Genomic DNA, 72,089 nt, shown 5'->3' with positions numbered 1-72,089 from the left:
ACAGAGACACTTTGCTTCTAATGACATGATAAGAAACACATGCACCATCTTACATCACATCCGTCATTGCCGAATCATGTGTCCGACCAGCAGACGGAAAACCGCTAATTCACAATTCAATGACAGTAATTAGCAGTTATTCTGAGAAGTCTCCGCTGTGTGACATCGGCAGTCGCGGCTGAAGAATGGGCTCTTTGTCTCATTCGCTGACGGCGGCGTCCATGTGACGGTCAGACCCTTACATAGGACCAAGTGTATACTATAAGAGTCTACTTTCCCTGCAAGAGTATTTCATGGCGCTTCAGCTCAGCAAATGTAAAGTGATAATCCTGTCCGGTCGGTGAATTGGACCTGGGTCTCCAGAACGGACCTAGCAGTAGGGTCACCACCTCATCCCTTTAATTCTGGACACATATTAATTACACAGGTTCTGGGGCTGGCTGACTTCAAGACTCCATTTCACCTGGTTTTATTCAGCCACAGAACCTGTGTACTTAATATGTGTCCAGAATTAAAGGGATGCGGTGGTAAGTCTACCTGGCTGGTTATCAGAGTGTGGGTGGGGGTGCCTAGGTTCCCAAACTGTCCTCACAATAAGATCCGTACCCTGGACAGTCCCCCAGTACCTACCTCTATTAGGGTACTGGCTGATGTCCAAAACATCAAAGAGATGTTATTCTCCATTTCTGTCTGAAAGCCGCCACGCCCTGCGAGCGTCATCTATCTGTATAAATAGAGGAAAGTGAATGCAGATCATTTATATTTTGCACACTGAACAGTAGAAAGTCTCCATGGTAAATACAGCCTTATACAATATACAATTGGAGTACTAACTCGTGTTAGCGCAATGGCGATTCCGATGATCCCCTTTGCAAATCCGTACACTGGATCCGTGTGTCCAACAGACTATAATTACTAACCCCTATGTACAAAGTCCACGACCCCCCCGTCTTCACTTTCATACACACAAAATACTGTCCCTCTTGGATCTACCTCTGATCTGGGCCTCATTTCCTGTACATATCCACGCGCATCCTCTAATAACCCATCCATCTATTAGGTCTTGGCTACATCTGAGCCTCCTTCTAAGTAGAATGCAGACTCTCTGACGATCAGGGCCCTCCTCACCCTCTGTCAGCATCATAAGTCTGGCTAGTAGTGTATGTTTACAGCGGGTAGGCCGGTAGCAACAAATTCTAGGTGGCGTCCATAGGGCTAACGAGCAACAGCGGAGATTTAAGCTACTTTGAAATGGGCACCATAGGGGTATCAGTAATAGCAATGCTGCTGGAGATTTCAGCTGTGCCTCCCCCCTCGCCCCTCGCCAGATGATTCCTGTAGAAGGAAAACACACCGGCTATAAGTGGGCCAACACAAGCGGAGGCCGGTCCACCAACAGCTGAGCGGGTTTTACGTGGCACAGCCACGGATGGCCACACAGAGTTGGAGAGCAACAAGACGAGGCACAGAGTACAGACAGGATAACAACACATTCAGGCTGTACTGATGGTACCCTGGATAACCCTGAGGGTGGGTACACACTATGAGCGACGTCGCCTAGTGTTTCCCCTCCCAGGCCGGTCAGTGGTAATACGTACACACTGAGCGATATGCAAGCGATATCTCTCAGTGACATCACGCCGCAACCGGGCATGCAGCTTTTGGACGACAGTCCAAATTGAGCTTCATGCACAGCCAACAGCCAATGGTTATTAACGACCTGCGGAGATTCGCATCGCCTGTCGTCGTCTGCATACACACTTAGCGATAAAGTGAACGGCGCTCAGAAAGGGTCAAAATGAGCAACGTTGTTTAATTTATCGCTAAGTGTGTACCTACCTTAAGAATGAAACTGAAGTAGTTGTGTAAATAATAGATTGTCGTACTGCGATTACAGCGTCCGTAACTACGGAATGACTCACGTAACACAATAATGGCAGCTTCATGCGTGGGAACCGGCAGCTGCAGTGTCAGTGAGTGTTAGAGTCACAGATAGAGAGATATTATTGCGGTGGTAGGACAGGAGCTACCGGACGATAGAAACAGCCGCAGAGCCCCCTGCCCTGTACTCGCGCTACGCAGGAATCTGTGATATGGGAAGGACTATACTGCCATCTAGTGGATCAGCTCTATACGAAATCAAGGAGGCTGCTGATTAGGTATCCGGTCTCTAGATCGACAGTAGTTAGAACGACCACTATTGGTCGACATGGTCTATAGGTCAACATGGAAAAAGGTCACAATTTTTTTACATTTTTTGAACTTTTTCATACTTTACGATCCACGTGGACTACGATTGGGAACGGTAACCTGTGCCGTTCACAGCAGCAGTGGAGCGAGGCACCTTGCCCGAAGCATGGCGAGAGAACACGGTGCACTCATTGGGGTTCACAGTCACGGTCACTGTCGACCAATAGTGGTCGACGTAAGTGTGGTCAACCCTATGAACCACACCCGCTGCCCACTATATGAACTAATACCCCATTCTTTCCTTTTGCTGGACACACCAATTAGCACTGGAAACAGTAGTCTGTTTTGTTTTCATTTAACTTGTCATCAGGCAGCACGGAATGCACACTGGTTAGCATTGCTGTCTCACAGCACTAAGGTCTGGTTTCAGTTCCCACCACAGCCATAAATGTGGAGTTTGCATGTTCTCCCCATGCTTGCCTGGACTTCCTCTCACTCCATAGACGTACTGGTAATGGAGTACGTGACAGGGAATGTAGGAATGTCCAGGGGTGCACACGCCATAGCGGAGCTACACATTTGTGCTAATGCTCGTGGCGTGCAAATAGTCGCACCATCCGCTGGACAGCGGCCGGAGACTGTCCGATGGAATGTGGCCGCTGGTGTGAGTGAGCCTGCGTCTTTCGCTGTCACAGACACCAGCCAGAGCCCAGGAACCCGATCGGAATTGCATGGATCTCCATGACATTCCGATCTGTGTCTGCTGACAAGTAACCCTTGGGATGTGTGCGCATTGGATCTCAGATACACATTTCTGAATCAGGCCCGTAGATTGTAAGCTCCGCTGTGTCAGGGTCTGATGCGAGTGACCAAATATTCTCTGTAGTGCGTTGTGGAATGTGCGCGCGCTATATAAGTAACGTGTAATAATTCATAGTGCCATGTAGAAGATGTATTGAACCAGGAACAGGCTGAACTCTTATCTTTCCCTTTCATCAAACATGAAGCTGCATTTATTTTTATAGTATCAGAGAGGAAGATTACTGGCATTGGATGTCCTCTCTCTCACCTGGATTTACTTTTATAGTATCAGAGAGGAAGATTACTGGCATTGGACGTCCTCTTTCTCACCTGGATTCACTTTTATAGTATCAGAGAGGAAGATTACTGGCATTGGATGTCCTCTTTCTCACCTGGATTCACTTTTATAGTATCAGAGAGGAAGATTACTGGCATTGGATGTCCTCTTTATCACCTGGATTCACTTTTATAGTGTCAGAGAGGAAGATTACTGGCATTGGATGTCCTCTTTCTCACCTGGATTCACTTTTATAGTATCAGAGAGGAAGATTACTGGCATTGGACGTCCTCTTTCTCACCTGGATTCACTTTTATAGTATCAGAGAGGAAGATTACTGGCATTGGATGTCCCCTTTCTCACCTGGATTCACTTTTATAGTATCAGAGAGGAAGATTACTGGCATTGGATGTCCTCTTTCTCACCTGGATTCACTTTTATAGTATCAGAGAGGAAGATTACTGGCATTGGATGTCCTCTCTCTCACCTGGATTCACTTTTATAGTATCAGAGAGGAAGATTACTGGCATTGGATGTCCTCTTTCTCACCTGGATTCACTTTTATAGTATCAGAGAGGAAGATTACTGGCATTGGACGTCCTCTCTCTCACCTGGATTCACTTTTATAGTATCAGAGAGGAAGATTACTGGCATTGGACGTCCTCTCTCTCACCTGCATTCACTTTTATAGTATCAGAGAGGAAGATTACTGGCATTGGACGTCCTCTCTCTCACCTGGATTCACTTTTATAGTGTCAGAGAGGAAGATTACTGGCATTGGACGTCCTCTGTCTCACCTGGATTCACTTTTATAGTGTCAGAGAGGAAGATTACTGGCATTGGACGTCCTCTCTCTCACCTGCATTCACTTTTATAGTGTCAGAGAGGAAGATTACTGGCATTGGACGTCCTCTCTCTCACCTGCATTCACTTTTATAGTATCAGAGAGGAAGATTACTGGCATTGGACGTCCTCTCTCTCACCTGGATTCACTTTTATAGTATCAGAGAGGAAGATTACTGGCATTGGATGTCCTCTTTCTCACCTGGATTCACTTTTATAGTATCAGAGAGGAAGATTACTGGCATTGGACGTCCTCTTTCTCACCTGGATTCACTTTTATAGTATCAGAGAGGAAGATTACTGGCATTGGACGTCCTCTCTCTCACCTGGATTCACTTTTATAGTATCAGAGAGGAAGATTACTGGCATTGGACGTCCTCTGTCTCACCTGGATTCACTTTTATAGTATCAGAGAGGAAGATTACTGGCATTGGACGTCCTCTTTCTCACCTGGATTCACTTTTATAGTGTCAGAGAGGAAGATTACTGGCAGTGGATGTCCTCTTTCTCACCTGGATTCACTTTTATAGTATCAGAGAGGAAGATTACTGGCATTGGATGTCCTCTTTCTCACCTGGATTCACTTTTATAGTATCAGAGAGGAAGATTACTGGCATTGGACGTCCTCTTTCTCACCTGGATTCACTTTTATAGTATCAGAGAGGAAGATTACTGGCATTGGATGTCCTCTCTCTCACCTGGATTCACTTTTATAGTATCAGAGGAAGATTACTGGCATTGGACGTCCTCTTTCTCACCTGGATTCACTTTTATAGTATCAGAGAGGAAGATTACTGGCATTGGATGTCCTCTTTCTCACCTGGATTCACTTTTATAGTATCAGACAGGAAGATTACTGGCATTGGACGTCCTCTTTCTCACCTGGATTCACTTTTATAGTGTCAGAGAGGAAGATTACTGGCATTGGACGTCCTCTGTCTCACCTGGATTCACTTTTATAGTATCAGAGAGGAAAATTACTGGCATTGGATGTCCTCTTTATCACCTGGATTCACTTTTATAGTATCAGAGAGGAAGATTACTGGCATTGGACGTCCTCTTTCTCACCTGGATTCACTTTTATAGTGTCAGAGAGGAAGATTACTGGCATTGGACGTCCTCTGTCTCACCTGGATTCACTTTTATAGTATCAGAGAGGAAAATTACTGGCATTGGATGTCCTCTTTATCACCTGGATTCACTTTTATAGTATCAGAGAGGAAGATTACTGGCATTGGATGTCCTCTCTCACCTGGATTCACTTTTATAGTGTCAGAGAGGAAGATTACTGGCAGTGGATGTCCTCTTTCTCACCTGGATTCACTTTTATAGTATCAGAGAGGAAGATTACTGGCATTGGACGTCCTCTTTCTCACCTGGATTCACTTTTATAGTATCAGAGAGCAAGATTACTGGCATTGGACGTCCTCTTTCTCACCTGGATTCACTTTTATAGTATCAGAGAGGAAGATTACTGGCATTGGACGTCCTCTCTCTCACCTGGATTCACTTTTATAGTATCAGAGAGGAAGATTACTGGCATTGGATGTCCTCTCTCTCACCTGGATTCACTTTTATAGTATCAGAGAGGAAGATTACGGGCATTGGACGTCCTCTTTCTCACCTGGATTCACTTTTATAGTATCAGAGAGGAAGATTACTGGCATTGGACGTCCTCTCTCTCACCTGGATTCACTTTTATAGTATCAGAGAGGAAGATTACTGGCATTGGATGTCCTCTTTCTTACCTGCATTCACTTTTATAGTATCAGAGAGGAAGATTACTGGCATTGGGTGTCCTCTTTCTCACCTGGATTCACTTTTATAGTATCAGAGAGGAAGATTACTGGCATTGGATGTCCTCTCTCTCACCTGGATTCACTTTTATAGTATCAGAGGAAGATTACTGGCATTGGACGTCCTCTTTCTCACCTGGATTCACTTTTATAGTGTCAGAGAGGAAGATTACTGGCATTGGATGTCCTCTTTCTCACCTGGATTCACTTTTATAGTGTCAGAGAGGAAGATTACTGGCAGTGGATGTCCTCTTTCTCACCTGGATTCACTTTTATAGTGTCAGAGAGGAAGATTACTGGCATTGGACGTCCTCTCTCACCTGCATTCACTTTTATAGTATCAGAGAGAAAGATTACTGGCATTGGACGTCCTCTTTCTCACCTGGATTAACTTTTATAGTATCAGAGGAAGATTACTGGCATTGGATGTCCTCTTTCTCACCTGGATTCACTTTTATAGTGTCAGAGAGGAAGATTACTGGCATTGGACGTCCTCTTTCTCACCTGGATTCACTTTTATAGTATCAGAGAGGAAGATTACTGGCATTGGATGTCCTCTCTCTCACCTGGATTCACTTTTATAGTATCAGAGAGGAAGATTACTGGCATTGGATGTCCTCTTTATCACCTGGATTCACTTTTATAGTATCAGAGAGGAAGTTACTGGCATTGGATGTCCTCTTTATCACCTGGATTCACTTTTATAGTATCAGAGAGGAAGATTACTGGCATTGGAGGTCCTCTCTCTCACCTGGATTCACTTTTATAGTATCAGAGAGGAAGATTACTGGCATTGGATGTCCTCTCTCTCACCTGGATTCACTTTTATAGTATCAGAGAGGAAGATTACTGGCATTGGACGTCCTCTTTCTCACCTGGATTCACTTTTATAGTGTCAGAGAGGAAGATTACTGGCATTGGACGTCCTCTTTATCACCTGGATTCACTTTTATAGTATCAGAGAGGAAGATTACTGGCATTGGACGTCCTCTCTCTCACCTGGATTCACTTTTATAGTATCAGAGAGGAAGATTACTGGCATTGGATGTCCTCTTTCTTACCTGCATTCACTTTTATAGTATCAGAGAGGAAGATTACTGGCATTGGATGTCCTCTTTCTCACCTGGATTCACTTTTATAGTATCAGAGAGGAAGATTACTGGCATTGGATGTCCTCTCTCTCACCTGGATTCACTTTTATAGTATCAGAGAGGAAGATTACTGGCATTGGATGTCCTCTCTCTCACCTGGATTCACTTTTATAGTATCAGAGGAAGATTACTGGCATTGGACGTCCTCTTTCTCACCTGGATTCACTTTTATAGTGTCAGAGAGGAAGATTACTGGCATTGGATGTCCTCTTTCTCACCTGGATTCACTTTTATAGTGTCAGAGAGGAAGATTACTGGCATTGGATGTCCTCTTTCTCACCTGGATTCACTTTTATAGTGTCAGAGAGGAAGATTACTGGCATTGGACGTCCTCTCTCACCTGCATTCACTTTTATAGTATCAGAGAGAAAGATTACTGGCATTGGACGTCCTCTTTCTCACCTGGATTAACTTTTATAGTATCAGAGGAAGATTACTGGCATTGGATGTCCTCTTTCTCACCTGGATTCACTTTTATAGTGTCAGAGAGGAAGATTACTGGCATTGGACGTCCTCTTTCTCACCTGGATTCACTTTTATAGTATCAGAGAGGAAGATTACTGGCATTGGATGTCCTCTCTCTCACCTGGATTCACTTTTATAGTATCAGAGAGGAAGATTACTGGCATTGGATGTCCTCTTTATCACCTGGATTCACTTTTATAGTATCAGAGAGGAAGATTACTGGCATTGGAGGTCCTCTCTCTCACCTGGATTCACTTTTATAGTATCAGAGAGGAAGATTACTGGCATTGGATGTCCTCTCTCTCACCTGGATTCACTTTTATAGTATCAGAGAGGAAGATTACTGGCATTGGATGTCCTCTTTATCACCTGGATTCACTTTTATAGTATCAGAGAGGAAGTTACTGGCATTGGATGTCCTCTTTATCACCTGGATTCACTTTTATAGTATCAGAGAGGAAGATTACTGGCATTGGAGGTCCTCTCTCTCACCTGGATTCACTTTTATAGTATCAGAGAGTTAGATTACTGGCATTGGATGTCCTCTTTCTCACCTGGATTCACTTTTATAGTATCAGAGAGGAAGATTACTGGCATTGGATGTCCTCTCTCTCACCTGGATTCACTTTTATAGTATCAGAGAGGAAGATTACTTGCATTGGATGTCCTCTCTCTCACCTGGATTCACTTTTATAGTATCAGAGAGAAAGATTACTCCCATTGGATGTCCTCTCTCTCACCTGCATTCACTTTTATAGTATCAGAGAGAAAGATTACTCCCATTGGATGTCCTCTCTCTCACCTGGATTCACTTTTATAGTATCAGAGAGGAAGATTACTGGCATTGGATGTCCCCTTTCTCACCTGGATTCACTTTTATAGTATCAGAGAGGAAGATTACTGGCATTGGATGTCCTCTTTCTCACCTGGATTCACTTTTATAGTATCAGAGAGGAAGATTACTGGCATTGGATGTCCTCTTTCTCACCTGGATTCACTTTTATAGTATCAGACAGGAAGATTGCTGGCATTGGAGGTCCTCTCTCTCACCTGGATTCACTTTTATAGTATCAGAGAGGAAGATTACTGGCATTGGACGTCCTCTTTCTCACCTGGATTCACTTTTATAGTGTCAGAGAGGAAGATTACTGGCATTGGACGTCCTCTGTCTCACCTGGATTCACTTTTATAGTATCAGACAGGAAGATTGCTGGCATTGGAGGTCCTCTCTCTCACCTGGATTCACTTTTATAGTATCAGAGAGGAAGATTACTGGCATTGGATGTCCTCTTTCTCACCTGGATTCACTTTTATAGTATCAGACAGGAAGATTGCTGGCATTGGAGGTCCTCTCTCTCACCTGGATTCACTTTTATAGTATCAGAGAGGAAGATTACTGGCATTGGACGTCCTCTTTCTCACCTGGATTCACTTTTATAGTGTCAGAGAGGAAGATTACTGGCATTGGATGTCCTCTTTCTCACCTGGATTCACTTTTATAGTATCAGAGAGGAAGATTACTGGCATTGGATGTCCTCTTTCTCACCTGGATTCACTTTTATAGTATCAGAGAGGAAGATTACTGGCATTGGATGTCCTCTTTCTCACCTGGATTCACTTTTATAGTATCAGACAGGAAGATTGCTGGCATTGGAGGTCCTCTCTCTCACCTGGATTCACTTTTATAGTATCAGAGAGGAAGATTACTGGCATTGGACGTCCTCTTTCTCACCTGGATTCACTTTTATAGTGTCAGAGAGGAAGATTACTGGCATTGGACGTCCTCTGTCTCACCTGGATTCACTTTTATAGTATCAGAGAGGAAGATTACTGGCATTGGATGTCCTCTCTCTCACCTGGATTCACTTTTATAGTATCAGAGAGGAAGATTACGGGCATTGGACGTCCTCTCTCTCACCTGCATTCACTTTTATAGTATCAGAGAGGAAGATTACTGGCATTGGATGTCCTCTCTCTCACCTGGATTCACTTTTATAGTATCAGAGAGAAAGATTACTCCCATTGGATGTCCTCTCTCTCACCTGCATTCACTTTTATAGTATCAGAGAGGAAGATTACTGGCATTGGATGTCCTCTCTCTCACCTGGATTCACTTTTATAGTATCAGAGAGGAAGATTACGGGCATTGGACGTCCTCTTTCTCACCTGGATTCACTTTTATAGTATCAGAGAGGAAGATTACTGGCATTGGACGTCCTCTCTCTCACCTGGACTCACTTTTATAATCTAATACGCAACATTCTGATACGTGCAACCCCAAACTGGAATCTTCTCCCTCCATTCACTGTGGGCAAGACAACCCGACCATGCCAACGTGCCCTCTACCCACCTATGCGGCACTCCCATTACCTATGGCGGCTCAATCCCCCACGTAACACACAGAAGAAAAAATAAGAATTTACTTACCGATAATTCTATTTCTCGGAGTCCGTAGTGGATGCTGGGGTTCCTGAAAGGACCATGGGGAATAGCGGCTCCGCAGGAGACAGGGCACAAAAAGTAAAGCTTTAGGATCAGGTGGTGTGCACTGGCTCCTCCCCCTATGACCCTCCTCCAAGCCTCAGTTAGGATACTGTGCCCGGACGAGCGTACACAATAAGGAAGGATTTTGAATCCCGGGTAAGACTCATACCAGCCACACCAATCACACTGTACAACCTGTGATCTGAACCCAGTTAACAGTATGATAACAGCGGAGCCTCTGAAAAGATGGCTCACAACAATAATAACCCGATTTTTGTAACTATGTACAAGTATTGCAGATAATCCGCACTTGGGATGGGCGCCCAGCATCCACTACGGACTCCGAGAAATAGAATTATCGGTAAGTAAATTCTTATTTTCTCTATCGTCCTAGTGGATGCTGGGGTTCCTGAAAGGACCATGGGGATAATACCAAAGCTCCCAAACGGGCGGGAGAGTGCGGATGACTCTGCAGCACCGAATGAGAGAACTCCAGGTCCTCCTTAGCCAGGGTATCAAATTTGTAGGATTTTACCAACGTGTTTGCCCCTGACTAAATAGCCGCTCTGCAAAGTTGTAAAGCCGAGACCCCTCGGGCAGCCGCCCAAGATGAGCCCACCTTCCTTGAGGAATGGGCATTTACATATTTTGGCTGTGGCAGGCCTGCCACAGAATGTGCAAGCTGAATTGTATTACACATCCAACTAGCAATAGTTTGCTTAGAAGCAAGAGCACCCAGTTTGTTGGGTGCATACAGGATAACAGCAAGTCAGTTTTCCTGACTCCAGCCGTCCTGGAACCTATATTTACAGGGCCCTGACAACATCTAGCAACCTGGAGTCCTCCAAGTCCCTAGTAGGCGCAAGGCACCAAAATAAGCTGGTTCAGGTGAAACACTGACACCACCTTAGGGAGACAACTGGGGACGAGTCCGCAGCTCTGCCCTGTCCAAATGGACAAACAGATATGGGCTTTTTTGAGAAAAAAACCACCAATTTGACACTCGCCTGGTCCAGGCCAGGGCCAAGAGCATGGTCACTTTTCATGTGAGATGCTTCAAATCCACAGATTTGACTGGTTTTAAACCAATGTGATTTGAGGAATCCCAGAACTACGTTGAGATCCCACAGTGCCACTGGAGGCACAAAAGGGGGTTGTATATGCAATACTCCCTTGACAAACTTCTGGACTTCAGAACCTGAAGCCACTTCTTTCTGGAAGAAAATCGACAGGGCCGAAATTTGAACCTTAATGGACCCCAATTTGAGGCCCATAGACACTCCTGTTTGCAGGAAATGCAGGAATCGACCGAGTTGAAATTTCTTCGTGGGGCCTTTCTGGCCTCACACCACGCAACATATTTTTGCCACATGTGGTGATAATGTTGTGCGGTCACCTCCTTTCTGGCTTTGACCAGGGTAGGAATGACCTCTTCCGGAATGCCTTTTTCCCTTAGGATCCGGCGTTCCACCGCCATGCCGTCAAAACGCAGCTGCGGTAAGTCTTGGAACAGACATGGTACTTGCTGAAACAAGTCCCTTCTTAGCGGCAGAGGCCATAAGTCCTCTGTGAGCATCTCTTGAATTTCCGGGTACCAAGTCCTTCTTGGCCAATCCGGAGCCCTGAGTATAGTTCTTACTCCTCTACGTCTTATAATTCTCAGTACCTTAGGTATGAGAAGCAGAGGATGGAACACATACACCGACTGGTACATCCACGGTGTTACCAGAACGTCCACAGCTATTGCCTGAGGGTCTCTTAACCTGGCGCAATACCTGTCCCGTTTTTTGTTCAGACGGGACGCCATCATGTCCACCTTTGGTATTTCCCAACGGTTTACAATCATGTGGAAAACTTCCCGATGAAGTTTCCACTCTGCCGGGTGGAGGTCGTGCCTGCTGAGGAAGTCTGCTTCCCAGTTTCCATTCCCGGAATGAAACACTGCTGACAGTGCTATCACATGATTTTCCGCCCAGCGAAAAGTCCTTGCAGTTTTTGCCATTGCCCTCCTGCTTCTTGTGCCGCCCTGTCTATTTACGTGGGCGACTGCCGTGATGTTTTTCCCACTGGATCAATACCGGCTGACCTTGAAGCAGAGGTCTTGCTAAGCTTAGAGTATTATAAATTTACCCTTAGCTCCAGTATATTTATGTGGAGAAAAGTCTCCAGACTTGATCACACTCCCTGGAAATTTTTTCCTTGTGTGACTGCTCCCCAGCCTCTCGGGCTGGCCTCCGTGGTCACCAGCATCCAATCCTGAATGCCGAATCTGCGGCCCTCTAGAAGATGAGCACTCTGTAACCACCACAGGAGAGACACCCTTGTCCTTGGATATAGGGTTATCCGCTGATGCATCTGAAGATGCGATCCGGACCATTTGTCCAGCAGATCCCACTGAAAAATTCTTGCGTGAAATCTGCCGAATGGAATTGCTTCGTAGGAAGTCACCATTTTTACCAGGACCCTTGTGCAATGATGCACTGATTTTAGGAGGTTCCTGACTAGCTCGGATAACTCCCTGGCTTTCTCTTCCGGGAGAAACACCTTTTTCTGGACTGTGTCCAGAATCATCCCTAGGCACAGCAGACTTGTCGTCGGTATCAGCTGCGATTTTGGAATATTTAGAAACCACCCGTGCTGTTGTAGCAGTATCCGAGATAGTGCTACTCCGACCTCCAACTGTTCCCTGGACTTTGCCCTTATCAGGGGACCGTCCAAGTAAGGGATAATTAAGACGCCTTTTCTTCGAAGAAGAATCATCATTTCGGCCATTACCTTGGTAAAGACCCGGGGTGCCGTGGACAATCCAAACGGCAGCGTCTGAAACGGATAGTGACAGTTCTGTACCACGAACCTGAGGTACCCTTAGTGAGAAGGGCAAATTTGGGACATGGAGGTAAGCATCCCTGATGTCTCGGGACACTATATAGTCCCCTTCTTCCTGGTTCGTTATCACTGCTCTGAGTGACTCCATCTTGATTTGAACCTTTGTAAGTGTTCAAATTTTTTTAGATTTAGAATAGGTCTCACCTAGCCTTCTGGCTTCAGTACCACAATATAGTGTGGAATAATACCCCTTTTCTTGTTGTAGGAGGGGTAATTTGATTATCACCTGCTGGGAATACAGCTTGTGAATTGTTTCCCATACTGCCTCCTTGTCGGAGGGAGACCTTGGTAAACCAGACTTCAGGAGCCTGCGAAGGGGAAACGTCTCGACATTCCAATCTGTACCCCTGGGATACTACTTGTAGGATCCAGGGGTCCTGTACGGTCCCAGCGTCATGCTGAGAGCTTGGCAGAAGCGGTGAAACGCTTCTGTTCCTGGGAATGGGCTGCCTGCTGCAGTCTTCTTCCCTTTCCTCTATCCCTGGGCAGATATGACTCTTATAGGGACGAAAGGACTGAGGCTGAAAAGACGGTGTCTTTTTCTGCAGATGTGTGACTTAGGGTAAAAACGGTGGATTTTCCAGCAGTTGCCGTGGCCACCAGGTCCGATGGACCGACCCCAAATAACTCCTCTTCCTTTATACGGCAATACACCTTTGTGCCGTTTGGAATCTGCATCACCTGACCACTGTCGTGTCCATAAACATCTTCTGGCAGATATGGACATCGCACTTACTCTTGATGCCAGAGTGCAAATATCCCTCTGTGCATCTCGCATATATAGAAATGCATCCTTTAAATGCTCTATAGTCAATAAAATACTGTCCCTGTCAAGGGTATCAATATTTTTAGTCAGGGAATCCGACCAAGCCACCCCAGCTCTGCACATCCAGGCTGAGGCGATCGCTGGTCGCAGTATAACACCAGTATGTGTGTATATACTTTTTATGATATTTTCCAGCCTCCTGTCAGCTGGCTCCTTGAGGACGGCCCTATCTATAGACGGTACCGCCACTTGTTTTGATAAGCGTGTGAGCGCCTTATCCACCCTAAGGGGTGTTTCCCAACGCGCCCTAACTTCTGGCGGGAAAGGGTATACCGCCCATAATTTTCTATCGGGGGGAACCCACGCATCATCACACACTTCATTTAATTTATCTGATTCAGGAAAAACTACGGTAGTTTTTTCACATCCCACATAATACCCTCTTTTGTGGTACTTGTAGTATCAGAAATATGTAACACCTCCTTCATTGCCCTTAACGTGTGGCCCTAATAAGGAATACGTTTGTTTATTCACCGTCGACACTGGATTCAGTGTCCATGTCTGTGTCTGTGTCAACCGACTAAAGTAAACGGGCGTTTTAAAACCCCTGACGGTGTTTTTGAGACGTCTGGACCGGTACTAATTGTTTGTCGGCCGTCTCATGTCGTCAACCGACCTTGCAGCGTGTTGACATTATCACGTAATTCCCTAAATAAGCCATCCATTCCGGTGTCGACTCCCTAGAGAGTGACATCACCATTACAGGCAATTGCTCCGCCTCCTCACCAACATCGTCCTCATACATGTCGACACACACGTACCGACACACAGCACACACACAGGGAATGCTCTGATAGAGGACAGGCCCCACTAGCCCTTTGGAGAGACAGAGGGAGAGTTTGCCAGCACACACAAAAAACACTATAATTATATAGGGACAACCTTATATAAGTGTTTTCCCTTATAGCATCTTTTATATATTTCTAACGCCAAATTAGTGCCCCCCCTCTCTGTTTTAACCCTGTTTCTGTAGTGCAGTGCAGGGGAGAGCCTGGGAGCCTTCCCTCCAGCCTTTCTGTGAGGGAAAATGGCGCTGTGTGCTGAGGAGATAGGCCCCGCCCCTTTTTCGGCGGGCTCGTCTCCCGCTCTTTAATGGATTCTGGCAGGGGTTAAATATCTCCATATAGCCCCCGGAGGCTATATGTGAGGTATTTTTAGCCAAAAAAGGTTTTCATTTGCCTCCCAGGGCGCCCCCCTCCCAGCGCCCTGCACCCTCAGTGACTGCCGTGTGAAGTGTGCTGAGAGGAAATGGCGCACAGCTGCAGTGCTGTGCGCTACCTTAAGAAGACTGAGGAGTCTTCTGCCGCCGATTCTGGACCTCTTCTCGTTTCAGCATCTGCAAGGGGGCCGGCGGCGAGGCTCCGGTGACCATCCAGGCTGTACCTGTGATCGTCCCTCTGGAGCTAATGTCCAGTAGCCAAAGAAGCCAATCCATCCTGCACGCAGGTGAGTTCACTTCTTCTCCCCTAAGTCCCTCGTTGCAGTGATCCTGTTGCCAGCAGGACTCACTGTAAAATAAAAAACCTAAACTAAACTTTTCTAAGCAGCTCTTTAGGAGAGCCACCTAGATTGCACCCTTCTCGGCCGGGCACAAAAATCTAACTGAGGCTTGGAGGAGGGTCATAGGGGGAGGAGCCAGTGCACACCACCTGATCCTAAAGCTTTACTTTTTGTGCCCTGTCTCCTGCGGAGCCGCTATTCCCCATGGTCCTTTCAGGAACCCCAGCATCCACTAGGACGATAGAGAAAACAATATATAGGGCCGGATGTAATGCGGCCATGTTCAGCGGCTGGGTGGGATGGCGGCCAAATGCAGACATTTTTTTAAAGGGGCAATCACTTACAAGTCAAAACCATGCCTTGTAAGCGATTGCCCCGTTAAAATAAAAATTTGGGCGGCATTACATTCGGTCCATCGTCTCAGACCACATGGTAACAATACACAGTGACATGCCGGTAATACATAGCGACGTATCGCAAAGCAGACATACGACATCACTGGCGCTGTACGTCAATACGCCTATAAGAGCACCCCCATTGTTTGTGCTTGCGCAGCCACTAACCACGTCTATGCATGACATTGATCAGTGGCATGGTGGCGGGGTAACGCAAGCACCTTCAACCATTTTACTCGGCTCCTACAGATCAGCAACGGAACAATGAAGGTAAAATGCAAGGCTGCCGGATAAAGCAAACCGCACTGGGTGAGAGATTAAAGATTCCGGATAAAAATCAAATTCAGAATTCTGGTGCTAGGTTTAGACGTAGTAACCATTTCCTAACATCCAGTGATTGTGACATATCCATGCAGCGAGACTCTGCCGCCTATTCATTGTGTCACACAGGACTTCCCTACAGACAGCTATTATTGTCCTGCGTAACCAATCACAACGGTCTGATGGATAGATGGTCGCTGCACTGGACAGACCTCTGCCGGCCTGTAATGTCACTGCCCCGGCCTATGAATTGTCTTCTTCCCATAGGGAAAGCATGGAGTGTTATGTATATGGCAATACTAGTAGGACATGTAACACGTATAACTGTACTCGTATAACAGGTGTGTAATGACCCACTACCATTGTCTCTCCTCAGAAGACGGCTTTGTTTCTTCTGATTGGAGCTAGTAGTCTGAATTCTATAATGTCCTGTAATAGTGCAATTTGGGATCATGGGTAGCATTTGGACATATGGCAACGTGCACCGCTCAACCTCTCAGGTACCCAGAGATGCAGCGACATTTAATAATACAACCTTTTACAAAATAACTCTGAATCAGGAGACAACTTACCAAATGTAATTTTAATTCCAGTGGTCTATTTACAAAGTCATTTACTAAAACATATTCTCTGCGGCAATATTACAGCAACTTCTTCTGAAACGCACTCCTTTATAAAAGGCTTCTAACACAATGCAGACAAGCGGCAGAACCAAACTGCATTTTATCGGACTGATAAAGTAAAAACAGGTGTTGCTAGGCAGCGGATTATATTCACCAGGACTAGCATCATGTACCACGCCACGAGTTCTAGTATATCTGTACAGCTGCCATAATATGGGTGACTACAGACACGTGAGAGACCTACACTCAGTCACAACAGAAATCTTCTAGCGGTCCTGAGTGGCCGTCCCTAGGAGATCCCGGCAGACTGCGTTCACCTCTCCAGTGGTCAGACCTTGGGCTTCTTAGAAGACGGCTCGTCCTGGTCATCATCTGGAAGAAGAAGAATCTTTTAGTAAACATAATGGAGGCTGCACGATGCTCGGGAATAATTCCATAACTAAACATGAATATAGCTTGTAGACAACGCTCTATTGCAGGGTTTCCCAACTCCAGTCCTCAGGGAACACTAACAGGACATGTTTTCCAGGTCTCCTTACAGAATCGCCAGTGAAATGATTAGCACCACCTGGATATTTTTTGTTTAAAATGAGTCAGTCAGTAATGACTACACCTGTGCTCAAGCAAGGAAGTCTGGAAAACATGCACTGTGTTAGGGGATCCCTGAGGACTGGAGTTGGGGGAACACTGGTTTATTGGTAGCTCTCGGGAATACACTGAATTGAGTATATAAACAGGGGAATGTATATAAAGGAGCAGATTTAAATAACAAAACTATCTAGGTCTTCCACCTCTCTGAGATGGTGCCAGACACTGAACACATGGAGAGAAAAATACATAAAAAGTATGAACGTAAAAAATAAAAAGGTAATGTACCCGCCACATTTCCAGTATTACTCCTAATTCATAAACTCAGCCATGGTAAAGCCTAGTTCTGCCAGTATAAAACAGGATATAGAATCCGTTATAACTCTTTCAGACCGCCAGCCTGTAACCCAGGTTAGTGCACACGAGCGAGTGGTCTGGAAGGGCCCAGGGGAAATATCCTGTGTTTCAACCCTGGTTGCTGTGCGGTGTGAATGGGTTGGCAGGTTGCTGCGACCAGTTTCCCATTCACACAGTATGGATGGGCAACACTTGGCGTCACCAACCCGGTAATATGCCGGGTTGGGGACGCCACTATGAAGGGGCCCGAGGCGGGTCGCACCCGGGAAGCACCCGTGTACGGCTCCCGGGTGCAACCCGCCATTTGCTGTCTGAAAGGGGTAATTGCTGGGCAGGGGTGCGATTGCATGTGCAGGAGAGCTGCAGTCTCTGCACAGCTCAGGACTTACTCTCCCATTGCGATGATCGGGGACGGAGCCGACGTCAGAAACCCTCCCTCCAAACGCCTGGTCCCTCCTGCGTTTTTCACAGACACTCCTCTAAAACGGTCAGTTGCCATCCACAAACGGCCTCTTCCTGTCAGTCACCTTGCGATAACTTTGTTTGCACCATCCCGTCGCTGCAGACCGACACGCCCGCGCATTGCGTTGTATACGCATGTGCAATTCAGACCCGATCGCCTGCTGTGAGAAAATGCACGGCAGCGATCGGGTCTGAATTAGGCCCAATGAGAGAACTATAAATTACTCCTGGTGAATGGGCATATACCCTAATAGTCTCTTGGCACTACGGTAGTGGTTCCCAAACTATTTTGAATCACGGCGCCCTAGAGAATCAGAATTTTTTCCATGGCGCCCCTAGGACAAAAATGTCTTATTGAGAACTTTAGGAAGAAATATTAAATGAAGTAAATTGTGTTTCTATGTCATCCTTAAGGTCAGGTGTGAGGTGAGGGACAGGGTTTGCTTCCGTTTGTCCACATATTTTATGATTATCAGCCACTGCGCTGGATTTGCCTATTCCGAGACCACTAAGTCCTAGACCACCAACCCAAGGCGCCCCTGCAAGTGTCCCACAGCACCCTAGGATGCCACGCCACACAGTTTAAGAACCACTGCACTAAGGTATAAAGTGCCCCGGTCATAGAGGTTCAATTCCATCCCTGGTATTCAGCTCAGATAAACCCTTTCTTACAGTAGAGACTGATATTACACATTGGCAACATCTGACGGGGAAATATTTTCAGTGTTAACAAGTCTTCCTGCGACTAGGCCGCAAAGGACAACTCCCGGGAGCCGCTGTCACCCTAATATGAACAAAGGACCACCATCAAGTAGGTAATGAATTAAAGAAACCCCTTCAGATATCTGAAGGATAACGGCTAGCCCCAGAGAGGAGATCTGCAGGCCAGGATGTGCCATGTAGTGACAGGGGCAGCGTACCAGAGGCTGGGGATTCTGCAGCCGTCTCATCCTCTGGCAGGACCTTTGCTTTCGTCACTTGCTGAGGAGCGTCATCCCCGTTGTCTTGGTAAATATTGGACCATTTAATGGCCATGTCCAGCTCAGGAGGCGGCCCTTTCTTCTCCTCCACCTTGTAGGACTCCGGAGGGGGGACAGCATTCGTCTTCCACACCTTAAACTCTCTAGGAGGCTGTCCCAAAATTAAAGCGTGAAACGGATTAGTGCCGCACAGACAAACGGGAAATACAACCATCAGTAGACATAGACACATAAACACAGCATATGACGGCAGATAAGAACCACAAGGCCCGTCTAGTCTGCCCCTTTTAAACTTTTGGTAACCTCATCCTATTTGATCCTTATTTCTGTGTAAGGATATCCTTATGTCTATCCCATGCATGTATACACCTCTCTACTGTCTTATCCTCCACCACCTCTGCTGGGAGGCTATTCCACTTGTCCACTACTCTTTCTTTCTGTGAGGTAATGTTTCCTCAGATTTCCCCTGATCCTCCCTCCCCCCAATTTCAGTGCATGTCCTCGTTTCCGAATACTTCTCTCCCTGTGAGGAATGTCTCCTCCTGTACCGTGGTGATACCCCTGATATATGTGACAGTCTATTATGTCCTCGTATAGTAATACTTCTCTCTCTGTGAGGAATGTCTCTCCCCCTGTACCGTGGTGATACCCCTGATATATGTGACAGTCTCTATCATGTCCTCGTGTCCTATTACTTCTCTCCCTGTGAGGAATGTCTCCTCCTGTACCGTGGTGATACCCCTAATATATGTGACAGTCTCTCTCATGTCCTCGTGTCCTAATACTTCTCTCGCTGGGAGGAATATCTCCCTCCTGTACCGTGGTGATACCCCTGATATATGTGACAGTCTCTCTCATGTCCTCGTGTCCTGTTACTTCTCTCCCTGTGAGGAATGTCTCCTCCTGTACCATGGTGATACCCCTGATATATGTGACAGTCTCTATCATGTCCTCATGTCCTATTACTTCTCTCCCTGTGAGGAATGTCTCCTCCTGTACCGTGGTGATACCCCTGATATATGTGACAGTCTCTATCATGTCCTCGTGTCCAATTACTTCTCTCCCTGTGAGGAATGTCTCCCCCCTGTACCGTGGTAATACCCCTGATATATGTGACAGTCTCTATCATGTCCTCGTGTCCTATTACTTCTCTCCCTGTGAGGAATGTCTCTCCCCTGTACCGTGGTGATACCCCTGATATATGTGACAGTCTCTCTCATGTCCTCGTGTCCAATTACTTCTCTCCCTGTGAGGAATGTCTCCCCCCTGTACCGTGGTGATACCCCTGATATATGTGACAGTCTCTCTCATGTCCTCGTGTCCAATTACTTCTCTCCCTGTGAGGAATGTCTCCCCCCTGTACCGTGGTGATACCCCTGATATATGTGACAGTCTCTCTCATGTCCTCGTGTCCTAATACTTCTCTCCCTGTGAGGAATGTCTCCCCCCTGTACCGTGGTAATACCCCTGATATATGTGACAGTCTCTCTCATGTCCTCGTGGTCTAATACTTCTCCCCCTGTACCGTGGTGATACCCCTGATATATGTGACAGTCTCTATCATGTCCTCGTTTCCTAATACTTCTCTCCCTGTGAGGAATGTCTCCCCCTGTACCATGGTGATACCCCTGATATATGTGACAGTCTCTCTCATGTCCTCGTGTCCTATTACTTCTCTCCCTGTGAGGAATGTCTCCTACTGTACCGTGGTGATACCCCTGATATATGTGACAGTCTCTATCATGTCCTCGTTTCCTAATACTTTTCTCCCTGTGAGGAATGTCTCCCCCTGTACCGTGGTGATACCCCTGATATATATGTGACAGTCTCTCTCATGTCCTCGTGGTCTAATACTTCTCTCCCTGTGAGGAATGTCTCCCCCTGTACCGTGGTGATACCCCTGATATATGTGACAGTCTCTCTCATGTCCTCGTGTCCTATTACTTCTCTCCCTGTGAGGAATGTCTCCCCCTGTACCGTGGTGATACCCCTGATATATGTGACAGTCTCTCTCATGTCCTCGTGGTCTAATACTTCTCTCCCTGTGAGGAATGTCTCCTCCTGTACCGTGGTGATACCCCTGATATATGTGACAGTCTCTATCATGTCCTCGTTTCCTAATACTTTTCTCCCTGTGAGGAATGTCTCCCCCTGTACCGTGGTGATACCCCTGATATATATGTGACAGTCTCTCTCATGTCCTCGTGGTCTAATACTTCTCTCCCTGTGAGGAATGTCTCCCCCTGTACCGTGGTGATACCCCTGATATATGTGACAGTCTCTCTCATGTCCTCGTGTCCTATTACTTCTCTCCCTGTGAGGAATGTCTCCCCCTGTACCGTGGTGATACCCCTGATATATGTGACAGTCTCTCTCATGTCCTCGTGGTCTAATACTTCTCTCCCTGTGAGGAATGTCTCCTCCTGTACCGTGGTGATACCCCTGATATATGTGACAGTCTCTCTCATGTCCTCGTGTCCTATTACTTCTCTCCCTGTGAGGAATGTCTCCCCCTGTACCGTGGTGATACCCCTGATATATGTGACAGTCTCTCTCATGTCCTCGTGGTCTAATACTTCTCTCCCTGTGAGGAATGTCTCCTCCTGTACCGTGGTGATACCCCTGATATATGTGACAGTCTCTATCATGTCCCCCTTTCCCTTCTATGCTTCAAACTATACATAGTGAGATTTCTTAGTCTTTCTGGGTATGTTTTGTGATGTCGGCCATGCACCATGTTAGTTGCCCTTCTTTTGTACAGTCTCTAATGTATTAATATCCTTTTGAAGATATGGGGGTATATGCAATTGCGGTCGAATTTACAGAAAATGTCGAAAAACGGGACATTTTCGCCCCAAAAAAAATATTCGACAATGCAATTCAGTACTTTTCGTAAAAAAAAAACCGGACTTTCAAAATTCGACTTTTTGAAATTTGTCAAATTCGACATTTCTGCAATGGTACAAATGCGGCAATTCGACAAAAGTATATTCAATTGAAGATTGTAAATTCGACTACAGTGCTTTTAGTCAGTAAATTCGTCATTTTCAATCCGCCACACTTTGCTGGCGGAATCTAATAAAAATTTTTAAAAACATATTGTTTTTTGTGTTTTTTTTTTATTGGTAATAGCATATCTATTTATATTAGAAGGGATTAGGTACTTGGTTTGTCTATTTTGGAGGCACAAGTATTATTTATATATTTGTAAAAATATATATATTTTTTAAATGGAATGGTAAAAATCAGAAAAAAAAATAATGCGTGGGGTCCCCCCTCCTAAGCATAACCAGCCTCGGGCTCTTCGAGCCGGTCCTGGTTCTAAAAATCCAGGGAAAAACTGACATGGGATCCCCCGTATTTTTAAAACCAGCACCGGGCTCTGCGCCTGGTGCAAAAAATACGGGGGACAAAAAGCGTAGGGGTCCCCCGTATTTTTTACACCAGCATCGGGCTCCACTAGCTGGGTAGATAATGCCACAGCCGGGGGTCACTTTTATACAGCGCCCTGCGGCCGGGGCATTAAATACGCAACTAGTCACTCCTGGCCGGGGTACCCTGGAGGAGTGGGGATCCCTTCAATCAAGGGGTCCCCCCCCCCCTCCAGCCACCCAAGGGCCAGGGGTTAAGCCCGAGGCTGTCCCCCCCCATCCAAGGGCTGCGGATGGGGGGCTGATAGCCTTTTGAAAATTAAAAGAATATTGCTTTTTCCAGTAGTACTACAAGTCCCAGCAAGCCTCCCCCGCAAGCTGGTACTTGGAGAACCACAAGTACCAGCATGCGGGAGAAAAACGGGCCCGCTGGTACCTGTAGTTCTACTGGGAAAAAAATACCCAAATAAAAACAGGGCACGCACACCGTGAGAGTAAAACTTTATTTCACACATGTCGACACACACATACTTACCTATGTTCACACGCCGACCTCTGTCCACTTGTCCAAGTAGAATCCATGGTGTACCTGAAAATAAAATTATACTCACCTGATCCAGTTTCCTGTGGTCTTTTATTATAATCCACGTACTTGGCAAAAAACAAACAAAAAAAAAACGAACACCCGGACCGGGCGGACTGAAAGGGGTCCCATGTTTACACATGGGACCCCTTTCCCCGAATGCAGAGACACCCCCGTGACTGCTGTCACAGAAAGGTCTCTTCAGCCAATCAGGAAGCGCCACTTCGTGGCACTCTCCTGATTGGCTGTATGCGCGTCTGCTGGCAGACAGCGCATCGCACAGCTCCCTCCATTAGTTTCAATGGTGGGAACTTTGCGGTCAGCGGTGGGGTTACCCGCGGTCAGCCGCTGACCGCGGGTGACCTCACCGCTGACCGCAAAGTTCCCACCATTGAATATAATGGTAAGGCTTTGCGATGCGCTGTCTGACAGCTCAGACGCGCATAGCCAATCAGCAGAGTGCCACGACAATGCGCTCGCTGATTGGCTGAAGGGACCCTCTGTGACAGGAGTCACGTGGGGTCCCGGCATTCGTGGAAAGGGGTCCCATGTGTAAACATGGGACCCCTTTCAGTCCGTTTGGTCCAGGTTGCCGTTTTGTTGTTTTGCCAAGTACGAGGATTATTTAAAAAGATCCGGACACTGGATCAGGTGAGTATAATTTTATTCACAGGTACCCGGGATTCTTCAGTGACGAGGGGGACGTGGCAGTGGGCGGGTCAACATAGGTAAGTATGTATATGTCGGCATGTATGAAATAAACTTTTACTTTCACGGTGTGTGTCTCCTGTTTTTGTTTGGGTATTTGTTTTCCCAGTAGAACTACAAGTACCAGCGGGCCTGTTTTTCCACCCGCATGCTGGTACTTGTGGTTCTCAAAGTACCAGCTTGCGGGGGGTGGGGGGGGGGGGGGGGAGGCTTGCTGGGACTTGTAGTACTTCTGGAAAAAACAATATTCTATCATTTTACTCAAGGCTATCAGCCCCCCATCCGCAGCCCTTAGATGGGGAAGGACAGCCTCGGGCTTCACCCCTGGCCCTTGGGTGGTTGGGGGGGGGGACGACCCCTTGATTCCCCCAGGGTACCCCGGCCAGGGGTGACTAGTTGGATATTTAATACCACGGCCGCAGGGCGCTGTATAAAAGTGACCCATCGGCTGTGGCATTATCTGTCCAGCTAGTGGAGCCCGATGCTGGTGTAAAAAATACGGGGGACCCCTACGCGCTTTTTGTCCCCCGTATTTTTTGCACCAGCACCAGGCGCGGAGCCCGGTGCTGGTTTTAAAAATATGTGGGATCCCCTGTCAGTTTTTTCCCTGGATTTTTAGAACCAGCTCGAAGAGCCCGAGGCTGGTTATGCTTAGGAGGGGGGACCCCACGCAATTTTTTTTCGTGGTTTTTCACGTTTTTTTTACATTTTTACAAGTCTAATCAATATCCGTCAAATCGGACGTTTTTCGACAGCGGGACTGTCGAATCCGTTTTTTATTGACTATGTTGAATTCCGGCACCAACTTGCCGGAATTCGACGGTCGAATTGTGTCGAATTAAAAAACGGGCGAAAAAATAAGATTTTACTTACCGATAAATCTATTTCTCGTAGTCCGTAGTGGATGCTGGGACTCCGTAAGGACCATGGGGAACAGCGGCTCCGCAGGAGACAGGGCACAAAATAAAAGCCTGAGATATCAGGTGGTGTGCACTGGCTCCTCCCCCCACGACCCAGCCAGCCAGGATACTGTGCCCGGACGAGCGTACATAATAAGGAAGGATATTGAATCCCGGGTAAGACTCATACCAGCCACACCAATCACACCGTACAACTCGTGATCTGAACCCAGTTAACAGTATGATAAATTTAAAGGAGCCTCTGAAAGGATGGCTCAACAATAATAACCCGAATTTTTTGTAACAATAACTATATACAAGTATTGCAGACAATCCGCACTAGGGATGGGCGCCCAGCATCCACTACGGACTACGAGAAATAGATTTATCGGTAAGTAAAATCTTATTTTCTCTAACGTCCTAAGTGGATGCTGGGACTCCGTAAGGACCATGGGGATTATACCAAAGCTCCCAAACGGGCGGGAGAGTGCGGATGACTCTGCAGCACCGAATGAGAGAACTCCAGGTCCTCCTCAGCCAGGGTATCAAATTTGTAGAATTTAGCAAACGTGTTTGCCCCTGACCAAGTAGCTGCTCGGCAAAGTTGTAAAGCCGAGACCCCTCGGGCAGCCGCCCAAGATGAGCCCACTTTCCTTGTGGAATGGGCTTTTACTGATTTTGGCTGTGGCAATCCTGCCACGGAATGTGCAAGCTGAATTGTACTACAAATCCAACGAGCAATCGTCTGCTTTGAAGCAGGAGCACCCAGCTTGTTGGGTGCATACAGGATAAACAGCGAGTCAGTTTTCCTGACTCCAGCCGTCCTGGAAACATATATTTTCAAGGCCCTGACAACGTCCAGCAACTTAGAGTCCTCTAAGTCCCTAGTAGCCGCAGGTACCACAATAGGTTGGTTCATGTGAAATGCAGAAACCACCTTAGGTAGAAATTGAGGACAAGTCCTCAATTCCGCCCTGTCAGAATGAAAATTTAGGTAAGGGCTTTTACATGATAAAGCCGCCAATTCTGACACACGCCTAGCTGAAGCCAAGGCCAACAGCATCGACACCTTCCACGTGAGATATTTTAAATCTACCGTAGACAATGGTTCAAACCAGTGTGATTTTAGAAATCTCAACACAACATTAAGATCCCAAGGTGCCACTGGAGGCACAAAAGGAGGCTGTATGTGCAGCACCCCTTTCACAAATGTCTGAACTTCAGGTACTGAAGCCAGTTCTTTCTGGAAGAATATCGACAGGGCCGAAATTTGAACCTTAATGGACCCTAATTTTAGGCCCATAGACAGTCCTGTTTGCAGGAAATGCAAGAAACGACCCAGTTGAAATTCCTGTGTAGGGGCCTTCTTGGCCTCACACCACGCAACATATTTACGCCAAATGCGGTGATAATGTTTTGCGGTTACTTCCTTTCTGGCTTTTACCAGAGTAGGGATGACTTCTTCTGGAATGCCCTTGTCCTTCAGGATCCGGCGTTCAACCGCCATGCCGTCAAACGCAGCCGCGGTAAGTCTTGGAACAGACAAGGCCCCTGCAGTAGCAGGTCCTGTCTTAGAGGTAGAGGCCACGGTTTGTCCGTGAGCATCTCTTGAAGTTCCGGGTACCAAGACCTTCTTGGCCAATCCGGAACCACGAGTATAGTTCTTACTCCTCTCCTTCTTATGATTCTCAATACTTTCGGTATGAGGGGCAGAGGAGGGAATACATACACTGACTGGTACACCCACGGCGTTACCAGAGCGTCCACTGCTATTGCCTGAGGGTCCCTTGACCTGGCGCAATATCTGTCCAGTTTTTTGTTTAGACGTGACGCCATCATGTCCACCTTTGGTCTTTCCCAACGGTTTACAATTTGGTGGAAGACTTCTGGGTGAAGTCCCCACTCTCCCGGGTGAAGGTCGTGTCTGCTGAGGAAGTCTGCTTCCCAGTTGTCCACTCCCGGAATGAACACTGCTGACAGTGCTATCACATGATTTTCCGCCCAGCGAAGAATCCTTGCAGTTTCTGCCATTGCCCTCCTGCTTCTCGTGCCGCCCTGTCTGTTTATGTGGGCGACTGACGTGATGTTGTCCGACTGGATCAACACCGCCTGACCCTGAAGCAGAGGTTTTGCTTGAATTAAGGCATTGTAAATGGCCCTTAGTTCTAGAATGTTTATATGAAGAGATGTTTCCATGCTTGACCACAAGCCCTGGAAATTCCTTCCCTGTGTGACTGCTCCCCAGCCTCTCAGGCTGGCATCCGTGGTTACCAGGATCCAATCCTGAATGCCAAATCTGCGGCCCTCTAGTAGATGAGCCCTCTGAAGCCACCACAGGAGAGACACCCTTGTCCTTGGCGACAGGGTTATCCGTTGATGCATCTGAAGATGCGATCCGGACCATTTTCCCAGTAGATCCCACTGAAAAGTTCTTGCATGGAATCTTCCGAATGGAATCGCTTCGTAAGAAGCCACCATTTTTCCCAGGACCCTTGTGCACTGATGCACTGAGACCTGTCCTGGTTTTAGGAGGTTCCTGACTAGCTCGGATAACTCCCTGGCCTTCTCCTCCGGGAGAAACACCTTCTTCTGGACTGTGTCCAGAATCATTCCTAAGAACAGTAGACGTGTCGTTGGAATCAGCTGCGATTTTGGAATATTTAGAATCCATCCGTGCAGACTTAGCACTACCTGAGATAGTGCCACTCCGACTTCTAACTGTTCCTTGGTTCTTGCCCTTATCAGGAGATCGTCCAAGTAAGGGATAATTAAGATGCCTTTTCTTCGTAGAAGAATCATCATTTCGGCCATTACCTTGGTAAAGACCCGAGGCGCCGTGGACAATCCAAACGGCAGCGTCTGAAACTGATAATGACAGTTTTGTACTACAAACCTGAGGTACCCTTGGTGAGAAGGATATATTGGGACGTGGAGATAAGCATCCTTGATGTCCAGCGACACCATATAGTCCCCCTCTTCCAGGTTCGCTATCACCGCTCTGAGTGACTCCATCTTGAATTTGAACCTTTTTATGTAAGTGTTCAAAGATTTTAGATTTAATATTGGTCTCACCGAGCCGTCCGGCTTCGGTACCACAAATAGTGTGGAATAATACCCCTTCCCCTGTTGTAAGAGGGGTACCTTGATTATCACCTGCTGGGAGTACAGCTTGTGAATGGCTTCCAGAACTGCCTCCCTGTCGGAGGGAGACTTTGGTAAAGCAGACTTCAGGAACCGATGAGGAGGAAACGCCTCGAATTCCAGTTTGTACCCCTGTGATACTACCTGTAGAATCCAGGGATCCACTTGCGAGTGAGCCCACTGCGCGTTGAAATACTTGAGACGGGCCCCCACCGTGTCTGAGTCTGCTTGTAAAGCCCCAGCGTCATGCTGAAGACTTGGCAGAAGCAGGGGAGGGCTTCTGCTCCTGGGAAGCGGCTGCATGGTGCTGCCTTTTTCCTCTTCCTCTGCCCTTGGGCAGAAAAGAGTGACCTTTTGCTCGCTTGTACTTATGGGAACGAAAGGACTGAGTTTGAAAAGACTGTGTCTTTTTCTGTTGATGTGAAGTAACCTGGGGTAAAAAGGTGGATTTTCCAGCCGTTGCCGTGGCCACCAGGTCTGTTAGACCAGCCCCAAATAACTCCTCCCCCTTATACGGCAATACTTCCATGTGCCGTTTGGAATCTGCGTCCCCTGACCACTGTCTGGTCCATAATGCTCTTCTGGCAGAGATGGACATTGCGCTTACTCTTGATGCCAGGGTACAAATATCCCTCTGCGCATCACGCATATATAGCAATGCATCCTTTAAATGTTCTATAGTTAACAGAATATTGTCCCTATCCAGGGTATCAATATTCTCAGTCAGGGAATCCGCCCATGCGACTCCAGCACTGCACATCCAGGCTGATGCGATTGCTGGTCGCAGTATAACACCAGTATGTGTGTATATACTTTTCAGGATATTTTCCAGCCTCCTATCAGCTGGTTCTTTGAGGGTGGCCGTATCAGGGGACGGTAACGCTACTTGTTTAGATAAACGTGTGAGCGCCTTATCTACCCTAGGGGGTGTTTCCCACCGTGCCCTAACCTCTGGCGGGAAAGGGTATAGTGCTAATAACTTATTAGAAATTAGCTGTTTTTTATCGGGGGAAACCCACGCTTTATCACACACCTCATTTATTTCCTCAGACTCAGGAAAAACTATTGGCAGTTTTTTCACCCCCACATAATACCCGCCTTTGAGGTATTTGTAGTGTCAGAAAGGTTCAATGCCTCTTTCATTGCCGTGATCATGTAACGTGTGGCCCTACTGGACATTACGTTTGTCTCGTCACCGTCGACACTAGATTCAGTATCTGTATCCGTGTCGACCCACTGAGGTAGCGGCCGTTTTAGGGCCCCTGAGGGTGTCTGAGACGCCTGAACAGGCACTAATTGATTTGCCGGCTTTCTCATGTCGTCAACAGTTTTTTGTAAATTGCTGACATTATCACTTAATTGCTTAAACACAATCATCCAGTCAGGTGTCGACTCCCTAGGGGGTGACATCACTAACACAGGCAACTGCTCCGCCTCCACCTCATTTTCCTCCTCATACATGTCGACACACGCGTACCGACACACAGCACACACACCGGGAATGCTCTGATAGAGGACAGGACCCCACTTAGCCCTTTGGAGAGACAGAGGGAGAGTCTGCCAGCACACACCCAGCGCTATATATATACAGGGATAACCTTATATAAGTGTTAATCCCTTATAGCTACTGTTAATCTAGTTATTTGCTGCCAAAATGCCCCCCCTTCTCTTTTTTACCCTGAATCAGATGCAGTACTGCAGGGGAGAATCAGGGAGCCGTCCTTCCAGCGGAGCTGTGAGGGAATAATGGCGCCAGTGTGCAGAGGATATAGGCCCCGCCCCTTCACGACGTCCTTAACTCCCGCTTTTTTGTGTAAAATGGCAGGGGAAAAAATACATCCATATAGCCCTGGAGCTATATGTGATGTATTCCTTTTGCCAGCTAAGGTATATGTGTGTTATATTGCGTCTCAGGGCGCTCCCCCCCAGCGCCCTGCACCCTCAGTGACCGGAGTGTGAAGTGTGCCGAGAGCAATGGCGCACAGCTGCGGTGCTGTGCGCTACCTTAGTCTTGAAGACAGGATGTCTTCTGCCGCCGCTTTCACCGGACCTTCGTCTCTTCTGGCTCTGTAAGGGGGACGGCGGCGCGGCTCCGGTGACCCATCCAGGCTGAACCTGTGATCGTCCCTCTGGAGCTAACGTCCAGTAGCCTAAGAAGCCCAATCCACTCTGCACTCAGGTGAGTTCGCTTCTTCTCCCCTTAGTCCCACGATGCAGTGAGCCTGTTGCCAGCAGGACTCACTGAAAATAAAAAAACCTAACTAAACTTTTATTCTAAGCAGCTCTGGAGAGCTACCTAGTTTGCACCCTTCTCGGCCGGGCACAAAAATCTAACTGGCTTGGAGGGGGGTCGTGGGGGGAGGAGCCAGTGCACACCACCTGATATCTCAGGCTTTTATTTTGTGCCCTGTCTCCTGCGGAGCCGCTGTTCCCCATGGTCCTTACGGAGTCCCAGCATCCACTTAGGACGTTAGAGAAATTCCCGCGATTCGCCGGCAATTGCATATACCCCATGGCCTCCAGAAATAAACACAGTATTCTAGATGAGGCCGTACCAATGACCTATACAGTGGTATTATTACTTCTTTCTTTCTGCTGCTGATTCCTCTCCCAATGCAGCCAAGCATCTGACTAGCCTTCCTCATTGCCTTGTTACATTGCTTACCTACCTTTAAGTCATCTGAAATAGTGACTCCTAGATCCCTTTCCTCCTCAGTAGTTCCCAGTATAGTGCCATTAATACTATATTTATCCTTTATGTCACCTGAAATAGTGACTCCTAGATCCCTTTCCTCCTCAGTAGTTCCCAGTATAGTGCCATTAATACTATATTTATCCTTTATGTCACCTGAGATAGTGACTCCTAGATCCCTTTCCTCCTCAGTAGTTTCCAGTATAGTGCCATTAATACTATATTTATCCTTTATGTCACCTGAAATAGTGACTCCTAGATCCCTTTCCTCCTCAGTAGTTTCCAGTATAGTGCCATTAATACTATATGTATCCTTTATGTCACCTGAAATAGTGACTCCTAGATCCCTTTCCTCCTCAGTAGTTTCCAGTAAAGTGCCATTAATACTATATTTATCCTTTATGTCACCTGAAATAGTGACTCCTAGATCCCTTTCCTCCTCAGTAGTTTCCAGTATAGTGCCATTAATACTATATGTATCCTTTATGTCACCTGAAATAGTGACTCCTAGATCCCTTTCCTCCTCAGTAGTTTCCAGTATAGTGCCATTAATACTATATTTATCCTATATGTCACCTGAAATAGTGACTCCTAGATCCCTTTCCTCCTCAGTAGTTCCAGTATAGCGCTATTAACACTATATTTATCCTTTATGTCACCTGAAATAGTGACTCCTAGATCCCTTTCCTCCTCAGTAGTATCCAGTATAGTGCCATTAATACTATATATATCCTTTATGTCACCTGAAATAGTGACTCCTAGATCCCTTTTCTCCTCAGTAGCTCCCAGTATAGTGCCATTAATACTATATTTATCCTATATGTCACCTGAGATAGTGACTCCTAGATCCCTTTCCTCCTCAGTAGTTTCCAGTATAGTGCCATTATTATATGTATCCTTTATGTCACCTGAAATAGTGACTCCTAGATCCCTTTCCTCCTCAGTAGTTTCCAGTATAGTGCCATTAATACTATATTTATTCTTTATGTCACCTGAAATAGTGACTCCTAGATCCCTTTCCTCCTCAGTAGTTCCAGTATAGTGCCATAAATACTATATTTATCCTTTATGTCACCTGAGATAGTGACTCCTAGATCCCTTTCCTCCTCAGTAGTTCCCAGTATAGTGCCATTAAATAAGAATTTACTCACCGGTAATTCTATTTCTCGTAGTCCGTAGTGGATGCTGGGAACTCCGTAAGGACCATGGGGAATAGACGGGCTCCGCAGGAGACTGGGCACTCTAAAGAAAAGATTAGGTACTATCTGGTGTGCACTGGCTCCTCCCTCTATGCCCCTCCTCCAGACCTCAGTTAGGGAAACTGTGCCCGGAAGAGCTGACATTACAAGGAAAGGAAATTTTGAATCCAGGGTAAGACTCATACCAGCCACACCGTACAACTTGTGATACCTTTACCCAGTTAACAGTATGAACAACAACTGAGCCTCACTCAATAGATGGCTCATAACAATAACCCTTGGTTAAGCAATAACTATATACACGTATTGCAGAAAGTCCGCACTTGGGACGGGCGCCCAGCATCCACTACGGACTACGAGAAATAGAATTACCGGTGAGTAAATTCTTATTTTCTCTGACGTCCTAGTGGATGCTGGGAACTCCGTAAGGACCATGGGGATTATACCAAAGCTCCCAAACGGGCAGGAGAGTGCGGATGACTCTGCAGCACCGAATGAGCAAACACAAGGTCCTCCTCAGCCAGGGTATCAAACTTGTAGAACTTTGCAAATGTGTTTGAACCCGACCAAGTAGCCGCTCGGCAAAGCTGTAAAGCCGAGACCCCTCGGGCAGCCGCCCAAGAAGAGCCCACCTTCCTTGTGGAATGGGCTTTTACTGATTTTGGATGCGGCAATCCAGCCGCAGAATGAGCCTGCTGAATCGTGCTACAGATCCAGCGAGCAATAGTCTGCTTTGAAGCAGGAGCACCCAGCTTGTTGGGGGCATGCAAGATAAACAGCGAGTCAGTCTTCCTGACTCCAGCCGTTCTGGAAACATATATTTTCAAAGCCCCGACTACGTCCAGCAACTTGGAGTCCTCCAAGTCCAGAGTAGCCGCAGGCACCACAATAGGTTGGTTCAAATGAAACGAGGACACCGCCTTTGGGAGAAATTGGGGACGAGTCCTCAATTCTGCCCTGTCCATATGGAAGATCAGATATGGGCTTTTACATGACAAAGCCGCCAATTACGACACACGCCTAGCCGATGCTAAGGCCAACAGCATGACCACTTTCCACGTGAGATACTTCAGTTCCACGGTCTTAAGTGGCTCAAACTAGTGGGATTTCAGGAAATCCAACACAACGTTAAGATCCCAGGGTGCCACTGGTGGCACAAAAGGGGGCTGAATATGCAGCACTCCCTTAACAATGTCTGAACCTCAGGCAGTGAAGCCAGTTCTTTTTGAAAGAAAATGGATAGGGCCGAAATCTGGACCTTTATGGACCCCAATTTTAGGCCCATAGTCACCCCTGACTGTAGGAAGTGCAGGAAACGACCCAGTTGGAATTCCTCTGTAGGGGCCTTCCTGGCCTCACACCAAGCAACATATTTTCGCCATATACGGTGATAATGCTTTGCTGTCACGTCTTTCCTAGCCTTTATCAGCGTAGGAATAACTTCATCCGGAATGCCTTTTTCCGCTAGGATCCGGCGTTCAACCGCCATGCCGTCAAACGCAGTCGCGGTAAGTCTTGGAACAGACAGGGCCCTTGTTGCAGCAGGTCCTGTCTGAGAGGCAGAGGCCATGGGTCCTCTGTGCGCATTTCTTGCAGTTCCGGGTACCAAGTCCTTCTTGGCCAGTCCGGAACAATGAGTATTGTTCTTATTCCTCTCTTTCTTACTATTCTCAGTACTTTTGGTATGAGAGGAAGAGGAGGAAACACATATACCGACTGGTACACCCACGGTGTCACTTGGGCGTCCACAGCTATCGCCTGAGGGTCCCTTGACCTGGCGCAATATCTTTTTAGCTTTTTGTTGAGGCGGGACGCCATCATGTCCACCTGTGGCAGTTCCCATTGGTTTGCAATCAGTTGGAAGACTTCTTGATGAAGTCCCCACTCTCCCGGGTGGAGGTCGTGTCTGCTGAGGAAGTCTGCTTCCCAGTTGTCCACTCCCGGAATGAACACTGCTGACAGTACTTGCACGTGATTCTCCGCCCATCGAAGAATCTTTGTGGCTTCCGCCATTGCCATCCTGCTTTTTGTGCCGCCCTGGCGGTTTACATGGGCGACCGCCGTGATGTTGTCTGACTGAATCAGCACTGGCCGGTTTCGAAGCAGGGGCTCTGCTTGACTCAGGGCGTTGTAAATGGCCCTTAATTCCAGTATATTTATGTGTAGAGAAGTCTCCAGACTTCACCACAGCCCTTGGAAGTTTCTTCCCTGAGTGACTGCCCCCCATCCTCGGAGGGTTGCATCCGTGGTCACCAGAACACAGTCCTGTATGCCGAACCTGCGGCCCTCGAGAAGGTGAGCACTCCGCAGCCACCACAGAAGAGACACCCTGGCCCCTGGGGACAGGGTGATCAGCCGATGCATCTGAAGATGCGATCCAGACCACTTGTCCAACAGATCCCACTGAAATATCCTCGCATGGAACCTGCCGAAGGGAATGGCTTCGTATGAAGCCACCATCTTTCCCAGGACTCGCGTGCAGTGATGCACCGATACCTGTTTTGGTTTCAGGAGGTCCCTGACCAGAGATGCTAATTCCTGGGCCTTCTCCACTGGGAGAAACACCTTCTTCTGTTCTGTGTCCAGAATCATGCCCAGGAAAAGCAGACGCGTCGTAGGAATCAGCTGTGACTTTGGAACATTCAGAATCCAGCCGTGCTGTTGCAACACTTCCTGAGAGAGTGCTACGCTGATCAACAACTGCTCCCTGGACCTCGCCTTTATGAGGAGATCGTCCAAGTACGGGATAATTATAACTCCCTTCTGCCGAAGGAGTATCATCATTTCGGCCATTACCTTGGTAAATATTCTCGGTGCCGTGGACAGGCCAAACGGCAACGTCTGGAACTGGTAATGACAGTCCTGTACCACAAATCTGAGGTACTCCTGGTGAGGTGGGTAAATGGGGACATGCAAGTAAGCATCTTTGATGTCCAGTGACACCATAAAATCCCCCTCTTCCAGGCTTGCAATAACCGCTCTGAGCGATTCCATTTTGAACTTGAATTTCTTTATATAAGTGTTCAAGGACTTTAAATTCAGAATGGGTCTCACCGAAGCGTCCGGTTTCGGTACCACAAACATTGTGGAATAGTAACCCCTTCCCTGTTGAAGGAGGGGGACCCTGACAATCACTTGCTGGAGGTACAGCTTGTGAATTGCCGCCAGCACTACCTCCCTTTCCATGGGGGAAGCTGGCAAGGCTGATTTGAGGTAACGGCGGGGGGGAGTCGCTTCAAATTCCAGCTTGTATCCCTGAGATACAATTTGTATAGCCCAGAGATCCACCTGTGAGCGAACCCACTGGCTGCTGAAGTTTCGGAGACGCGCCCCCACCGCACCTGGCTCCGCTTGTGGAGCCCCAACGTCATGCGGTGGACTTAGTGGAAGCAGGGGAGGACTTTTGTTCCTTGGAACTGGCTGCATGGTGCAGCTTCTTACCTCTACTCCTGCCTCTGGCAAGAAAGGATGCACCCCTGACCCTCTTGCCTTTTTGGTAACGAAAGGACTGCATTTGATAATATGGTGCTTTCTTAGGCTGTGAGGAAACCTGAGGCAAGAAAGTGGACTTTCCAGCTGTCGCTGTAGACACGAGGTCCGACAGACCGTCCCCAAACAATTCCTCACCCTTATAAGGCAAAACCTCCATGTGTTTTTTTAGAATCAGCATCTCCTGTCCATTGCCGAGTCCATAAGACCCTCCTGGCAGAAATGGACATAGCATTAATTCTAGAGCCCAGCAGGCAAATGTCCCTCTGAGCATCTCGCATATATAACACGACGTCTTTGATATGGCCCAGGGTTAGCAAAACAGTATCTCTGTCGAGGGAATCTATGTCGTCTAACAGAGTATCTGTCCACGCTGCTACAGCACTACACATCCAGGCTGAAGCAATAGCAGGTCTCAGTAGAGTACCAGAGTGTGTATACACTGACTTCAGGATAGCTTCCTGCTTTCTATCCGCAGGCTCCTTTAGGGCGGCAATATCCTGAGACGGCAGGGCCACCTTTTTAGATAAGCGTGTCAGCGCCTTGTCCACCCTAGGGGATGTTTCCCAACGTAACCTGTCCGTTGGCGGGAAAGGGTACGCCATCAGTAACCTCTTAGAAATCACTAATTTCTTATCAGGGAAACTCCACGCTTCTTCACACAATTCATTTAATTCATCAGATGGGGGAAAAGTCACTGGCTGCTTTTTCTCCCCAAACATATAAACCCTCTTGGTATTAACCGGGTTACTCTCAGAAATATGTAATACATCTTTCATTGCAATAATCATGTATCGGATGGCCTTGGTCATTTTAGACTGTAAATGTGCCTCATCATCGTCGACACTTGAGTCGGACTCCGTGTCGACATCTGTGTCAACCATCTGAGATAGAGGGCGTTTATGAGCCCCTGACGGTTTCTGAGTCGCCTGGGCAGGGGCGGGCTGAGACCCCGGCTGTCCCAAGGCTGCAGCGTCATCAAACCTTTTATGTAAGGAGTTTACATTGTCATTTAAGACCTTCCACATATCCATCCAATCAGGTGTCGGCCCCGACGGGGGCGATACCAAACTTATCTGCCCTTGCTCCGCCTCCACGTAACCTTCCTCATCAAACATGTCGACACAGCCGTACCGACACACCGCACACACACACACAGGAGGACAGGACCCCACAAAGTCCTTTGGGGAGACAGAGAGAGAGTATGCCAGCACACACCACAGCGCTATATAACACAGGGATTTTCACTGCTAATAAGTGATATACCCAATAGCTGCTTTTTTTGTATTCTTTGCGCCTAAATTTATGTGCCCCCCCTCTCTTTTTAACCCGTCTTGTACCTGGATACTGCAGGTGAGAGCCTGGGGAGCTGCTTCCAGCGGAGCTGTGAAGAAAAAATGGCGCTGGTGTGCTGAGGAAGAAAGCCCCGCCCCCTCAGTGGCAGGCTTCTGTCCCGCTTTCAGTGTAAAATAATGGCAGGGTTTTTTACATATATACAGTGCTAGACTGTATATATGTATTTTTATGCCAAAGGTACTTCAATTGCAGCCCAGGGCGCCGCCGCCCCCCCCCCCCCCCCCCCAGCGCCCTGCACCCTACAGTGACCGGAGTGTGTAAGTGTGCTGGGAGCAATGGCGCACAGCTGCGGTGCTGTGCGCTACCTTAATGAAGACAGGAGTCTTCAGCCGCCGATTTCGTCGTCTTCCAGCTTCTGTTCTTCTGGCTCTGCAAGGGGGACGGCGGCGCGGCTCCGGGAACGGACGATCGAGGACAGGTGCCTGTGTTCGAACCCTCTGGAGCTAATGGTGTCCAATAGCCTAAGAAGCACAAGCTAGCTGCAAGCAGGTAGGTTTTCTTCTCTCCCCTTAGTCCCACGTAGCAGTGAGTCTGTTGCCAGCAGAAGCTCACTGAAAATAAAAAACCTAATACAGGTTGAGTATCCCATATCCAAATATTCCGAAATACGGAATATTCCGAAATACGGAATTTTTTGAGTGAGAGTGAGATAGTGAATCCTTTGTTTTCTGATGGCTCAATGTACACAAACTTTGTTTAATACACAAAGTTATTAAAATATTGTATTAAATGACCTTCAGGCTGTGTGTATAAGGTGTATATGAAACATAAATGAATTGTGTGAATGTACACACACTTTGTTTAATGCACAAAGTTATAAAAAAAATATTGGCTAAAATTACCTTTAGGCTGTGTGTATAAGGTGTATATGAAACATAAATGCATTCTGTGCTTAGATTTAGGTCCCATCACCATGATATCTCATTATGGTATGCAATTATTCCAAAATACGGAAAAATCCCATATCCAAAATACCTCTGGTCCCAAGCATTTTGGATAAGGGAGACTCAACCTGTAAATACTCTCTTTACTAGTAAGCTCAGGAGAGCCCACAAGGAGCACCCAGCTCTGGCCAGACACAGATTCTAACTGAGGTCTGGAGGAGGGGCATAGAGGGAGGAGCCAGTGCACACCAGATAGTACCTAATCTTTTCTTTAGAGTGCCCAGTCTCCTGCGGAGCCCGTCTATTCCCCATTGTCCTTACGGAGTTCCCAGCATCCACTAGGACGTCAGGGAAATACGGGTTCACTACGGCTGGCCGGCGGTCGGGCTCCCGGCGCCCAGCATACCGGCGCCGGGAGCCCGACCGCCGGCTGACCGACAGTGTGGCGAGCGCAAAGGAGCCCCTTGCGGGCTCGCTGCGCTCGCCACGCTACGGGCACGGTGGCGCGCTACGCGCGCCACACTATTTTATTCTCCCTCTATGGGGGTCGTGGACCCCCACGAGGGAAAATAAGTGTCGGTATGCCGGCGGTCGGGCTCCCGGCGCCGGTATACTGAGCGCCGGGAGCCCGACCGCCGGCATACAGAATGCCACCCGGGAAATACTATATTTATCCTTTGTCACCTGAAATAGTGACTCCTAGATCCCTTTCCTCCTCAGTAGTTTCCAGTATAGCGCCACTAATACTATATTTATCCTTTATGTCACCTGAGATAGTGGCTCCTAGATCCCTTTCCTCCTCAGTAGTTTCCAGTATAGTGCCATTAATACTATATTTATCCTTTATGTCACCTGAAAGTGACTCCTAGATCCCTTTCCTCCTCAGTAGTTTCCAGTATAATGCCATTAATATTATATTTATCCTTTATGTCACCTGAGATAGTGACTCCTAGATCCCTTTCCTCCTCAGTAGTTTCCAGTATAGTGCCATTAATAGTATATTTATCCTTTATGTCACCTGAGATAGTGACTCCTAGATCCCTTTCCTCCTCAGCAGTTCCCAGTATAGTGCCATTAATACTATATTTATCCTTTATGTCACCTGAAATAGTGACTCCTAGATCCCTTTCCTCCTCAGTAGTTTCCAGTATAGTGCCATTAATACTATATTTATCCTTTATGTCACCTGAAATAGTGACTCCTAGATCCCTTTCCTCCTCAGTAGTTCACAGTATAGTGCCATTAATACTATATTTATCCTTAATGTCACCTGAGATAGTGACTCCTAGATCCCTTTCCTCCTCAGTAGTTCCCAGTATAGCGCCATTAATACTATATTTATCCTTTATGTCACCTGAAATAGTGACTCCTAGATCCCTTTCCTCCTCAGTAGTTTCCAGTATATCGCCATTAATACTATATTTATCCTTTATGTCACCTGAAATAGTGACTCCTAGATCCCTTTCCTCCTCAGTAGTTTCCAGTATAGCGCCATTAATACTATATTTATCCTTTATGTCACCTGAAATAGTGACTCCTAGATCCCTTTTCTCCTCAGTAATCTCCAGTATAGCGCCATTAATAATAAGAATTTACTCACCGGTAATTCTATTTCTCGTAGTCCGTAGTGGATGCTGGGGACTCCGTAAGGACCATGGGGAATAGACTGCTCCGCAGGAGACTGGGCACAATTAAAGAAAGATTCAGGACTATCTGGTGTGCACTGGCTCCTCCCCCTATGACCCTCCTCCAGACCTCAGTTAAGATACTGTGCCCGGAAGAGCTGACACAATAAGGAAGGATTTTGAATCCCGGGTAAGACTCATACCAGCCACACCAATCACACCGTACAACTCGTGATATGAACCCCGGTTAACAGTATAATAACAACGGAGCCTCTGAACAGATGGCTCGCAATAACAACCCGATTTGTGGAACAATAACTATTTACAAGTATTGCAGACAATCCGCACTTGGGATGGGCGCCCAGCATCCACTACGGACTACGAGAAATAGAATTACCGGTGAGTAAATTCTTATTTTCTCTGACGTCCTAGTGGATGCTGGGGACTCCGTAAGGACCATGGGGATTATACCAAAGCTCCCAAACGGGCGGGAGAGTGCGGATGACTCTGCAGCACCGAATGAGCAAACTCAAGGTCCTCCTCAGCCAGGGTATCAAATTTGTAAAATTTAGCAAAAGTGTTAGACCCTGACCAAGTAGCCGCTCGGCAAAGTTGCAGTGCCGAGACCCCTCGGGCAGCCGCCCAAGATGAGCCCACCTTCCTTGTGGAGTGGGCTTTTACTGATTTTGGCTGCGGTAGTCCTACCGCAGAATGCGCAAGCTGAATAGTGTTACAAATCCAGCGAGCAATGGTCTGCTTAGAAGCAGGAGCACCCAGCTTATTGGGTGCATACAGGATTAACAGCGAATCAGTTTTCCTGACTCCAGCCGTCCTGGAAACATAAATTTTCAGGGCCCTGACTACGTCCAGCAACTTGGAATCCTCCAAGTCCCTAGTAGCCGCAGGCACCACAATAGGTTGGTTCAAGTGAAACGCTGATAGCACCTTCGGGAGAAACTGAGGACGAGTCCTCAACTCTGCCCTATCCATATGGAAAATCAGATAAGGGCTTTTACACGACAAAGCCGCCAATTCTGATACACGCCTGGCCGAAGCCAGGGCCAACAACATGACCACTTTCCACGTGAGATATTTCAAATCCACGGTTTTAAGTGGCTCGAACCAATGTGACCTCAGGAATCCCAAAACCACATTGAGATCCCAAGGTGCCACAGGAGGCACGTAAGGAGGCTGAATATGCAGAACTCCCTTGACAAAAGTCTGAACTTCAGGCAACGAAGCCAGTTCTTTTTGAAAGAAAATCGACAGAGCTGAAATCTGGACCTTAATGGACCCCAATTTGAGGCCCATCGTCACCCCTGCTTGCAGGAAATGCAGGAAACGACCCAGTTGAAATTCCTCCGTTGGGGCCTTCCTGGCCTCACACCAAGCCACATATTTCCGCCAAATGCGGTGATAGTGGGTTGCAGTCACATCCTTCCTGGCCTTGATCAGGGTAGGAATGACTTCCTCCGGAATACCTTTTTCCTTCAGGATCCGGCGTTCAACCGCCATGCCGTCAAACGCAGCCGCGGTAAGTCTTGGAACAGGCAGGGCCCCTGCTGCAGCAGGTCCCGCCTTAGCGGTAGAGGCCATGGGTCCTCTGAGAGCATCTCTTGAAGTTTCGGGTACCAAGTTCTTCTTGGCCAATCCGGAACCACGAGTATAGTTCTCACTCTTCCCCTTCGTATTATTCTCAGCACCTTGGGAATAAGAGGCAGAGGGGAAAACACGTAAACCGACTGGTACACCCACGGTGTCACTAGAGCGTCCACAGCTATCGCCTGAGGGTCCCTTGACCTGGCGCAATATCTTTTTAGCTTTTTGTTGAGGCGGGACGCCATCATATCCACCTGTGGTCTTTCCCAACGGTTTACAATCAATCGGAAGACTTCTGGATGAAGCCCCCACTCTCCCGGGTGAAGGTCGTGTCTGCTGAGGAAGTCTGCTTCCCAGTTGTCCACACCCGGAATGAACACTGCTGACAGTGCTAGCACGTGATTTTCCGCCCATCGGAGAATCCTTGTGGCTTCTGCCATTGCCCTCCTGCTTCTTGTGCCGCCCTGTCTGTTTACATGGGCGACCGCCGTGATGTTGTCTGATTGGATCAGAACCGGTTTGTTTTGAAGCAGGGGACTTGCTTGGCATAGGGCATTGTAAATGGCTCTTAGCTCCAGGATATTTATGTGTAGTGAAATCTCCTGATTTGACCACAGCCCTTGGAAATTTCTTCCCTGTGTGACTGCTCCCCAGCCCCGAAGGCTGGCATCCGTGGTCACCAGGACCCAGTCCTGTATTCCGAATCTGCGGCCCTCTAGTAGATGAGCCCTCTGCAGCCACCACAGTAGCGACACCCTGGTCCTTGCCGACAGGGTTATCCGCTGCTGCATCTGGAGATGCGACCCGGACCATTGGTCCAACAGGTCCCACTGGAAAATCCTTGCGTGGAACCTTCCGAATGGAATTGCTTCGTACGAAGCTACCATTTTTCCCAGGACTCGCGTGCATTGATGTACAGACACCTGTCCTGGTTTTAGGAGGTTTCTGACTAGAGATGACAACTCCTCGGCTTTTTCCACTGGAAGAAACACTTTTTTCTGGTCTGTGTCCAGAAACATTCCCAGGAACAGAAGACGTGTCGTCGGGACCAGCTGTGACTTTGGGATATTGAGAATCCAGCCGTGCTGCTGCAGCACTTCCCGAGAAAGTGCTACCCCCACTAACAACTGTTCCTTGGACCTCGCCTTTATCAGGAGATCGTCCAAGTACGGGATAATTAAAACCCCCTTCTTCCGAAGGAGTATCATCATTTCGGCCATTACCTTGGTAAAGACCCTCGGTGCCCTGGATAACCCAAACGGCAGCGTCTGGAACTGATAGTGACAGTCCTGTACCACAAACCTGAGGTACTCCTGGTGAGGAGGGTAAATGGGGACATGCAGGTAGGCATCCTTGATGTCCAGGGAGACCATGTAATCCCCCTCGTCCAGGCTCGCAATAACCGCCCTGAGCGATTCCATCTTGAACTTGAATCTTTTGATATATGTGTTCAAGGATTTTAAATTTAAGATGGGTCTCACCGAACCGTCCGGTTTCGGTACCACAAACATTGTGGAATAGTAACCCTTTCCTTGTTGAAGGAGGGGTACCTTGACAATCACTTGCTGTGAATACAGTTTTTGGATAGCCACCAACACTGCCTCCCTGGCAGAGGGAGTTGCTGGTAAGGCAGATTTTAGGAAACGGCGGGGGGGAGACGCCTCGAATTCCAGCCTGTACCCCTGAGATACTACTTGAAGGATCCAGGGATCCACCTGTGAGAGAGCCCACTGTGCGCTGAAATTTCTGAGATGGGCCCCCACCGTACCCGGGTCCGCCTGTGAAGCCCCAGCGTCATGCTGTGGACTTACCGGACGCGGGGGAGGACTTCTGCTCTTGGGAACTGGCTGTATGCTGCAGTTTTTTCCCTCTACCTTTGCCTCTCGGCAGAAAGGATGCGCCTCTTGCCCTCTTGTTTTTATGGGGCCGAAAGGACTGTACTTGATAATACGGTGCTTTCTTTTGCTGTGTGGTAGCCAGGGCCGGTTCTTGCCCTTGCGGCGACCCGGGCAAAAGTTAGGGGCGAGGCTTAACATGGGGGCGTGGTCAGTCACGCCCCCCATTTGTAGCGCCGCTGAAAAAAAAAAGAAAAAAAAAGTATACTTACTGTACCCCGCTCCTGTTTCCAGACCCTGCAGACCGGCGCCGCTCTTCTCCTCGGATCTATGGGAGAGACGTCAGTCATGACGTCTCTCCCATAGCACAGCATAAGCGTTAGAGGTCAATTATGACCCCTAGCGTCTATGCCACAATGCTGTGCGGTGCGCGATGACGTCATCGCGCACCGCACACCAAAGGTCCTCTCCACGAAGGGAAACCAGACGCGTAGCGTCTGGTTCCCTTCTCACAGTGGGAGGGGGGGCACAGCGGGGGGAAACTGCTGGGGCGCACACTGACAGTGGAGGATCTTGCCATGGTGCGGCGCCCTCCGGATGGCGCCGGCGCCCTCCGGAAGGCGGCGCCCCGGGCAAAAGTCCTGCTTGCCCGTGGCAAGATCCGCCACTGGTGGTAGCCTGTGGAAAAAATGTCGATTTCCCAGCCGTAGCTGTGGAAACGAGATCTGAAAGACCATCCCCAAACAGTTCCACCCCCTTATAAGGCAAAACTTCCATGTGCCTTTTTGAATCGGCATCACCTGACCACTGCCGAGTCCATAACCCCCTTCTGGCGGCAATGGACATTGCGCTTATTTTTGATGCCAGCCGGCAAATATCCCTCTGTGCATCACGCATGTATAAGACAGCGTCTTTTATATGCTCTATTGTCAGCAAAATATTGTCCCTATCCAGAGTATCAATATTATCCGACAGGGAATCTGACCACGCAGCAGCAGCACTGCACATCCATGCCGATGCAATTGCTGGTCGCAATATAATGCCCGTGTGTGTATATATAGCTTTTAGGGTAGCCTCCTGCTTTCTCTCAGCAGGTTCCTTTAGGGCGGCCGTATCCGGAGACGGTAGTGCCACCTTTTTTGATAAACGTGTAAGCGCTTTATCTACCCTAGGGGGTGTTTCCCAACGTGACCTATCCTCTGGCGGGAAAGGGTACGCTGCCAATAACCGTTTAGAAATTATCAATTTCTTATCGGGGGAAGTCCACGCTTCCTCACACACCTCATTTAATTCCTCAGATGCAGGAAAAACTACTGGTAGTTTTTTCTCACCAAACATAATACCCTTTTTTGTGGTACCTGGGTTACTATCAGAAATGTGTAATACATTTTTCATTGCCTCAATCATGTAACGGGTGGCCCTATTGGAAGGTACACTAGTCTCATCGTCGTCGACACTGGAGTCAGTATCCGTGTCAACATCTGTGTCTGCCATCTGAGGTAGCGGGCGTTTTAAAGCCCCTGATGACATTTGAGACGCTTGGACAGGCACAAGCTGAGTAGCCGGCTGTCCTATGTCGTCAAACCTTTTATGTAAGGAGCTGACACTGTCACGTAATTCCTTCCATAAGTCCATCCACACAGGTGTCGACCTCGCAGGGGGTGACATCACATTCACAGGCATTTGCTCTGCCTCCACATCATTATCCTCATCATACATGTCGACACAGCAGTACCGACACACAGCACACACACAGGGAATGCTCTGACAGAGGACAGGACCCCACAAAGCCCTTTGGGGAGACAGAGGGAGAGTATGCCAGCACACACCAGAGCGCTATATAACACAGGGCTATCACTATACAGAGTGTTTTCCCCTATAGCTGCTTGTATAATATATACTGCGCCTAAATTTATTGCCCCCCCTCTCTTTTTTACCCTTTCTGTAGTGCAGGACTGCAGGGGAGAGCCAGGGAGCGATCCTTCCAGCGGAGCTGTGAGGGAAAATGGCGCCAGTGTGCTGAGGAAGATGGCTCCGCCCCTTTTTCGGCGGGCTGCTGTTTGTGTAAATCTGGCAGGGGTAATTTACACCTATATAACCTCTAGGGCTATATATGGTGTCAGTTTTGCCAGCAAAGGTGTTATTATTGCTGCTCAGGGCGCCCCCCCCCAGCGCCCTGCACCCATCAGTGACCGGAGTGTGTGGTGTGCATGAGGAGCAATGGCGCACAGCTGCAGTGCTGTGCGCTACCTTGGAGAAGACAGAAGTCTTCAGCCGCCGATTTTCCGGACACTTCTTGCTTCTGGCTCTGTAAGGGGGACGGCGGCGCGGCTCCGGGACCGGACGACGAGGTCGGGTCCTGTGTGCGATCCCTCTGGAGCTAATGGTGTCCAGTAGCCTAAGAAGCCCAAGCTACCACCAGTTAGGTAGGTTTGCTTCTTCTCCCCTTAGTCCCTCGTTGCAGTGAGCCTGTTGCCAGCAGGTCTCACTGTAAAATAAAAAACCTAAAATATACTTTCTTTCTAGGAGCTCAGGAGAGCCCCTGGTGTGCATCCAGCTCGGCCGGGCACAGAAATCTAACTGAGGTCTGGAGGAGGGTCATAGGGGGAGGAGCCAGTGAACACCAGATAGTCCTGAATCTTTCTTTAATTGTGCCCAGTCTCCTGCGGAGCCGTCTATTCCCCATGGTCCTTACGGAGTCCCCAGCATCCACTAGGACGTCAGAGAAACTATATTTATCCTTTATGTCACCTGAAATAGTGACTCCTAGATCCCTTTCCTCCTCAGTAGTTCCCAGTATAGTGCCATTAACACTACATTTATCCTTTGTCACCTGAAATAGTGACTCCTAGATCCCTTTCCTCCTCAGTAGTTCCCAGTATAGTGCCATTAATACTATATTTATCCTTTATGTCACCTGAGATAGTGACTCCTAGATCCCTTTCCTCCTCAGTAGTGTCCAGTATAGTGCCATTAATACTATATTTATCCTTTATGTCACCTGAAATAGTGACTCCTAGATCCCTTTCCTCCTCAGTAGTTTCCAGTATAGTGCCATTAATACTATATTTATCCTTTATGTCACCTGAAATAGTGACTCCTAGATCCCTTTCCTCCTCAGTAGTTTCCAGTATAGTGCCATTAATATTATATTTATCCTTTATGTCACCTGAGATAGTGACTCCTAGATCCCTTTCCTCCTCAGTAGTTCCCAGTATAGTGCCATTAATACTATATTTATCCTTTATGTCACCTGAGATAGTGACTCCTAGATCCCTTTCCTCCTCAGTAGTTTCCAGTAGTGCCATTAATACTATATTTATCCTTTATGTCACCTGAAATAGTGACTCCTAGATCCCTTTCCTCCTCAGTAGTTTCCAGTATAGTGCCATTAATATTATATTTATCCTTTATGTCACCTGAAATAGTGACTCCTAGATCCCTTTCCTCCTCAGTAGTTCCCAGTATAGCGCCATTAATACTATATATATCCTTTATGTCACCTGAAATAGTGACGATTACACAAAAGCTTCTGTGCCAACACCCAGTCATACACACACAACAAATACTGAAATATTGCAGTACTGCATATGGTAGTAAGTCCTGGAAAGGTTAGTAACTAACAGTGCTTATGTACACTGAAGGACCCCAGTGCCTGTACACATGAGGGGCGTGCAATAAGTTTCCGGATGTGCAGAACCTAGGTAGAGAATACAGAACCTGACTGGTTGTGTATTATAACCTCTGAGTAAAGTTCCTGTGAAATATCAGAGCACAGAACCGTATATAAGCAACACTGAAGACGTCGGCATGTTCTCTTCCTTCACAAACTCGTCATGGAGCTCAGCAGAGGCCACTGGAGATCCATGATCTGCTACGGCTACAAGAGTGGTCTAAGGCAGCAGGAGAATTTTGACTGACAGCGAGCTGCTGTTTTGGAGGAAGCACCGTCCTGAACCAATGTGTTTGAGAGGTTTGCCGAATTTCGGCACAGGAGACAGTCCCTGGAAGAGAAGGAGAGCTGTGGCTGACCTGGGACCACCATCACCGAGGTGGGCCATAGTTGAGGTGGACGTCAGCGTGACCGTGACCCAGTTAGAGAAGGAGATGGGCACCTCATCGGAGATTGGTATAGGTGTCCTCTTTCCTCTGGTCGATTTACCTGAAGGCTATGGGCTGCCGCCGTGAAGATGAGCGAGGAGATTGGAGTTGACCACGCTACGGAGCTGCTACCGAGAGATCCGCTGACCTAGCGCTCATCTTCGCAGCGGAAGTCCATAGCCTTCAGGTATATCGACCAGAGGAAAGAGGACGCCTATAACTATCTAGTGTTTTGGAGGACTACAAGGACGTTTTTCCATAAAAAAACTGGAATAAGATATGACTCCCGACTGTGGAAAGATCCTAGTGGTGCACACAACAGCAGGTACCTGAACTGCTTTACCAAGTGGTCTGAGTGCATGCAGCTTATGGCACTCAAACCACAAAATGACACTTTTTGTGCATCCGGAAACTTTTTGCACACCCCTCGTATGTGCTCAATAACCAGGTTCCACCGACGAGGCTGAAGTTAGCTTCTTATTCGGCCAGCTTCTTATTCACTTCTTATTCAAGCTCCAGCTTCTTATTCACTTCTTATTCGAGCTCCAGCTTCTTATTCAGATCATTCAGTTTTGCAAGGGTTAATGAGTCTTGGGCAACACATTTGACACCTGAAATTCACAGAGTAGGGTCCCTTTCATATGACCCACATGTATTTTGGCTTGCCCAACGCTGGTTTGCCCATGAAATACGCTGGCAAAGTGGGCACATACACTATAATTCACCATTTTGAATAAGTAGCTGTAGTTTTGCAAGGGTTAACGAGTCTCGGGCAACAATTTTGACAGCTGAAATCAACTGAGTCGGGTCACTTGCATATGACGCACATGGATTTTGCCTTGCCCAACACTGGTTTGGGCATGAAATACGCTGCCCAAGTGGGCACCTGAACACTATCATTTTCCATTATGAATAAGTAGCTGTAGTTTTGCAAGGGTTAACGAGTCTCTGGCAACAATTTTGACACCTGAAATCAAACGAGTTGGGTCACTTGCATATGACCCACATGGATTTAGCCTTGCCCAACACTGGTTTGGGCATGAAATATGCTGCCCAAGTGGGCACCTTAGCACTATCATTTTCTATTATGAATAAGTAGCTGTAGTTTTGCAAGGGTTAACGAGTCTCGGGCAACAATTTTGAAACCAGATCTCAATAGAGTCTGGTCACTTGCATATGACCCACAAGGATTTTGCCTTGCCCGACACTGGTTTGGGCATGAAATACGCTGGCAAGGTGGGCATATACACAGTATTCTGAATTACTATTTTGAATAAGTAGCTGTAGTTTTGCAAGGGTTAACGAGTCTCGGGCAACAATTTTGAAACCAGATCTCAATAGAGTCGGGTCACTTGCATATGACCCACATGGATTTTGTCTTGCCCGACACTGGTTTGGGCATGAAATACGCTGGCAAAGTGGGCACCTTAACACTATCATTTTCTATTATGAATAAGTAGCTGTAGTTTTGCAAGGGTTAACGAGTCTCGGGCAAAAATTTTGACAGCTGAAATCAACTGAGTCGGGTCACTTGCATATGACGCACATGGATTTTGCCTTGCCCAACACTGGTTTGGGCATGAAATACGCTGCCCAAGTGGGCACCTGAACACTATAATTTTCTATTATGAATAAGTAGCTGTAGTTTTGCAAGGGTTAACGAGTCTCGGGCAACAATTTTGAAACCAGATCTCAATAGAGTCTCCACGGAGTAATTGATTATAATTCATTTTAATGAACATCATCTTCTCCACATTTTCTGGAAGTAGCCTCGTACGCCGATTGCTGACAAGGTGAGTGGCGGCACTCAGGGGCGGATCCAGAAAAAAATTACACGGGGGGGGGCACCATAAGGGGCGTGGCTTCGTTGGCATGGGCGTGGCTTCGTTGGCATGGGCGTGGCATTGCAGGAAAAGACTACCTTATACCCCAGTTTTGCAACCTGTACGCCCAGACGTTGGCCACCACAGGAAAGAAAAATAATCCTGATTCATGCCCCTTCCATTATTTGTCATTTTTCCTCCTTATAGTAATGCCCAGTATACATTATGCCACATACTGCAATGGCCCTTAGACATTATGCCACACACAATAATGCACATGACACAGTATGCACACACCGTAATGCCCCCGACACATTATGCCACACAGCGTAATGCCCCCGACACATTATGCCACACACCGTAATGCCCCCGACACATTATGCCACACACCGTAATGCCCCCGACACATTATGCCACACACTATAATGCCTGTGACACATTATGACAGGAATTGCAATGCCCGTTATACATTATGCTACACACTGCAATGCCCCTGATACATTATAGCACATACAATGTCTGTGACACATTATGACACACACTGCAATGTCCGTGATACATTATACCACACACTGCAATGCCCGATACATTATAGCACATACAATGCCTGTGACACATTATGCCACACACTGCAATGACCTTGAGACATTATACCACAATGCCCGTGATATAGTATACCATACACCGTAATGCCTGTGACACATACCGCAATGCCCGTTATACCCTATGCCACACACCGCAATGCCAGTTATATATTATGCCACACTGCAATGACCCTGAGACATTATACCACATACCACAATGCCCGTGATATAGTATACCACACACCGTAATGCCTGACACATTATGCCACACACCGCAATGTCCGTGATACATTATGCCACACACCGTAATGCCCATTACACATTAAGTCCTACAGTAAGGCTTCTAATTACTTTTCAAATACCTGCTCGTTGTCAGGGGTTTCATGCACTGGGTGTCATGCTCGTTGCCAGGGGTTTCATGCTCTTGGTTCCATGCATGGTGCCAGGGGTTTTCATGCTCAGGGTGTCATGCTCGTTGCCAGGGGTTTCATGCACTGGGTGTCATGCTCGTTGCCAGGGGTTTCATGCACTGGGTGTCATGCTCGTTGCCAAGGGTTTCATGCACTGGGTGTCATGCTCATTGCTAGGAGGTAGTCCTTGTTGCTAGGGCTGTGCTCCCAGTGCCAGATATTCCCCCACGGTGCCAGGTACTCACATGCCCCCAGTGCCAAATATAGCCCCCCCCCATGTGCCAGGTACACATATACCCCCCAGTGCCAGATATTCCCCCCCAGCGCCATATATGCCCCCAGTGCCAGATATCCCCCCCCAGTGCTATATATGCCCCCAGTGCCACATATGCCCCAGTGCCAGATATTCCCCCCCAGTGCCACATATGCCCCCAGTGCCAGATATTCCCCCCCAGTGCCACATATGCCCCCAGTGCCAGATATTCCCCCCCCAGTGCCATATATGCCCCCAGTGCCAGATATTCCCCCCAGTGCCATATATGTCCCCAGTGCCAGATATTCTCCCCCCCCCCCTCCCTGCCAAATATGCCCCCAGTGCCAGATATTCCCCCCCAGTGCCAGATATGCCCCTTCAGTGCGTCCCCCCCCCCCTTCCTCCGCCGCCGCCGCTCCCCTGCTGTTAGGAGGGACACAGAGGGCACAGTGCGCGCCTCTCCTGTGTCCCTCCTGGGTCTCCGGCGGCCGCGGGTCACTGTAATAAAGGAAGTGCTCACGAACGGCACTTCCTTAATGAGACCCGCGGCCGCCGGAGACCCAGGAGGGACACAGGAGAGGCGCGCACTGTGCCCTCTGTGTCCCTTCTAAAAGCAGCGGAGGAAATGAGACCGCAGACTGACATGCGAACGCTCGTCCGCATGTCAGTCTGCACAAAATCAGTGGCGCCCCCGCAACCCCTCGCCCCCAAGCCACCGCGAGGGCTGCGGGGGCAGCCGCAGGAGTTACGCCACATCCTTCAGGACCAGCAGCAGCAGCCTCATGTCGGGTGGGTGCGCCGCGGTGTGCGCACAAAAGAAAATAAAAAAAAAATACAAAAATCAACTAAAAATGACAGGGGGGGCACGTGCCTTGGTGCCCCCCCCCCCTAAATCCGCCACTGGCGGCACTAAACACTCTTTCGGAGTACACACTGGAGGGAGGGCAACTTAGGTAGAATAAAGCCAGTTTGTGCAAGGGCCTCCAAATTGCCTCTTTTTCCTGCCAGTATACGTACGGACTGTCTGACGTGCCTACTTGGATGCGGTCACTCATATAATCCTTCACCATTCTTTCAATGGTGAGAGAATCATATGCAGTGACAGTAGATGACATGTCAGTAATCGTTGGCAGGTCCTTCAGTCCGGACCAGATGTCAGCATTAGCAGTCGCTCCAGACTGCCCTGCATCACCGCCAGCGGGTGGGCTCGGAATACGTAGCCTTTTCCTCGCACCCCCAGTTGCGGGAGAATATGAAGGAGGAGATGTTGACAGGTCGCGTTCCGCTTGACTTGACAATTTTCTCACCAGCAGTTCTTTGAACCCCAGACTTGTGTCTGCCGGAAAGAGAGATCCAACGTAGGTTTTAAATCTAGGATCGAGCACGGTGGCCAAAATGTAGTGCTCTGATTTCAACAGATTGACCACACGTGAATCCTGGTTAAGCGAATGAAGGGCTCCATCCACAAGTCCCACATGCCTAGCGGAATCGCTCTGTTTTAGCTCCTCCTTCAATGCCTCCAGCTTCTTCTGCAAAAGCCTGATGAGGGGAATGACCTGACTCAGGCTGGCAGTGTCTGAACTGACTTTACGTGTGGCAAGTTCAAAGGGCAGCAGGACCTTGCACAACGTTAAAATCATTCTCCACTGCGCTTGAGACAGGTGCATTCCACCTCCTTTGCCTATATCGTGGGCAGATGTATAGGCTTGAATGGCCGTTTGCTGCTCCTCCATCCTCTGAAGCATATAGAGGGTTGAATTCCACCTCGTTACCACCTCTTGCTTCAGATGATGGCAGGGCAGGTTCAGGTTTTTTTGGTGGTGCTCCAGTCTTCTGTACGCGGTGCCTGCACGCCGAAAGTGGCCCGCAATTCTTCTGGCCACCGACAGCATCTCTTGCACGCCCCTGTCGTTTTTTAAATAATTCTGCACCACCAAATTCAAGGTATGTGCAAAACATGGGACGTGCTGGAATTTGCCCAGATGTAATGCGCGCACAATATTGCTGGCGTTGTCCGATGTCACAAATCCCCAGGAGAGTCCAATTGGGGTAAGCCATTCTGCGATGATCTTCCTCAGTTGCCGTAAGAGGTTTTCAGCTGTCTGCGTATTCTGGAAAGCGGTGATACAAAGCGTAGCCTGCCTAGGAAAGAGTTGGCGTTTGCGAGATCCTGCTACTGGTGCCGCCACTGCTGTTCTTGCAGCGGGAGGTAATACATCTACCCAGTGGGCTATCACAGTCATGTAGTCCTGAGTCTGCCCTGCTCCACTTGTCCACATGTCCGTGGTTAAGTGGAAATTGGGTACAACTGCATTTTTTAGGACAATGGTGAGTCTTATTCTGACGTCCGTGTACATTCTCGGTATCGCCTGCCTAGAAAAGTGGAACCTAGATGGTATTTGGTAACGGGGGCACACTGCCTCAATAAATTGTCTAGTTCCCTGTGAACTAACGGCGGATACCGGACGCACGTCTAACACCAACATAGTTGTCAAGGCCTCAGTTATCCGCTTTGCAGCAGGATGACTGCTGTGATATTTCATCTTCCTCGCAAAGGACTGTTGGACAGTCAATTGCTTACTGGAAGTAGTACAAGTGGTCTTCCGACTTCCCCTCTGGGATGACGATCGACTCCCAGCAGCAACAACAGCAGCGCCAGCAGCAGTAGGCATTACACTCAAGGATGCATTGGAGGAATCCCAGGCAGGAGAGGACTCGTCAGACTTGCCAGTGACATGGCCTGCAGGACTATTGGCTTTCCTGGGTAAGGAGGAAATTGACACTGAGGAAGATGGTGGTGTGGTTTACGCGAGCTTGGTTACAAGAGGAAGGGATTTACTGGTCAGTGGACTGCTTCCGCTGTCGCCCAAAGTTTTTGAACTTGTCACTGACTTATTATGAATGCGCTGCAGGTGACGTATAAGGGAGGATGTTCCGAGGTGGTTAACGTCCTTACCCCTACTTATTACAGCTTGACAAAGGCAACACACGGCTTGACACCTGTTGTCCGCATTTCTGTTGAAATACTTCCACACTGAAGAGCTTTTTTTGGTATTTTCACCAGGCATAGTTTTGTATGTAATATAAATACTGCGCTGTAAATATGTGTAGCAGCTCTGTAAAATTATAACAATTAAAATACTAAGAAAGAGCGCTTGTGTAGCTAGACGCACATACCTATAAAAAAAGATTTAATTAGTATAATAATGTTACAGCTCTTTTTTGAAAAGATGCAGGAGGTGGAAATTAATCATTTTTTTTTAAAAGGTTTAATTGTCCATAAAATTGTATGATGTAACTTTCCCTATTTTTCCCTACCTTATCTGCTGGGTTCAGAGGGTTGTATATCTGGGCAGCCTGTGCGGCTATGGTGAGCCCAGTAAACGGCTTCAATTAGCGGCTCCTATACTCCGGCCGCTCCAGCTGATGGTAAAGTTGTACAGTCTGTCCGGCTGCGGGGAGCGCAAACGACGGCTGCGGCTGACGGCTCCTGCTCTCTAGTTGTTCCAGCTTACAATGAAAGCCGTGCAGTCAGAGCGGCTGTGAGGAGCTCAATTAGCGGCTGTAGCTGGTGGCTTCCAGTATCCGATCTCTTTACACTCCTTCGTGCGGCTCACGGCTATTTGAAGTGCCAATGTTGAAGAACCTTTTCCAGAGTTCTTCCCAGTCTCCTGCTGTATCCGTAACCAACGCGTTTCGGGCTTTCCACCCTTTTACTAGGATATGGATTAACTTCCTATTCTCCTTTTTATGATGAAAAAACTTTATTATTCCTTATTTAAAACAGGAAATGTTAAAAACGGATGTGATTAATAAAAAGCGGCAACCATGTGCCTATAAATCCAATGGATTCAAAAATAAAATTGTTTCTATTTCTTTTAGAGCTTAAATAGGTATGGCGTTTCTGACTGTCAATAATTGTTATAAGAAATAAATATGTTTTTATGTATACTATATATTAATTTAAGAAATTAGAAAAATTAATACGGCAATAAAAAATATCCCTAATGTGAATGCTATAAAAAGGCATTTACATCAATTTCCACATTTAAACCATCTGGTTGGAGGGTTATACAGACCATTAAATTATGCAAAAAATTAATAATAGGTGGCGGTGTTGTATACTAGAATCTGAGTGGTGAATAATACTAAATTGACCATGCTTATTGATTATTAACTTATCCATGCACTTTATAATGTAATTTGGAATTGTGTTAATAATGACAGTTGTATTATAGAGTCTATTTTTTGGATGATAAAGATTTATACCATGCTCAGTGGTTATTGTCAGTATTGTGCACTAAACATCTATCCATAGTTGGTAAGGGAAGAAAGGAAGGGAAATGAGAAAGGGGTAGAGGAAACGGAGAGAGGAGCAAAAGGGGGGGGGGGGGAATGGGGAGGGGGGTTGTAAAATAAATGAGAGGTGTCTGGACAGTGGGATTACTGTTTCAATTTAAGAAAACCCCATAATTGATGTTTTCATTCATGCCAAAAGGGTGGATAGTACCTAGTTTAAAAATCCACTCACATTCTTTCCTCAGTAGGGTGTCTGTCAAGCTGCCCCCGCGGATTCCAAGTTTGATTTTTTCAAGTCCGAAGACCCTAAGTTCCTCCCATCTATTATCATGGTGTTGGTAAAAGTGGCGAGCTACTGTAGTGAGTGGTTTCATCTTTGTTTTGTCAGAAGTAGCATTGCGTATAGTCCCAATGTGTTCTAGGACACGTTGTTTCAGTGGGCGAGTGGTAATACCCACATATTTCTTGTCACAGCTGCATTTGATGCAGTAAATGACACCTTCAGTTAAACAATTCATATAATCGTTGATCTTGAATTCTGTCCCGTATTTATCCTTTACTTCCTTCACCGTTTCAATGTGTCTGCAAGCTTACATCTTGTAACTGTCTTACATCTCGGCTATGACCTATGATTCAACTACCTGCTAGGATTCAATTCCCATTTGGGATGTACAGCAGTTATCAAATGATGGTCATATATATATATACACTGAATGAGCAATTCTTTTGACCACAGGCTGTCCTACAGTTGGTTTGTCTGTTCACAAATTCACAGATATACCCATCTCGGCCTATATTAGGTATTTGTACCTTGTAATCTATATATAATTTTCTATATTTTCGCAATGTCGCCATTTAACAAATATTGGCGCTCATTGAACTCCTCAATAATTCATTTTAATGAGAATTATTAAAGTATTGTATTTTAGTTAGTTATTGTGACATCCAGTCATACAACATTATCTGTATATGAGTGCTTCCCAAAAAGAGTCTTCTTTTTTTCTTTTTTCTATGTTTAAATGAAGCAGTAATCCTGCCTACTTTTGTATTGGTCCCGCCTACAGTTGATTTGATGCCGCCCACGAGGCCACTTCTATAATTTTTTCCAGGGCCACTTTTAGCTCCCAATCCGTCCCTGGGCACAGGGAGGCTGCTGGCAACAGCCTCCCTACTACGTGGGACAAAGGGGGAGCAGTGTCCGCCCTGCAGGGTCTGAGCCACTATCTCCACTGACAGGACACTGAGCTCCTGAGGGGATCGAACATTCCCCGCCACAGGGGATCGCTCACCCCGGCAGCATGCCGCCACCCCCTTACAGAGCCAGAAGACTTAGGTTGCGAGTTAGTAACCGGCCCCCGTGACAAGCGTGGACCAGGTGTGAAGATGGTGGCGTCAGGGTAGGGAGCGCAGTTAGTACTGCGCTCCCTACCCTAACCCTAGTACTAACTGCGCTCCAGGGCTTAGCGGTACTTAGTGCGGCGCTGAGAGCGGCGACCTGAGCCAGCGCCTACACCCTACACTGTTTAGAAAGCCTGTCAGGGTCCCAGGATCACCGCTAGCACATTCCTCAGGCCAGTATAAAATTCACATTAGAGCTGGAAGCAGCGCCATGAAAGGGGGCGGAGCTTCTACTCAGAGCGGACCCAGCTTCGTTCAGTGCCATCTTTCTTGCATGCAGGGACGCTGACAGGGGAGAGCTGTCCCTCCACATCAACTCCAGCTATCTGTACGGTACCTGGGGTTGTAGAAGGGGGGCGGGGGCTGTGTAATAGACTTTGTAACCTATTAAGGTACACAGTTAGCGCTGGTAAGGGGTATCCTTTATCTTAAAAAGCGCTGTGTGTGGGTTAGGTCCAAACTCTGTGGGGTATATTTACTAAGCTCCCGATTTTGACCGAGTTGGTGTTTTTTCATCAAAGTGTCATCTCTGGAATTTACTAAACACAAATCTCGGCAGTGATGAGGGCATTCGTATTTCTTTGGAAAACAAAGGAAAAATATACGAATGAATACACCATCGGTCAAATACGCCTGTCATTTTTTACAACTCTGTAATTTACAAAAAATTCGAATTCACAAACACTGCTGGCAATAGCCAAACACTGCCGTCAAAAAATACAAATATAAAAAAAAGCAGTTTTAAAATAGACCTGCTTTTTTTTTTTTACCGTGTTCTGATAGGCATGCATGGATCTGTGAGATCCGTGCATGTTTATCAGTGGGAAGGGGTGTGAAAGAGTTATAAATCAGGAAAATAATTGCGTGGGGTCCCCCCTCCTATGTATAACCAGCCTGATTGTAAAAATACGGGGGGGAAATTGACAGGGGTTCCCCTATATTTGAACAACCAGCACCGGGCTCTGCGCCTGGTCCTGGTTCAAAAAATACGGGGGACAAAACACGTAGGGGTCCACTAGTCAGAGAGATAATGCCACAGCCGGGGGACACTTTTATAATGGTCCCTGCGGCCCTGGCATTAAATCACCAACTAGTCAACCCTGGCCGGGGTACCCTGGAGGAGTGGGGACCCCTTAAATCAAGGGTCCCCACCTCCAGCCACCCAAGGGCCAGGGGTGAAGCCCGAGGCTGTCCCCCCCCCATCCAAGGGCGGCGGATGGGGGGCTGATAGCCTTCTATGTAAAAATAAGAATATTGTTTTTTGTAGCAGTACTACAAGTCCCAGCAAGTCTCCCCCGCAAGCTGGTACTTGGAGAACCACAAGGATCAGCATGCGGGGGGGGGGGGGGGGGGGGGGGGGACCGTGCCCGCTGGTACCTGTAATTCTACTACAAAAAAATACCCAAATAAAAACAAAACACACACACCGTGATAGTACAACTTTATTACATACATGCACACCTACATACACACATACTTACCTATGTTGACACAAAGCAGTCGGTCCTCTTCTACAGTAAAATCCCGGGGTACCTGTAAATAAAAATTATACTCACCAAAAATCCAGTGTAGTTCGGTCCTCTTCTTTAAATGTGTAATCCAGGGACTTGGCAAAATAAAGAAACGGATCACCCGAACCACGCACTGGCGGGACCCCCCGTGACTGCTGTCAAAGAGGGTTCCTTCAGCCAATCGGGGAGAGCCACGTCTGATTGGCTGTCCGCTCCTGAGCTGTCAGTCAGGCTGCGCACTGTAGATACAATGTAGCGCATATGCGCTCCATTGTATCCAATGGTGGGAACGTTGTGGTCTGCGGTAGACTGCGAGGTTAAGTGGGGTCACTCTTGTGGTTGTCCCGACTATCGATTTCTGCTGTCAAAATTGTTGCCCGAGACTCGTTAACCCTTGCAAAACTACAGCTGCTTATTCATAATAGAAAATGATGGTGTTAAGGTGCCTACTTTGCCAGCGTATTTCATGCCCAAACCAGTGTCGGGCAAGGCAAAATCCATGTGGGTCATATGTAAGTGACCGGACTCTATTGAGATATGGTTTCAAAATTGTTGCCCGAGACTCGTTAACCCTTGCAAAACTACAGCTACTTATTCATAATAGAAAATGATAGTGTTAAGGTGCCCACTTGGGCAGCATATTTCATGCCCAAACCAGTGTTGGGCAAGGCAAAATCCATATGGGTCATATGCAAGTGACCCGACTCGTTTGATTTCAGGTGTCAAAATTGTTGCCCGAGACTCGTTAACCCTTGCAAAACTACAGCTACTTATTCATAATAGAAAATAATAGTGTTAAGGTGCCCACTTTGCCAGCGTATTTCATGCCCAAACCAGTGTTGGGCAAGGCAAAATCCATGTGGGTCATATGCAAGTGACCCGACTCAGTTGATTTCAGGTGTCAAATTTTTTGCCCAAGACTTGTTAACCCTTGCAAAACTACAGCTACTTATTCATAATAGAAAATGATAGTGTTAAGGTGCCCACTTGGGCAGCATATTTCATGCCCAAACCAGTGTTGGGCAAGGCTAAATCCATGTGGGTCATATGCAAGTGACCCGACTCGTTTGATTTCAGGTGTCAAAATTGTTGCCCGAGACTCGTTAACCCTTGCAAAACTACAGCTACTTATTCATAATAGAAAATGATAGTGTTCAGGTGCCCACTTGGGCAGCGTATTTCATGCCCAAACCAGTGTTGGGCAAGGCAAAATCCATGTGCGTCATATGCAAGTGACCCGACTCAGTTGATTTCAGCTGTCAAAATTTTTGCCCGAGACTCGTTAACCCTTGCAAAACTACAGCTACTTATTCATAATAGAAAATGATAGTGTTAAGGTGCCCACTTTGCCAGCGTATTTCATGCCCAAACCAGTGTCGGGCAAGACAAAATCCATGTGGGTCATATGCAAGTGACCCGACTCTATTGAGATCTGGTTTCAAAATTGTTGCCCGAGACTGGTTAACCCTTGCAAAACTACAGCTACTTATTCAAAAATAAGATTTTACTTACCGATAAATCTATTTCTCGGAGTCCGTAGTGGATGCTGGGGTTCCTGAAAGGACCATGGGGGAATAGCGGCTCCGCAGGAGACAGGGCACAAAAAGTAAAGCTTTTTCCGATCAGGTGGTGTGCACTGGCTCCTCCCCCTATGACCCTCCTCCAGACTCCAGTTAGGTACTGTGCCCGGACGAGCGTACACAATAAGGGAGGATTTTGAATCCCGGGTAAGACTCATACCAGCCACACCAATCACACCGTACAACTTGTGATCTAAACCCAGTTAACAGTATGATAACAGCGGAGCCTCTGAAAGATGGCTTCCTTCAACAATAACCCGAATTAGTTAACAATAACTATGTACAATTTATGCAGATAATCCGCACTTGGGATGGGCGCCCAGCATCCACTACGGACTCCGAGAAATAGATTTATCGGTAAGTAAAATCTTATTTTCTCTATCGTCCTAGTGGATGCTGGGGTTCCTGAAAGGACCATGGGGATTATACCAAAGCTCCCAAACGGGCGGGAGAGTGCGGATGACTCTGCAGCACCGAATGAGAGAACTCCAGGTCCTCCTTAGCCAGAGTATCAAATTTGTAAAATTTTACAAACGTGTTCTCCCCTGACCACGTAGCTGCTCGGCAAAGTTGTAATGCCGAGACCCCTCGGGCAGCCGCCCAAGATGAGCCCACCTTCCTTGTGGAGTGGGCCTTTACAGATTTAGGCTGTGGCAGGCCTGCCACAGAATGTGCAAGTTGGATTGTGCTACAGATCCAACGAGCAATCGTCTGCTTAGACGCCGGAGCACCCATCTTGTTGGGTGCATACAATATAAACAACGAGTCAGATTTTCTGACTCCAGCTGTCCTTGCAATATATATTTTTAATGCTCTGACAACGTCCAGTAACTTGGAGTCCTCCAAGTCACTTGTAGCCGCAGGCACTACAATAGGCTGGTTCAGATGAAATGCTGACACCACCTTAGGGAGAAAATGCGGACGAGTCCGCAGTTCTGCCCTGTCCGAATGGAAAATCAGATATGGGCTTTTGTAAGATAAAGCTGCCAATTCTGACACTCTCCTGGCAGAAGCCAGGGCTAGAAGCATGGTCACTTTCCATGTGAGATATTTCAAATCCACCTTTTTTAGTGGTTCAAACCAATGAGATTTTAGGAAATCCAAAACCACATTGAGATCCCACGGTGCCACTGGAGGCACCACAGGAGGCTGTATATGCAGCACTCCCTTAACAAAGGTCTGGACTTCAGGGACTGAAGCCAATTCTTTTTGAAAGAAAATCGACAGGGCCGAAATTTGAACCTTAATAGATCCCAATTTGAGACCCATTGACAATCCTGATTGCAGGAAATGTAGGAATCGACCCAGTTGAAATTCCTCCGTCGGAGCACTCCGATCTTCGCACCACGCAACATATTTTCGCCAAATTCGGTGATAATGTTGCACGGTTACTTCCTTCCTTGCTTTAATCAAAGTAGGAATGACTTCTTCCGGCATGCCTTTTTCCTTTAGGATCCGGCGTTCAACCGCCATGCCGTCAAACGCAGCCGCGGTAAGTCTTGAAACAGACAGGGACCCTGCTGAAGCAAGTCCCTCCTTAGAGGTAGAGGCCACGGATCTTCCGTGATCATCTCTTGAAGTTCCGGGTACCAAGTCCTTCTTGGCCAATCCGGAACCACTAGTATCGTTCTTACGCCTCTTTGCCGTATAATTCTCAATACTTTTGGTATGAGAGGCAGAGGAGGAAACACATACACCGACTGGTACACCCAAGGCGTTACCAGCGCGTCCACAGCTATTGCCTGCGGATCTCTTGACCTGGCGCAATACCTGTCCAGTTTTTTGTTGAGGCGAGACGCCATCATGTCCACCATTGGTCTTTCCCAACGGGTTACCAGCATGTGGAAGACTTCTGGATGAAGTCCCCACTCTCCCGGGTGAAGATCGTGTCTGCTGAGGAAGTCTGCTTCCCAGTTGTCCACTCCCGGGATGAACACTGCTGACAGTGCTATCACATGACTCTCTGCCCAGCGAAGAATCCTTGCAGCTTCTGCCATTGCACTCCTGCTTCTTGTGCCGCCCTGTCTGTTCACATGGGCGACTGCCGTGATGTTGTCCGACTGGATCAACACCGGTTTTCCCTGAAGCAGAGGTTCTGCCTGGCTTAGAGCATTGTATATTGCTCTTAGTTCCAGAATGTTTATGTGAAAAGACGTTTCCAGGCTCGTCCATACTCCCTGGAAGTTTCTTCCTTGTGTGACTGCTCCCCAGCCTCTCAGGCTGGCGTCCGTGGTCACCAGGATCCAATCCTGTATGCCGAATCTGCGGCCCTCCAATAGATGAGCACTCTGCAACCACCACAGAAGAGACACCCTTGTCCTTGGAGACAGGGTTATCCGCAGGTGCATCTGAAGATGCGACCCTGACCATTTGTTCAACAGATCCCTTTGGAAAATTCTTGCGTGGAATCTGCCGAATGGAATTGCTTCGTAAGAAGCCACCATTTTTCCCAGGACTCTTGTGCATTGATGTACATACACCTTTCCTGGTTTTAGGAGGTTCCTGACAAGCTCGGATAACTCCTTGGCTTTTTCCTCCGGGAGAAAAACCTTTTTCTGAACCGTGTCCAGAATCATCCCTAGGAACAGCAGACGAGTTGTCGGCATTAACTGGGATTTTGGAATATTCAGAATCCACCCGTGCTGTTTTAGCACTTCCTGAGACAGTGCTAATCCCATCTCTAGCTGTTCTCTGGACCTCGCCCTTATTAGGAGATCGTCCAAGTATGGGATAATTAATACGCCTTTTCTTCGAAGAAGAATCATCATCTCGGCCATTACCTTTGTAAAGATCCGAGGTGCCGTGGACAATCCGAACGGCAGCGTCTGAAACTGATAGTGACAGTTTTGTACAACGAACCTGAGGTACCCCTGGTGTGAGGGGTAAATTGGAACGTGGAGATACGCATCCTTGATGTCCAAGGATACCATAAAGTCCCCCTCTTCCAGGTTCGCTATCACTGCTCTGAGTGACTCCATTTTGAACTTGAACTTCTTTATGTACAGGTTCAAGGACTTCAGATTTAGAATAGGCCTTACCGAGCCATCCGGCTTCGGTACCACAAAAAGAGTGGAATAATACCCCTTCCCTTGTTGCAGAAGAGGTACCTTGACTATCACCTGCTGAGAGTACAGCTTGTGAATGGCTTCCAACACCGTCTCCCTTTCGGAGGGGGACGTTGGTAAAGCAGACTTCAGGAAACGGCGAGGTGGATCTGTCTCTAATTCCAACCTGTATCCCTGAGATATTATCTGCAGGATCCAGGGATCTACTTGCGAGTGAGCCCACTGCGCGCTGTAATTTTTGAGACGACCCCCCACGGTCCCCGAGTCCGCTTGAGAAGCCCCAGCGTCATGCTGAGGCTTTTGTAGAAGCCGGGGAGGGCTTCTGATCCTGGGAAGGAGCTGCGTGTTGCTGTCTCTTCCCTCGACCTTTGCCTCGTGGCAGATATGAATAGCCCTTTGCTCTCTTATTTTTAAAGGAACGAAAGGGCTGCGGTTGAAAAGTCGGTGCCTTTTTCTGTTGGGGAGTGACTTGAGGTAGAAAGGTGGATTTCCCGGCTGTAGCCGTGGCCACCAAATCTGATAGACCGACTCCAAATAACTCCTCCCCTTTATACGGCAAAACTTCCATATGCCGTTTTGAATCCGCATCGCCTGTCCACTGTCGCGTCCATAAAGCTCTTCTGGCCGAAATGGACATAGCACTTACCCGTGATGCCAGTGTGCATATATCCCTCTGTGCATCACGCATATAAAGAAATGCATCCTTTATTTGTTCTAACGACAGTAAAATATTGTCCCTGTCCAGGGTATCAATATTTTCAATCAGGGATTCTGACCAAACTACCCCCGCACTGCCCATCCAGGCAGTCGCTACAGCTGGTCGTAGTATAACACCTGCATGTGTGTATATACTTTTTTGGATATTTTCCATCCTCCTATCTGATGGATCTTTAAGTGCGGCCGTCTCAGGAGAGGGTAACGCCACTTGTTTAGATAAGCGTGTTAGCGCCTTGTCCACCCTAGGAGGTGTTTCCCAGCGCTCCCTAACCTCTGGCGGGAAAGGGTATAATGCCAATAATTTCTTTGAAATTATCAGCTTTTTATCAGGGGCAACCCACGCTTCATTACACACGTCATTTAGTTCTTCTGATTCAGGAAAAACTATAGGTAGTTTTTTCATACCCCACATAATACCCTGTTTAGTGGTACCTGTAGTATCAGCTAAATGTAACGCCTCCTTCATTGCCAAAATCATATAACGTGTGGCCCTACTGGAAAATACGGTTGATTCGTCACCGTCACCACTGGAGTCATCGCCTGTGTCTGGGTCTGTGTCGACCGACTGAGGCAAAGGGCGTTTCACAGCCCCTGACGGTGTTTGAGTCGCCTGGACAGGCACTAATTGATTGTCCGGCCGTCTCATGTCGTCAAACGACTGCTTTAGCGTGTTGACACTATCCCGTAGTTCCATAAATAAAGGCATCCATTCTGGTGTCGACTCCCTAGGGGGTGACATCCTCATATTTGGCAATTGCTCCGCCTCCACACCAATATCGTCCTCATACATGTCGACACACACGTACCGACACACAGCAGACACACAGGGAATGCTCCTAACGAAGACAGGACCCACTAGCCCTTTGGGGAGACAGAGGGAGAGTTTGCCAGCACACACCAAAAGCGCTATATATATATCAGGGATAGCCTTATAATAAGTGCTCCCTTATAGCTGCTTTGTTATATCAAAATATCGCCATAAATGTGCCCCCCCCTCTCTGTTTTACCCTGTTTCTGTAGTGCAGTGCAGGGGAGAGACTTGGGAGCCGTCCTGACCAGCGGAGCTGTGAGAGGAAATGGCGCCGTGTGCTGAGGAGATAGGCCCCGCCCCTTTTCAGGCGGGCTCGTCTCCCGCTATTTAGAAAAATTAGGCAGGGGTTAAATATCTCCATATAGCCTCTAGGGCTATATGTGAGGTATTTTTAGCCTTTATAGGTACTCATTTGCCTCCCAGGGCGCCCCCCTCCCAGCGCCCTGCACCCTCAGTGACTGCCGTGTGAAGTGTGCTGAGAGGAAAATGGCGCACAGCTGCAGTGCTGTGCGCTACCTTTAGAAGACTGCAGGAGTCTTCAGCCGCCGATTCTGGACCTCTTCTGATTTCAGCATCTGCAAGGGGGCCGGCGGCGTGGCTCCGGTGACCATCCAGGCTGTACCTGTGATCGTCCCTCTGGAGCTTGATGTCCAGTAGCCAAGAAACCAATCCATCCTGCACGCAGGTGAGTTGACTCCTTCTCCCCTCAGTCCCTCGCTGCAGTGATCCTGTTGCCAGCAGGAATCACTGTAAAATAAAAAACCTAGCTAAACTTTCTCTAAGCAGCTCTTTAGGAGAGCCACCTAGATTGCACCCTTCTCGGCCGGGCACAAAAATCTAACTGGAGTCTGGAGGAGGGTCATAGGGGGAGGAGCCAGTGCACACCACCTGATCGGAAAAAGCTTTACTTTTTGTGCCCTGTCTCCTGCGGAGCCGCTATTCCCCCATGGTCCTTTCAGGAACCCCAGCATCCACTAGGACGATAGAGAAATAGTAATTCAGAATACTGTGTATATGCCCACCTTGCCAGCGTATTTCATGCCCAAACCAGTGTCGGGCAAGGCAAAATCCTTGTGGGTCATATGCAAGTGACCAGACTCTATTGAGATCTGGTTTCAAAATTGTTGCCCGAGACTCGTTAACCCTTGCAAAACTACAGCTACTTATTCATAATAGAAAATGATAGTGCTAAGGTGCCCACTTGGGCAGCATATTTCATGCCCAAACCAGTGTTGGGCAAGGCTAAATCCATGTGGGTCATATGCAAGTGACCCAACTCGTTTGATTTCAGGTGTCAAAATTGTTGCCAGAGACTCGTTAACCCTTGCAAAACTACAGCTACTTATTCATAATAGAAAATGATAGTGTTCAGGTGCCCACTTGGGCAGCGTATTTCATGCCCAAACCAGTGTTGGGCAAGGCAAAATCCATGTGCGTCATATGCAAGTGACCCGACTCAGTTGATTTCAGCTGTCAAAATTTTTGCCCGAGACTCGTTAACCCTTGCAAAACTACAGCTACTTATTCAAAATAGTAATTCAGAATACTGTGTATATGCCCACCTTGCCAGCGTATTTCATGCCCAAACCAGTATCGGGCAAGGCAAAATCCTTGTGGGTCATATGCAAGTGACCAGACTCTATTGAGATCTGGTTTCAAAATTGTTGCCCGAGACTCGTTAACCCTTGCAAAACTACAGCTACTTATTCATAATAGAAAATGATAGTGTTAAGGTGCCCACTTGGGCAGCATATTTCATGCCCAAACCAGTGTTGGGCAAGGCTAAATCCATGTGGGTCATATGCAAGTGACCCGACTCGTTTGATTTCAGGTGTCAAAATTGTTGCCCGAGACTCGTTAACCCTTGCAAAACTACAGCTACTTATTCATAATAGAAAATGATAGTGTTCAGGTGCCCACTTGGGCAGCGTATTTCATGCCCAAACCAGTGTTGGGCAAGGCAAAATCCATGTGCGTCATATGCAAGTGACCCGACTCAGTTGATTTCAGCTGTCAAAATTTTTGCCCGAGACTCGTTAACCCTTGCAAAACTACAGCTACTTATTCATAATAGAAAATGATAGTGTTAAGGTGCCCACCTTGCCAGCGTATTTCATGCCCAAACCAGTGTCGGGCAAGACAAAATCCATGTGGGTCATATGCAAGTGACCCGACTCTATTGAGATCTGGTTTCAAAATTGTTGCCCGAGACTGGTTAACCCTTGCAAAACTACAGCTACTTATTCAAAATAGTAATTCATAATACTGTGTATATGCCCACCTTGCCAGCGTATTTCATGCCCAAACCAGTGTCGGGCAAGGCAAAATCCTTGTGGGTCATATGCAAGTGACCAGACTCTATTGAGATCTGGTTTCAAAATTGTTGCCCGAGACTCGTTAACCCTTGCAAAACTACAGCTACTTATTCATAATAGAAAATAATAGTGTTAAGGTGCCCACTTTGCCAGCGTATTTCATGCCCAAACCAGTGTTGGGCAAGGCAAAATCCATGTGGGTCATATGCAAGTGACCCGACTCAGTTGATTTCAGGTGTCAAATTTTTTGCCCAAGACTTGTTAACCCTTGCAAAACTACAGCTACTTATTCATAATAGAAAATGATAGTGTTCAGGTGCCCACTTGGGCAGCGTATTTCATGCCCAAACCAGTGTTGGGCAAGGCAAAATCCATGTGCGTCATATGCAAGTGACCCGACTCAGTTGATTTCAGCTGTCAAAATTTTTGCCCGAGACTCGTTAACCCTTGCAAAACTACAGCTACTTATTCAAAATAGTAATTCAGAATACTGTGTATATGCCCACCTTGCCAGCGTATTTCATGCCCAAACCAGTATCGGGCAAGGCAAAATCCTTGTGGGTCATATGCAAGTGACCAGACTCTATTGAGATCTGGTTTCAAAATTGTTGCCCGAGACTCGTTAACCCTTGCAAAACTACAGCTACTTATTCATAATAGAAAATGATAGTGTTAAGGTGCCCACTTGGGCAGCATATTTCATGCCCAAACCAGTGTTGGGCAAGGCTAAATCCATGTGGGTCATATGCAAGTGACCCGACTCGTTTGATTTCAGGTGTCAAAATTGTTGCCCGAGCCTCGTTAACCCTTGCAAAACTACAGCTACTTATTCAAAATAGTAATTCATAATACTGTGTATATGCCCACCTTGCCAGCGTATTTCATGCCCAAACCAGTGTTGGGCAAGGCAAAATCCATGTGCGTCATATGCAAGTGACCCGACTCAGTTGATTTCAGCTGTCAAAATTGTTGCCCGAGACTCGTTAACCCTTGCAAAACTACAGCTACTTATTCAAAATGGTGAATTATAGTGTATGTGCCCACTTTGCCAGCGTATTTCATGGGCAAACCAGCGTTGGGCAAGCCAAAATACATGTGGGTCATATGAAAGGGACCCTACTCTGTGAATTTCAGGTGTCAAATGTGTTGCCCAAGACTCATTAACCCTTGCAAAACTGAATGATCTGAATAAGAAGCTGGAGCTCGAATAAGAAGTGAATAAGAAGCTGGAGCTTGAATAAGAAGTGAATAAGAAGCTGGCCGAATAAGAAGCTAACTTCAGCCTCGTGTTCCACCGACTGTTTTATGAATGTTCTCCTCAACAATAAGCTGTGGTATGGACAAGCCTGAAGATATGACCATGTACAATTGTTGTGTAATACATATATATGACATGTAACAACCTAATATAGGGGACATGGGCCGCACAAGGGCTAACGGCAGCCAATGTGCTTAGAAACCGACACCAAACATTTCCATGCTCCATATACTATTAGAAAGAGCAAAGGAATTTGCTGCGCTATGTAAGATACAGCCAATATAGAATATTCTGCTTTAGGGACGCAGCCAGTATCACACCGATAAAGCTCCTATGACCTCTGCAAAGAGGATTATCTGATTAAATCCAATTGCAGTCTTTTAAGCCTATGTAAGACAGACAGCAGTCATCGCAGAGTGACGTGTACTCTAGTGCGTGTACCCTGGGGTGAATGAGCACAAGTAACGTTTTGGGGAGAGAGCCTTGGCCAGCAACTCCATCAGTTCCAGGAACTGTGGCGGCCAGCTTGTGCGACCTCATAGGTCATCTGGCCGGCCGATGGTGTCGCAGGTGAGCCAATGCTGCGTCCTGGAACGCAGCACGGATCACCAATGCAAGCAGGAGGCATGTACTTATATCATACGCATCTGCAGCATTGCCATACTAGTGCATTGTGCCTCCTCCAGTCACACATCAGGCCCAATGCAAACTACAGCGCCACTACGGGGCGTAACATCACCTAGGGCGCCACTACGGGGCGTAACATCACCTAGGGCGCCACTACGGGGCGTAACATCACCTAGGGCGCCACTACGGGGCGTAACATCACCTAGGGCGCCACTACGGGGCGTAACATCACCTAGGGCGCCACTACGGGGCGTAACATCACCTAGGGCGCCACTACGGGGCGTAACATCACCTAGGGCGCCACTACGGGGCGTAACATCACCTAGGGCGCCACTACGGGGCGTAACATCACCTAGGGCGCCACTACAGGGCGTAACATCACCTAGGGCGCCACTACGGGGCGTAACATTAACAACTGCTGTGGAGAGGTCTCTCTTTAGAAGCACTGGGACAGGGGGCACCTTGTTATTGCTATAGGACCCACAACATATGCCCATGTGTGACACCACCGTATTACCATGTGGCCCACAATCCCCTGCCCCCGTGTCACACCCGTATTACCACTGTGACCCGCAATCCCCTACCCCTGTGTCACCCCCGTATTACCACTGTGACCCGCAGTATTATCCACTATCACCCCTCAGTCCCCTGTGACCCGCAGTATTACCCCCTGTCACCTCTCAGTCCCCTGTGACCCGCAGTATTACCCCTGTGGCACCCCTCAGTCCCCTGTGACCCGCAGTATTACCCCCTGTCACCTCTCAGTCCCCTGTGACCCGCAGTATTACCCCGTCACCCCTCAGTCCCCTGTGACCCGCAGTATTACCCCCTGTCACCTCTCAGTCCCCTGTGACCCGCAGTATTACCCCGTCACCCCTCAGTCCCCTGTGACCCGCAGTATTACCCCGTCACCCCTCAGTCCCCTGTGACCCGCAGTATTACCCCGTCACCCCTCAGTCCCCTGTGATCCACAGTATTACCCGTGTCACCCCTCAGTCCCCTGTGACCCGCAGTATTACCCCCTGTCACCTCTCAGTCCCCTGTGACCCGCAGTATTACCCCGTCACCCCTCAGTCCCGTGACCCGCAGTATTACCCCGTCACCCCTCAGTCCCCTGTGACCCGCAGTATTACTCCCTGTCACCCCTCAGTCCCCTGTGACCCGCAGTATTACCCCCTGTCACCTCTCAGTCCCCTGTGACCCGCAGTATTACCCCGTCACCCCTCAGTCCCCTGTGACCCGCAGTATTACCCCGTCACCCCTCAGTCCCCTGTGATCCACAGTATTACCCGTGTCACCCCTCAGTCCCCTGTGACCCGCAGTATTACCCCTGTCACCCCCCGTATTACCACTGTGACCCGCAGTATTATCCCCTATCACCCCTCAGTCCCCTGTGACCCGCAGTATTACCCCCTGTCACCTCTCAGTCCCCTGTGACCCGCAGTATTACCCCGTCACCCCTCAGTCCCCTGTGACCCGCAGTATTACCCCGTCACCCCTCAGTCCCCTGTGATCCACAGTATTACCCGTGTCACCCCTCAGTCCCCTGTGACCCGCAGTATTACTCCCTGTCACCCCTCAGTCCCCTGTGACCCGCAGTATTACCCCGTCACCTCTCAGTCCCCTGTGACCCGCAGTATTACCCCGTCACCCCTCAGTCCCGTGATCCACAGTATTACCCGTGTCACCCCTCAGTCCCCTGTGACCCGCAGTATTACCCCCTGTCACCTCTCAGTCCCCTGTGACCCGCAGTATTACCCCCTGTCACCCCTCAGTCCCGTGACCCGCAGTATTACCCCGTCACCCCTCAGTCCCCTGTGACCCGCAGTATTACCCCCCGTCACCTCTCAGTCCCCTGTGACCCGCAGTATTACTCCCTGTCACCCCTCAGTCCCCTGTGACCCGCAGTATTACCCCCTGTCACCCCTCAGCCCCCTGTGACCCGCAGTATTACCCCTGTGTCACCCCTCAGTCCCCTGTGACCTGCAGTATTACCCCTGTGTCACCCCTCAGTCCCCTGTGACCCGCAGTATTACCCCGTCACCCCTCAGTCCCCTGTGACCCGCAGTATTACCCCCTGTCACCCCTCAGTCCCCTGTGACCCGCAGTATTACCCCCTGTCACCCCTCAGTCCCCTGTGACCCGCAGTATTACCCCGTCACCCCTCAGTCCCCTGTGACCCGCAGTATTACCCCGTCACCCCTCAGTCCCCTGTGACCCGCAGTATTACCCCTGTGTCACCCCTCAGTCCCCTGTGACCCGCAGCATTACCCCCTGTCACCCCTCAGCCCCCTGTGACCCGCAGTATTACCCTTGTGTCACCCCTCAGTCCCCTGTGACCCGCAGTATTACCCCTGTGTCACCCCTCAGTCCCCTGTGACCCGCAGTATTACCCGTCACCCCTCAGTCCCCTGTGACCCGCAGTATTACCCCTGTCACCCCTCAGTCCCCTGTGACCCGCAGTATTACCCCTGTCACCCCTCAGTCCCCTGTGACCCGCAGTATTACCCCCTGTCACCCCTCAGTCCCTTGTGACCCGCAGTATTACCCCTGTCACCCCTCAGTCCCCTGTGACCCGCAGTATTACCCCTGTCACCTCTCAGTCCCCTGTGACCCGCAGTATTACCCCCTGTCACCCCTCAGTCCCCTGTGACCCGCAGTATTACCCCCTGTCACCCCTCAGTCCCCTGTGACCCGCAGTATTACCCGTCACCCCTCAGTCCACTGTGACCCGCACTATTACCCCCTGTCACCCCTCAGTCCCCTGTGACCCGCAGTATTACCCCCTGTCATCCCTCAGTCCCCTGTGACCCGCAGCATTACCCCGTCACCCCTCAGCCCCCTGTGACCCGCAGTATTACCCTTGTGTCACCCCTCAGTCCCCTGTGACCCGCAGTATTACCCCTGTGTCACCCCTCAGTCCCCTGTGACCCGCAGTATTACCCCTGTGTCACCCCTCAGTCCCCTGTGACCCGCAGTATTACCCCCTGTCACCCCTCAGCCCCCTGTGACCCGCAGTATTACCCCCTGTCACCCCTCAGCCCCCTGTGACCCGCAGTATTACCCTTGTGTCAGCCCTCAGTCCCCTGTGACCCGCAGTATTACCCCGTCACCCCTCAGCCCCCTGTGACCCGCAGTATTACCCTTGTGTCACCCCTCAGTCCCCTGTGACCCGCAGTATTACCCCCTGTCACCCCTCAGCCCCCTGTGACCCGCAGTATTACCCCCTGCCCCGGTGGGCATTACCTCCTCGGGGGGCCGCATGCAGCGCTTGTCCCAGTTGATGGCGCCGGAGCTGGGGGCGCTGAGGAAGGTGGGCCGGGTGACGGTCTGGAAGAGCTCGTCCGGCCGGGGCAGCCTGTGAGCGGGCAGCGGCCTCTTCATGCTCGGCTTCTCCGGCTCCGCCTCGTCCTCCTCCCCGGCCTCCTCCTCGCTGCTGTCCGAGCTGGAGCTGCCGTACGCCGCGAAGTAACTGAGCGGATCCTTCTCCTCCTCCGCCGCCGCCATGATGCTGCTGCTGCTGCTGCTGCTGGGGAGTGACCCGGCTCTCTGACAACCGCCCCACCACACTGTGTCACCCTCCCTTACACCCGCCCCACCACACTGTGTCACCCTCCCTTACACCCGCCCCACCACACTGTGTCACCCTCCCTTACACCCGCCCCGCCACACTGACACACGCCCCACAGCGCTCTGTCACCCGCCCTTACACCCGCCCCTAAATCCCCCCGCCACACTGACACACGGCACACGCCCCATACACTGACACCCGCCCCACAGCGCTCTGTCACCCGCCCCACTACACTGTGTCACCCGCCCCTCAGCGCTCTGTCACCCGCCCTATAAACTTACCCACCTCAACACCCGCCCTATACACTGTCTCACACACTGTCACCCACCTCACTCCTACCCTATGCACTGTCTCACCCGCCTCAACACCCACTTCACACACTATCACCCACCTCAACACCCACCCTATACAGTTTCACTCACTTCACACAGTCACCCACCTCAATACCCGCCCTGTACACTGTCACCCACCTCAACACCCGCCCTGTACACTGTCACCCACCTCAACACCCGCCCTGTACACTGTCACCCACCTCAATACCCGCCCTGTACACTGTCACCCACCTCAACACCCGCCCCCTGTACACTGTCACCCACCTCAATACCCGCCCTGTACACTGTCACCCACCTCAACACCCGCCCCCTGTACACTGTCACCCACCTCAACACCCGCCCTGTACACTGTCACCCACCTCAATAACCGCCCTGTACACTGTCACCCACCTCAACACCCGCCATTCTACACCTACCTCAAACGTACTATACTCATCCCCCTATACCCACCTCACACACACAGACTATTCCCACCCCCTATCAGTACTCACCCCATACACCCATCTCACTGTACAGAAACAGAACGGGTTTTGGCCCTCATTCCGAGTTGATCGCTCGCTAGCTGCTTTTAGCAGCATTGCACACACTAGGCCGCCGCCCTCAGGGAGTGTATCTTAGCTTAGCAGAATTGCGACCGAAAGATTAGCAGAATTGCTACTAAATATTTCTTGCAGTTTCTGAGTAGCTCCAGACCTACTCCTACACTGCGATCACCTCAGTGCGTTTAGTTCCTGCTTTGACGTCACAAACACGCCCAGCGTTCGGCCAGCCACTCCCCCGTTTCCCCAGGCACGCCTGCGTTTTCTTCTGACACGCCTGCGTTTTTTAGCACACTCCCGGAAAACGCTCAGTTACCTCCCAGAAACGCCCCTTTCCTGTCAATCATTCACCGATCAGCAGTGCGACTGAAAAGAGTCACTCGGCCTTGTGTAAAATAGCACAGTTTTATGTGAAAGTACTTTGCGCATGCGCACTGCGGCCCATACGCATGCGCAGAAATGCCGATTTTTAGCCTGATCGCTGCGAAAAACGTCAGCTAGCGATCAACTCGGAATGACCCCCATAGAACGGGGTGAAAGGAATTAAATACCGCCCATAGACTGTATCT

At 48.4% G+C, this 72,089-nt stretch overlaps 1 protein-coding gene across 1 annotated transcript; it reads right to left on the bottom strand.

Moving 5' to 3' along the window:
* Positions 1 to 16,499: 16,499 nt before the first annotated feature.
* C9H1orf52 (chromosome 9 C1orf52 homolog) lies at positions 16,500 to 70,632 on the bottom strand. Its single transcript, XM_063938941.1, has 3 exons — positions 70,325 to 70,632; positions 18,886 to 19,096; positions 16,500 to 16,930 (listed from the first exon to the last, which is right to left on the bottom strand). The coding sequence occupies exons 1-3, from the start codon at positions 70,583 to 70,585 to the stop codon at positions 16,887 to 16,889; spliced, it is 516 nt and encodes a 171-aa protein (XP_063795011.1). The 5' UTR covers positions 70,586 to 70,632; the 3' UTR covers positions 16,500 to 16,886.
* Positions 70,633 to 72,089: the final 1,457 nt, after the last annotated feature.

The sequence above is a fragment of the Pseudophryne corroboree genome, chromosome 9 (assembly GCF_028390025.1).
Source record: "Pseudophryne corroboree isolate aPseCor3 chromosome 9, aPseCor3.hap2, whole genome shotgun sequence".
NCBI lineage: Eukaryota > Metazoa > Chordata > Amphibia > Anura > Myobatrachidae > Pseudophryne > Pseudophryne corroboree.
The sequence above is the reverse complement of the archived record's forward strand: the minus strand, read 5'-3'. Positions and strand labels throughout refer to the sequence as shown.

Excerpts from the sequence above, each read along its gene's own strand:
- C9H1orf52 (XM_063938941.1), bottom strand. The coding sequence starts at position 70,585 with ATGGCGGCGGCGGAGGAGGAGAAGGATCCGCTCAGTTACTTCGCGGCG. Across the intron at positions 19,097-70,324 it reads GCATGCGGCCCCCCGAGGAG|CCTCCTAGAGAGTTTAAGGT; the intron begins GTAATGCCCACC and ends ATTTTGGGACAG. Across the intron at positions 16,931-18,885 it reads TGCAGAATCCCCAGCCTCTG|ATGATGACCAGGACGAGCCG; the intron begins GTACGCTGCCCC and ends TTCTTCTTCCAG.